The sequence below is a fragment of the Vicia villosa genome, linkage group LG5, assembly GCF_029867415.1.
Source record: "Vicia villosa cultivar HV-30 ecotype Madison, WI linkage group LG5, Vvil1.0, whole genome shotgun sequence".
NCBI lineage: Eukaryota > Viridiplantae > Streptophyta > Magnoliopsida > Fabales > Fabaceae > Vicia > Vicia villosa.
The window spans coordinates 27,343,435-27,415,523 of NC_081184.1; the positions used below are offsets into that span (position 1 = coordinate 27,343,435).

General features: G+C 33.8%; 4 protein-coding genes and 1 long non-coding RNA gene across 5 annotated transcripts; 4 read left to right on the top strand and 1 right to left on the bottom strand.

Annotated features, from left to right (window-relative positions):
* Positions 1-17,723: 17,723 nt before the first annotated feature.
* On the bottom strand, positions 17,724-25,619 carry LOC131606424 (uncharacterized). Its single transcript, XM_058878655.1, has 3 exons — positions 25,483-25,619; positions 22,446-23,458; positions 17,724-18,033 (listed from the first exon to the last, which is right to left on the bottom strand). Exons 2-3 carry the CDS (start codon positions 23,449-23,451, stop codon positions 18,020-18,022), a joined length of 1,020 nt encoding a protein of 339 aa, XP_058734638.1. The 5' UTR covers positions 23,452-23,458; positions 25,483-25,619; the 3' UTR covers positions 17,724-18,019.
* A 1,981-nt stretch (positions 25,620-27,600) lies between these two features.
* Positions 27,601-28,541, top strand: LOC131606425 (lectin beta-1 and beta-2 chains-like). Its single transcript, XM_058878656.1, has one exon. It carries the CDS (start codon positions 27,601-27,603, stop codon positions 28,399-28,401), a length of 801 nt encoding a protein of 266 aa, XP_058734639.1. The 3' UTR covers positions 28,402-28,541.
* A 1,257-nt stretch (positions 28,542-29,798) lies between these two features.
* On the top strand, positions 29,799-36,573 carry LOC131606427 (uncharacterized). Its single transcript, XR_009284835.1, has 5 exons — positions 29,799-30,517; positions 30,617-30,634; positions 31,197-31,247; positions 32,196-32,272; positions 36,441-36,573. It is a non-coding gene; the product is annotated as an uncharacterized LOC131606427 (long non-coding RNA).
* Positions 36,574-56,707: 20,134 nt separating this feature from the next.
* Positions 56,708-57,665, top strand: LOC131606428 (lectin beta-1 and beta-2 chains-like). Its single transcript, XM_058878657.1, has one exon. It carries the CDS (start codon positions 56,742-56,744, stop codon positions 57,537-57,539), a length of 798 nt encoding a protein of 265 aa, XP_058734640.1. The 5' UTR covers positions 56,708-56,741; the 3' UTR covers positions 57,540-57,665.
* A 9,477-nt stretch (positions 57,666-67,142) lies between these two features.
* On the top strand, positions 67,143-69,831 carry LOC131604416 (nuclear transport factor 2-like; the record flags this gene model as incomplete). Its single annotated transcript, XM_058876857.1, has 6 exons — positions 67,143-67,437; positions 67,535-67,761; positions 67,977-68,154; positions 68,242-68,363; positions 68,871-68,999; positions 69,554-69,831. Coding segments are annotated over 5 exons (846 nt in total), but the record flags the coding sequence as incomplete, so codon positions are not given.
* Between the last annotated feature and the right edge of the window lie 2,258 nt (positions 69,832-72,089).

The following is a 72,089-nucleotide window of genomic DNA, read 5'->3' on the forward strand; positions in this document are numbered from 1 at the left end:
TCAAAAAGTAGTTAACTTGACACATGAAATTACCATTAATTTACTCCTAACAGAGTCTGAGTCTGATTCTGATGTAGATTCTGATTCATCATCAACGGTGGCCATCAGCGCTATGTTTGCCTGCTCATCTTCAGAGTCTGACTCTTGATCAAAAGAATCTGAGTCATCCCAAGTAGCCATAAGACCTTTCTTCTTTTCAAACTTCTTCTTGGGCTTTTCCCTCTGAAGCTTTGGACACTCATTCTTATAATGTCCAGGTTCCTTGCATTCATAGCACGTCACCTTCTTTTTGTCAGATCTTCTGTGTCTAGAAGATTCTCCTCTTTCAGGCCTTTTGGAACTTCTGAAGTTCTTGAACTTTCTTTGCTTACTCTTCCAGAGTTGATTTACTCTTCTGGAGATCATGGAAAGTTCATCTTCTTCTTCTTCTGATTCTGACTCTTCAGAATCTTCTTCTTCAGCCTGAAAAGTGTTAGTACAATTTTTATTATTTGATTTTAAAGCAATTGAATTACCTTTCTTCTGAGGTTCATTTGCATCCAACTCTATTTCATGACTCCTCAGGGAACTGATCAGCTCTTCAAAAGAAACTTCATTCTTATTCTTAGCAATCTTGAATGCAGTCACCATTGGACCCCATCTTCTGGGCAAGCTTCTAATGATCTTCTTGACATGATCAGCCTTTGTATATCCCTTGTCAAGCACTCTTAATCCAGCAGTCAGAGTCTGGAATCTTGAGAACATTGCTTCAATGTTTTCATCTTCCTCCATCTTGAAAGCTTCATACTTCTAGATTAAAGCAAGAGTTTTTGTCTCCTTGACTTGGGCATTACCTTCATGAGTCATCTTCAAGGATTCAAAGATGTCATAGGCAGTTTCTCTGTTTGTTATTTTCTCATATTCAGCATGAGAAATAGCATTCAGCAGAATAGTCCTTGACTTGTGATGATTTTTGAATTGTTTCTTTTGATCATCACTCATTTCTTGTCTTGACATCTTTACTCCACGAGCATTTACAGGATGTCTGTAACCATCCAAGACTAGATCCCATAAGTCACCAGCTTGACAAAGAAAGTAACTTTCGAGTCTATCTTTCCAATATTCAAAATTTTCACCATCAAAGACTGGTGGTCTATTATAGCCATTGAAGCTACTGCTTCCATTACCATTGTTGTTTTGTTCAAGTGTAGGAGTAGATGTAGCTATTTCAACCATATTGACTTTGTGTTTTTCTCCCTAAATATTTTATCTAACACGGTTAAGTGCTTGCACCTAGAACCGGCAATCTGATGCCAATTGAAGGATAGAAAAACACTTAGAAAGGGGGGGTTTGAATAAGTGTGACTTTAAAAACTTGTAAGATAAAAACAATGAACACAATTATTTTTATCCTGGTTCTTTGTTAACGAAACTACTCCAGTCCACCCCCTTAGAGTGATTTACCTCAACTGAGGATTTAATCCACTAATCCAACTGATTACAATGGTTATCCACTTAGAAAACTTCTAAGTCTTCTAGAGTATACAGATCACAACTTGATCACTCTAGGAAAACACCACTTAGAAAACTTCTAAGTCTTCTAGAGTCTACTGATCACACTGATCACTCTAGGAACCTTTTACAATCAATGTAAAATAATGTTTACAAGAGTATAGATTGCTTCTTATCAAGCTATAATCACAACAGTGATATTTCTCTTAAGTTCTAAGCTTAAACACTCACTAAATATTACAAGAGTTTGTGAGGTTGAAGATGAAGTTCGTGAGCTTTGAATTTGAAAGCGTTTTGGTATTTTGCACAAGTGTTCTCTATTCTGCTTTTGATCAGAACTTCTATATATAGGCGTTTGAGAGAAGATGACCGTTGGGTTGCATTTAATGCTTTGCGTGAATAGTACAGCTTTGCATTTAATGTTTCACACTTTTGTCAACTACCTCGAGCCATGCTTTTGCTGCTTTTACTGACTTTGCCTTTTGTAGCTTCTAACGTTCCTTTTGTCAATCAGAGATTAGACTTAATAGCCTGTCATCTTGTACTTGCTTTTGGACTCATGTTTGTGAATAACAACGTTTGAATTATCAGAGTCAACAGCTTGGTGCAGAGCATCTTCTTGTCTTTTGACTTGAAGAGCTTGAGCGTGATACCATAAGAACTTCAGTGCTTCTGCTTCTGACTTCATGTTCTTCTGATGCTTCATAATTCATGTTCTGATTCTGCTTGACCATCTTCTGATGTCTTGCCAGAGCATGTTCTGATGTAGCCATCCAGAACCTTCTAAGTCAGTGCTTCTGAGCGCTGATTTGTGCATACTCTTTATATATTTCCTGAAATGGAAAATGCAAATAATTAGAGCACCACATTGTCTTATACAAAAATCATATATAATGTTATCATCAAAACATAGAATATTGATCAGAACAAATCTTGTTCTAACATATTGGGTCACCTTGACGCAAGCCTCTTTCCACCTCAAATTCCTTTGTTGGGCTACCGTTAACCAACACCGATATCTTACTAGAAAAAGTCATCGCCTCCATCCATTTCATCCAAGTCTCACCAAATCCCATTTTCCTCATCAAGTATGTAAGAAAGTTCCAACTAACTTTTTCATACGCCTTTTCAAAGTCAACCTTGAATAAGAGGCACCCCTCCCTTCCTTAGACACATAGTCCGTCAATTCGTTTGCTATAAGAACCCCATCGATCATTTGTCTCCCCAGAAAAAAGGCACTTTGACTATTAGAAATAATAGACGACAAAACCTTTTTTATCCTAACTAGCCAATACCTAAGAAATTATTTTATAAATGCACCCTACTAGGCATATTGGTATGTAGTCATCTAACCCCAACGGATGATCTGACTTCAGAATAAGAGTAAGAAAATAAGAAGTTATAACCTTTGACAATAACGCCCCAGAATGAAAATCCCTAAAACACGCAACAACATCTTTATGTAAGAAAGACCAACACCTTTTAATAAAGAGAAAAGACATACCATCCGGGCCCGGGCTTTTAATAAAGAGAAAAGACATACCATCCGGGCCCGGGCTCTTGGATCCTCCAAATTCAAAATCTTGAACTCAACACCTTCTAAAATAGGTCTATTAATGCAATCTTCCACAAACTTACTTTCTAAGTGCACCTTAATCGCTTCTTTCACATCTCTAACTGAATTCACAATTTCATTGTTAGTGACAATAGAGCTAATGTGGTTTCTTCTCCTCCTCTCCTTCATTACTCTATGGAAGAATTTGCTATTAGAATCCGCATCATTCAACCATTTTAATCTAGACTTTTGGATAAGCATATTCTCCTTGATTTTGAGGTTCAACCATATTCTTTTACTAGCATTTCTATTCAAAGACAACTTCTCTGCTTCCAAAATGTCTAAATCATCCGAGACATTCAAATCCCTAACCCCTTCCTCCACTTCCAAGACATACTTATTAAACACCGATTTATTCCACCATCTCAACCTATCTTTAATAAGCCGGAATTTTTCTTTCAACACGTAATCCCCTCTCCCCCTCACCTCCAACACATTCCATTCCTTTTCTACAAAAGGAACAAAATCCTTATGCAAGAACCATTCGTTGTTGAACTTGAACGGTTTTGGCCTCCAATCTTATTTATCCACCTCCAACCAAACTAGACAATGATCTGACATGTCTCTTATACCAATAAGTTGATCAACCACCCCCCACAAGGAAAAAATCTATCGAACATAAGAAACCTATCAATCCTACTTTTAGAATTCCCGTCTCCACTATACTAACTATACATTTTTCCCTTGCAAGGGACATCCACAAGACCACTATCTTCAATAAAAGCTTTGAATTCTCTCCTTTCCGTAGCATTGCTATTGATAGAACGACCAACTCTCTCACTTCTATTCTTCACCGCATTAAAATCACCTTTGAAGATCCACTCACCGTCAAGAAATTACTGTTTCAACTCCAATAACTCCTTCCAAAGAGCCCTATTCAAGTTTAAAGAACAATCAGAATAAATATTGACAATATAATAAACACCATTCTTCCAACTAACCTTCAAGCCCAGAAAACCTTTTCCACAAAAACTATATAGAACCAAAACAGTGTTTGTATTCCATATAGTCAACAGCCCCCCTGACATTCCCTCTACTGCCGAAAAAGAATAATCAATGTCTTCTGACCCCCAAAAACTATTAGCTATTGCATTCGACACATCTCCTCTATTCTCTTAATCGAGACTAATGATACCAACATCACTAAAATGGGAGGTATATTTCCTCCATTATTTTTCTTCTAAACTTTCATTATTATTATTATTATTATTATTATTATTATTATTATTATTATTATTATTATTATTATTATTATTATTGTTGTTGTTGTTGTTGTTATTATTATTATTATTATTATTATTATTATTATTATTATTATTATTATTATTATTATTATTATTATTATATTTCATAACTCTTGAGTCTCCCGGTAACTTCTCAAGAGTTTTCATGCTTCATTTTGTGCTCTGCCATTGCTTACTTCAAGTTTTGTTTTATTATATTTTTCTAAAATGTGATTTTTCCGTTTGTAAGCTTGTATATATTTCATTTTGTGTTCATGTGATTGATGATGTTGCATCATTCTGATGGGTGAGATTAAAGACATAAAGAAGTCTAAAAGGGAGGTTGAATAAATTTATTTTTTAAAAGATAATTTTAAAAATATTTTAGGTCCTATAAATGAAATCAGAGATTTTAAGAAACGTGGAAGAAAAACACAATACTAAGAATTTGGAATCATCTCAATGATTAAACCAGTTGAAATATTACATGATGTCACTAAGAACTTGATTGTTTCTAACGTAAGTCAGTCACAAGACAGCCAAAGTTGTTTTAATCAAAGCGATTTAAAAATTCTTTACATAGATAATCTTTCAAATAATTGTCTTTGTTCCAATAAAATTAATGCATCGCAGACCCAAATTTATACATTAAATCCCTATAAGCATGTATATGACATACAAGTGATGCTATAATGCACTAACGCAATAGTGAAGTTAATGAATGCTAGAAAATTAAAAAAAAAAGGAAGAAGAAAAATATACACAAAGGTATAAAGTGGTTCAACGTTCATCCTCACTTTGACTACTCCATTCTTTAATGGTGTTAAATATCATTAGAAAATAATCACGATCTTCCATTATTTTGATAAGTTTGATACAAGCATTTTTATTACAATGAACTATTATACAGTAATTCTCTCTGTGGATGCAGACACTCAAACTTCTAACAAAAAATAAGATCCCCAAAGATCTTGATCCAAATAACCTTGTTATCCACAATAACCTGATCCAAGTATTCGTGTGGAGGAAATCAACCTAATCCTATCGATTTTTTGTCTGAGCAATTGTCATTAGATAAGTTTTGATTGGATAAATTTCAACTTTATATGCAACCATCCTTTCTACAATCTCACAAAAGTTGGACATCTTCCAACTCCGCCTTATAAATAATTTGTACTAAGCTTTGCCAAAGTCTTCCATGGAGTATACTGAAACTCCCTTGATAGATAACAAAAAATATCAAACTGCATTCAAGGATACATGCACCTGTTACAAACAACAAACATAAAAAAATAGATATCTTAATGTACCATTAGTCTCCTTCAACATTCAATCTTTAGAGACGAAAGTCCACAACAATGAAAAATAACTAAGCATGAAGATGATTAAAAGTGCCAAGGAATTTCTAAAACACTCTAAATCACAAGCGGATAGTTAAGAGATTATATGTATGTGGAAGAAGAACACACACACACAAGGTTCTTTCTAATTTATGGGAAAATGGGTCTTGGTTCTTGATTGATGTCATTAGCTTGATTAATTATGAAAAGTAATTTAAGATTAATCAACTTACTCTCTCTAAATTATTCAAACAACAACAAATTGCACAAGAACAGAGTAAAACAAAAAGAAGTGAATCTGACATGAATTAACACTAAAAAAGTTGTTCTAGAGAATAAGAGTAGGATTAAGGGTTGAAGGAAAAGACACACTAAAGAAGAGTAGACAAATTGACATTTTTTCTCAAATGGGTTTCACCAAAATAGTTTCACACATGTTCATCTTTGTTGGACCAAAGAAACAACTATTTAAATCTAAGATGAAAATTTTGATTTGTGAAGCTGTGATTAGAGTCAAGAGGAGATCATGATTCAAATCACTAGATATTATGATTCGAGTCAAGTTAACCATCTAGTTCGAGTCAATGAGTACAAAGCCCAAATTTAGCTTCATGGAGACAATTGATTCGACTCAGAGTTATTACTTCATTCGAGTTACATGAGGTTGTAAGTCGAGTCCAATTCATTTTATGATTCAAATCTATTCATCCAGAGGAAAATCTCAATCTTCATAAGATTCGTGATTTAAATCACACTTAACACTTGATTTGAATCAAGACACTGAACATCTTGATCTAAGAATTCTAACTTGTAATTCAAGTCATGTTTGATAAAACGACAAAAGAGCAATTTGTTAGGCTAAAAAAGAACATTATCATGGATCCAACACTCTTATTTTATTGAGTAGTGAACAATCTTAATGGTACAACACTATAATAGCCGAAGTGAATAGAATACAACTCAAATGTGAATAAAGTACAATCACCCGAATATTAAATAACAAGCAAATTACAAATACGCAAACAAATTATAACATATATTATCAAATTGACAAAAACATCAAAACAAGTGAACGATACCATAAGATAACGTGACGTACTTTCAATCCCCCCTTTTTAATGTTTGGAAAATAAGGAGATATTATTGTTGACTAATTATTATGAGCATTATTTTGGAAATTGACGATGAATTGAATCCGGTGAATTTCCTTAGAGCACTACAAATGAGCATACAACACTTTGATTGAGTTGAAAAACTCCCTTGCATTAAACCCTTGATGCATGAAAATATTGATAATATCATGATACCTTCTACCCCTTTGACAAATATCCAAAAGAGAAATAAGAGATAGAGAAAAATTATGCAAACAGATGTATCCATGATAATATAAAACTCAAAATTAGAAACTGTAGTTGTGGTAAGGCAACAAGTAAAAGATTTGGTAGTATTTCAGATTTTATCGTATCCACAGGAATCGGTGCAAGGGAAAGAATGTCGTTCAACATTTTCTACATATCTGAGCTTGGGTTGAATGGTTTAAAAGAGTAAAATGTGGAAAGTAAATTATGAACAAGAAAATAAATACATTCTTTGGATAGGAGAGAACTAGTCGGGATTGAAATTCATCTACTCGTCAAATACTTAAACTTATAACTTAATTGCACTCAACCAAAATTACTCGTCAATATTATCATGTATCACTCACAAGAGAGGTTATGTCTAACACAAAGTTGAGATATCAACCGTTTTGATCTCATCAGCGATGTCTCGTGCAACTCAACCACCACGAAGGCATTAGAGTCGATACCCACTGTGATTACTAAGCCTAAATTTATTTCTAGAGTCTAGAACCTATCAAATATTCATCCAAGAGCAAGATTTGAGGATTATATGTGTATAGAAACTCAAATCAAAGCACAAAGTAAAAACAAAAATAATCATTAACATTGATTTGTAAAATAGATTTTCTACAATGTCATGAGCAACAAATATACATACAAAATGAGTAGACTTACATACAAAACCCCAACAAATGAGAGTGCAAAGAGAATAAAGAAGAATATAAACAATAATTTCTCAGTTTGTCAACTCCGATTGAAGCAAACCCACCTTCGATCATCAGTATAAAACCCTAAATGTTGTTTTCTAAGCTCTAACATCAAAGAATGAAGTTCATGGAGTTGAGAGAAAAATATATCCAAACCATGCCGAAACATCTAAGTGAATGGTATTTATAAAAAAAGAAAACTGCAGTCCGCACTAAGCCCTAAATTTGGCGCTTAGCGTGCTCTTACGTATTACACTTAAATCGCTATAGCGCGGTAAGCCCCCAATTTGGCGCTTAGCGCCAAAATCTTTGTCCCGAATTTCTATTGCGCGCTTACCCCGCCTTGAGACTCATTATTTCCATCAAAATTGCATCTTGATGCATTGTCTTTGGCACTTATTACTCAATGCTCTAACCATGCAATAAATACCTACAAAAAAGATGAACAACTATCAAACGATACACGATTATATTATTATTTACACGAAAGTCAGGGTTTTACTATTTATTCATAAAAATAAAATGATAAGTGCCACATAATACAACTGAAAATAACGATATTTTAACACTTATTAGAATGTCATAATATTAAGCTAAACATACACGATAAAAATTGCATATGATACCAATTATCACAAACACACAATTTTAACAAAAAGATCAAGGTAAAGATATCAAAATAAGAATCAAGAAGAAACAATAACATACGTGACTAAAAACTTGTCACATAGTACATATTCAAAATATAGTCAATAATCAAAAAATTGTCAATCAATCCAAAACAACATAAATATACACAAATGCAAATGCTATGACATGATATGTGTAACACCATAAAAACTCTTATTCTCATATCGACCTCTTTTTCAACTTTTACAGGTACTGTAGAAAAGTCCTCTCACTTTATCTATTTATTTAACCTAAAATTTCATGTTACTTCTCTCACCCCTAAACTCTCTCTTCACCCATATTCTTACTATTTTTCTAAACTCTTTTTATTTTTATTAAATTATAATTTAATTAAATAGTTATCTAATAAATAAAATAAACTCAATTAAAATAATAATTCTACTATTCTCACTAAATCTCACCAGACCCTCATCACTTACCCAATTCACCTCTTACTTTATAATTTTAATAAAAATTCTTTTTTTCTTCCGACTCTATAATTTCTTTAATTTTTCTAATAAACTCAATCATCCAAATAAATAAATTAAATATAATTAATTTATTAAATTACTCAAATAATTATTTAAAATACCCAAACTCCTAAAAAAACAATTAATAATAATAATAAATAATATTAATTTTAATGAAATACTACTCTAATTTCTAATAACTGTCCACCAACAAATAAATCAAATACTCCTCAATTAATTAACTAAAACCACTCTAAAATTCAAATTAAAATAATATTAATACTATTAAAATTAAAATTGGTGTGTTACAACTCTCTCTCACTTAAAAAAATTTCTCCCTAAAAATATTATCTAAAGAAAACAACTCTGGACAAGACTCCATCATCTAGCTCTCACCACGAAAAATAAAAAATCGAGAGTATATGTAACGGGAGCACCTTTTTAAAAAAAAAATCAACCTGCTACCTCGGTTTTAAAAAAAATCAACATAAATATATGCTCAGGATTTGAGATTCGATTCTCAGCTCCTGCAATTTTATGTTTTACTTAGAAACAAAAGGGAACCTTTATTTTTTTTATAGATTTTACATCTGATTTTATACCTTCATTTTTAGTTAAACTGATATAAAACTGTCTAAATTTTTATTCTTTTTGCAAAAGGCGGCTTTATTTTTTATAAATTTTATGTCGGATATGTTACCTCGGTTTTTAGTAAAATTGAGATAAATACTCTTAATATTTTTTATTTCCTCAGAGCTAATGTTGAGTCTACCTCATTCACTTTTCGAGCCCTAGCTAACGAAATAATACTTCTTCTCCAGCCAATGAAAGAACACCATTATTCTCCAAGGAGAAGAAAACCCTAGTAAACGAAAAAACTCTCTCACCATTATTCTCTGGTATGTTATTCTTGTTGTTGTCGTTCTTCTCCATTACTATTGTTGTTATTATTGTTGTTGAGAAACTTTATTTTTATTGGTTATGTACTATTTTTTATTTTATTTTCAGAAGCTTTATTTATTATTATGGATCTTAGTTAGATGAAGGTCAATAGATTAAGTAAAGAGTATGAGAATGGAGTGATACAATTTCTTGATTTTGCGGAAAAAAAAAAACCTTCCTGACAATAATGAGATTATTTGGTCTCCTTGTAAAAGTGCTATAATATGATAAAATATCCAATAGATCTTATATTAAATCATTGTGGATGTGATGGAATAATTCAAAATTATACGAAATGGGTATGACATGGAGAAGAGACAAAAAAGAGACCTCTGTCACATACGGTTGAAGATGTTGAATTCATGAATGATACTCTAGAAGAGATCATTCATGATATTGGATTAGATCCTTTCAAGAAAGCTAATGTGGTAGATACTTTGCGAAGAGACATGGAAGATCCGTTGCATCTGGGATGTAAAAGTTTTACAAGATTGTCAACTGTGTTAAGACTATTTAATCTTTAGGCAAGAGGTAGGTGGACGAATAAAAGTTTCATGGAATTGCTTGAATTGGCAAATCAACAAAACACAAGAATGGAAGTCAAGCTGTATGGTTATTCTGATTCAGATTGGAGTGGTGATCAAGATTATAGAAATAACATAACTGGTTACTTGTTCATGGTTGGATTAGCATCAGTCTTGTGGAGTTCAAAGAAGTAAGGAATTATGGCTTTGTCTTCACGTGAGACAAGTATGTTGCAGCCTCCTATATTGCATGTCAAACACTTTGGTTAGAGATGTTGCCTGAAGAGTTGAATGTGAGCAAATGTAAACCAATGAAGTTACTAGTGGACAATCAGTCAGTAATTAATTTGACAAATAATCCTATGAGCCATGGTAAGAGAAAACACATAAAAACGAGGTACCATTTCTTTAGGTACTAAGTTAGTACACAGAGGTTGAGAATTGAGTATTGTAAGACTGAATTGCGATTAACTGACATTCTCACAAAACCCTTGAAGCAAGCAAGATTTAAAGGCGTTAAAGGATTGATGGGGATGACAAACTTAAGAAATTAGAATTAGGAAGGATATAAGACGTGTAATTTAGTTTTTCAGCGTGTGTTATTGATAGTTCAAAATATGGTTAACGATAGTTCAACATGTGGTTAACTCTAGTTATGCATGCAATTATTGCTAACTCTATATGTGGTTACTAACTAGAAGTTAGTTAGTTGATTAGTAAAAAGAAATTACCTCGGCCAAAATATCTACCGTAGTAGAATCAATTCAATTACGCATATTTCTTTCATTTTTTTAAGCCACTTTGTATCACAATGAAAGTTTTCAACCGTGGTGAAAAGTGGTGTCTAGTCATTGGTTAGAATCCCAACACCAACAGTTTGGTTTATTTATTTATTTTTAGCCACGTTTTACCACATTTTGAATTACAATCATGGTGAAATGTAGTGCGCTATCCAGTTTTTTTATGATAGACCTTAGTTACTTTGTTACCACAAACCACCATCTATGGTGGAATCCTTCTCCCCAATTGTGATGATAATTACTTTTTGTAGTAGTGATCTTAGATAAAAGATGTAAGATATGTTTGTAAATACAATCACGAGTAGGCAGTCTTTAAACACATACCTACTTGTTATTCTGTGAGTTCAATGATAATTATTTCCAATTTAGATGAAAGAATTTAGTCCCATACTGGAAGAGATCCCTTAAGTTGATTTCCTTAAAATTTATTATCTACCTAAATGCTTGCAATGTATGATAGTTTTTTGAGTAGTAAAATTTTAAAACCATCTTCACATAACATTATATTTTATTACATGTACTATGTGCCTGTTTTTTTTTTTTTTTCCTGTTGATGTTTCAAGGAACTCTATGGTGAGCTAGAATACTACCAATTAATTAATTCAGATTCCCACAAAAGGGTATATAATGTTGTTTTGTAGCATAACAATTCACGGGGAGGATATGTTTTTTCACTTCTGAAGTCAAGAAACTCACACACAACGCAATTTCTCAAGACACTAGAATTTGAGCTCAATCTACATATTTATGATAGAGGGAGTAAACTAGACAAACCAGCATCTGATAGAGAATTTGTTCATGAAACTGTAATTTTATTTTTCATTTAACTTAATTTTTCAATTCCTTAGGCATGTAACTGTGTCAATTTGGACTTTGGAGAATGTATCTTCTTATACATTGTGATACAATTTCCATCTCCATCTTGATTATCATCTTAACATCATTGCATATTACTTTGTGAATCATGTGAGAAAATACATGGTTGTCATGCGAGAAAAAGTGAAATCATATACTCTGAATCATCTAATATAATGTATTTTTTCGTGGAGATGGGTTAACAATAGGGAATCTCCGAGTAGGATTAATTTTTATGATTGGTATAAAGTACCACTTTCTTGTACCAACACTTTCTAGTGTTTCCTTGTTGTAAGGGTTGCACCCCTAGTGCGATATCTTATAATCAATTGCTTATTAAAAAAAATATACTCTGAATCATCAAATATTTTTAAATTTAGCCATTGTGCATATCATGCTTATTGGAAATCGCAACTTAATTATTTATAAGTTGGATGAAAATAGCTTATAGAGAAAAAAAAATTCACAACTTACTCAATTTTTAGGCAACTCCTCATTCTCGTACAATAAAAAATTGTAGGTAAGATGGAGTTGCTCCTCGGTGTCCCTGAAAACATCAATAAATTACTCAATCAATATATAAATCTTATAAGAGCGATAAATTAAATAATTTAACCATTTTAATTGTGGCTATTAAATTATGGTTGTGGATTGTATTTCAGTAATAACTAAATAATTTAATTACGTCGGTTAAATTTTGGCAAATTAACCGTGACTAATAAGCAAATTTTTGGCAGTGTCAATTCCATTTTAATCATATTTAGGGTCTGTTTAGTAAGACCCTAAAAAGCGTTTTAAGCTTTTAGCTTTTCAGCTCACATTAATGAAAAAACTATGTTTGATAATGTTATTTTAATATTTAGTTTGTAGTTTTCTTACTAACTTTTAGCTTTTTTATCAAAAGGTATTTGAAATAGCTTTTGAGCTTGTAGCTTTTAGCTTGTGTTTTTTTTCTTTCAATTTAAATCCTTATTATTTTAATAAAATATTATTATCCTTATTAATTAAAATGATCATTTATGTCATTTTGTATCTATCATCTAATGAAACAGCTAATTTACTAAACATTCATTTTAGCTTATCAGCTATCAGTCACAGTTAAAAGTTATCTGCTACCAGCTATTAACTAACAGCTATAAGCTATCAGCTAGTTTTATCAAACAGAGCCTTATCTTCTTTCTCTCAATAGCTCCATATTCTTTTCTATTTTCCACAATCAGCAAATAATTTGTAATTCAAGTTAATCAACAAACTAGACCCACCTTGCATTAATCTTTACTGATAGAGTGGAGTACTGTTTTTAATTTTGCATGGATATGATATCTTGCATGAGCTCATGAGTCTTGTCTCCTTCTACGTTGTCCTTTTGCATTTCTCCTAATATAGCAGGGATATGATATCATGCACGTTCTCTTGAGTTGTAAAAGTTCATTGGTTTCTTTATGAAAATCGTAGTACAAGCGTTTGAGTAACAACAAATTTTGAAAAGGTGTCCTTATTGTAATGAAATGCATTTATAAGATGTACGAGTTGTTGTACAAGGATCATCTACCAAAATTAATTATTTTTCGTTAGAGGTGTACCGTTGAATGGAGATAATGATGGTGATTTCAATGTTTTACAAGACCCACGAGATCCATATGATTTATTTTAGAGTTTAAAGATAGTGCACTCTTAGTGTAAAACAGTTTTACACATACAACCAATCAAAATGTTTTAATTTGTCATGTAATTTTAATTTTTTAAAATTAAAAATGGGATTTATTATGATGCATGTCTCTCATTGGTTTACAATGTAAAAATACTTTATACTGTCAGTGCATTTCCTTTTTTCCTTTATTTTATTTTTATTTTTATTTGAAATTTTAATTTGTGTAAGATATTAAAATTTATTTTTCATTTATAGTTTTTTTATTATTTATTGTTTCTTTTTATTAATTATATTTTATTTATTAATTATATTTTATTCATTATTATATTATAATTTTTTATTTTACATTTAAATAATTTTTTTATTAATGTTTATTAATTTTGATTCAGAATTAATAATAAATCTATTTATCAATATTAATTGAATGAGAACTTATTTTAAAAAAAAACGTATTTTTTGTGACGTGATTTACATGCTACAAATTATTGACATGAATATGACGTCGAAACATACTGGTTTCAAACTAAAATAATAAAAAAGTTGTTTAGTGACATGATTTTCACGTCGCAAATTTGTGACATGAAAAATATATCACTAAATTCCTGCGTTTACCGACTCCATTTTGCCATGCCTGCTACATCGGAAAAGTGGTTGATATATGTGTAGAATGTTGCGACGTGATTTTTTACGACACAAATTAGTGATGTGAAAATCATTTCACTAATGAGTTGCCATACACTCCCCTGCGGCGTATACATTCATGCATACAAAAGAAGTTATGAAGTGATTTTCCACGTTGTGACGTGAAAATCACGTCACTAATGAGCTTATTTTTTGTAGTGTGTATCATTATTGTGAAGAAGAGGAAGAGGCTGATAAGTGGTCAAGAATGAGTACTAGAACACCATATCTAGACACTTATAAGATCTATTAATACGAATTCCTTAACAAAAACCATTGCTTTAATTAAAAACTGAAACTATGTAAAAGAATGGTTATATTTTGATCTTTGATTTGAATTAATACAAGAAAAATCACCCAATGCAAGATCAAAAAGAAAAAAAAGAAGATTGGCTCGCCACAAGCTCACAGCAACACGCTACAAGAAAATCCAAAAAAAAGTTATTTTCTAGTGGAGGCTCGCTGCCAGCACACATGTGGCACAAGTGCGCTGCAACACACTTTTCTCCACAAGGCTCAAGTGCGATGCATCACACTTTTCTGAGCAGAGTGCGCTATAGAGGCAAACTCCAAATGGCACTTTAAATAATTCTTAAAGGCTAAGCTTCCAATGGTGCGCTGCAGCATGGAAAAATTGCACAGCGAGGGTAGTAGTTGTTGGAAATATTTATAAATAGTAGACTTGGACCACTCAGAAAAGGATTCAATTTTGCAGTTTTCTTATTTCCATATCAATTGTAATAGATAGTAGGGGAAGGGAATAAAAGAATTGAGATGGATACGCATCAAGAATCGAGAAATCGTTGTTGATGTTCATTCATCTCCAATTCTTCCCTTTTGTACAAGCTACCATGAAAATGGCTAGCTAAACTCTTGTCTTCTTCGGATTGGACCGAATCTACTGTAACCATATGTATACTTACTAATTAAGCTTTCAATATAATCATGTTTTCATACTTATCGATTCTATCTTAATATTATTCTTCATCTTATAAATTTGAATTGTTATTGAAAGATACTTTCGAATCTTGAGTCAAGATAAGAATCAGTTAAACACTAATTGCTAGATATAGGATTAAGGTTTAATATTCACAAACAAAATACCGGTTCTTAATGCGATCAATTTGTTTAATAGATTGTGAAATCATCGATTAAACAAACCGGTTGAAATCATAACAATTGTTTATACATGTGTGTTATTGTGAGTGATATGTAAAGGTAAGAATGAATATCAAGGTTATGCAGAAAATAATCGGTAAAATACATACATAAAAGATAGAGGAAATCCAATCCCGATAAGATTTCTAATCATTGAAACTTTGTTTATGCAATATTGCTTATATTATATTCTGTTACTATTTCTATCAAACCATTCCATGAAACTAAACTTGAAGCGATATCAATTGTCTAAGTGTCGGTAATGTCGCTCCAATATCTATGGATATGATAACAAATACTTTCCTTTGATTTACACATCATCAAAGGTAGAGAGATGATTTTCATGTAAGCTTCTTGAAGTTTCTTCTTTCCACTCCTTGTTTCGAACCTGAAATGATGAAGTTTGCTTGGTGTTTGCTATTGCTTTCTCTTGTTCTTTTGCTAGGGCACTTGTGTTATGAAGGAAATAAACTATAATATATAAAACTGTGGTGAAATTATTTAGGGATTTGTCTATAAAACTTAATAGATGGATCATTCAACTTTTTATTAAATCTCTCATTCCACTTTCAACATGCATATTCCATCCTTCAAAAGTTAATACATTATATTGAAAAATCTGGTTTAAAGATTTATATTAAGATTCATTTTATCAAGTAAACGATATGTTTGAATCTTAATATTGATCTTTAATGCCAAAATTTGCAAAGGGATAGAAAAAGTGAATGAAGTTATTGCACACAAAGCATGTCATAGATTGTAAAATTTATTTTTATATAAATTAAAGATTTTTTCTTTACCCACCTCCCTATGGGGGTCACCCCCTGCGAAAACCCCACTTTACCCCTGCTTCGGAAATGCATTTCCGAAATATTTTTTTTTCTAAATTTTTCCAGACTTCAAGTGCATCTCCGAAAAAATCCCAAAAATTGGGATTTTGATTAATTCGGAGATGCATCTCCGAAAAAACAAAAAAAAAATAAAAATCCCAAAAATTAATTTTAGGATATCAATTAATTCACATATCATAAATTTGATATAATTTATAGGTACTGAATGATAATAATTATATATTTTGATATAATTTATGAGTTATGAATAATAATTATTATATATTTCTATTTGATTCATATTTTAAATTTTAAAATAAATTTAATTAAAAAAATTAAAGTAATTTCACTTACAAAATGAGTTATAATTTTTTATTTATATATTTATATTAATTATTATATATTTAAAAAAATTTAAAAAATGAGTGTTTTAATTTATATATTTATATAATAAGTATAATAATTATTATATATTTATAAAAATTATTATATATTTATATATTTATATATTTATATAATAATTATTATATATTAATTATAAATATATTTATATATTTATATAATAATTATAAAAATTAAAAAAATGAGTGTTTTAATTTATAATAATTATTATATATTTATATATTATATATTTATATATTTCACTTATAAAATTAATAATTATTATTATATATTTATATATTTTTATTCTGATTCATAATTAAAAATGGGTTATAATTTTTTATTTAGTTTAAAAAAATGAAAAAAAGATTTTGTCTTAATTTTATTTAATGAAAAAATTTTATATTTAATTCTATATAAGTTAGTATAATTCAAAATTTACTTAATATTTTGATTTATATAAGTTAGTAAAATAATTTTTTATTTTAAAATTATTTAGGAAATTTTGATTCACCTTGATTTTATTGATTCACCTTTATTTTATTGATTCACCTTGATTTTATACCTATTAATTGTATTGATTCACCTTGATTTTAATTTTTTAATAATTATTCAATTCTTTCGGAAGTGTATATCCGAAACATTCCAAGACCAATTTGGTCTTGGAATATTTCGGATATGCATCTCCGAAGACACCCCCTCCCATATTTTCGGAAATGCATCTCCGAATACTCAAAAAAGGGGTGTTTACGGAAATGCATCTCCGAAGACACCCCCTCCCATATTTTCGGAAATGCATCTCCGAAACTCAAAAAGGGGGTATTTTCGGAAATGCATCTCCGAAAACACATTTTTTTTCAATAAAAGTACGTTTTCGGAAATGAACTTCCGAAAAAAAAGTATTTTGGTAAATTCGCAAGAGGTGACCAAGAATGTAACACCCCAATTCTACCCACGAAATTTAAATAAAATCAGAGTATAAAAATTCACAAAAATAAGCAATTGAGGTATCACATATTCATTCTCAAAGACAAATCACCTCGTCGCATAAAGCGGATACATAGCATTCATAAAAAAATGTGGGAGAACCGACAACATCGAATGATAATCTTTAACATAAAACAACTTCCATAGAAGTGCAACGGAAACTCAACAATTAGCTCAAAGATTTCATAGCATCTTAATTCAACAATTAACACAATTAAAGTGGCAATCTCAAATAAACAACTCAAGTATTTGCCAAAACATAATAAATCAATAGCAAGTAAATTGACGCGTTCGTCCCCCCGAGTGCTACGTATCAGAGCGACAACGACTCAAGACCAACTCGGTTAACCTCCTCTCAATGCGAATCACCTGCACGTTACCAATATAAAGGCAACGGCGAAACAAAGAAAGGGTGAGATATCAATTCATATACTTGAGCGCATGATAAATTATATATTAGAAATTAGACATATTCGGTTAATCGCATTCACAAATATTAATAAAGTCATTCTATCATTAAGTCACAATTCACATCTTCACATAATCCCATCATTTAATAAGTCACAAAAATACAAATCACAACAAAGTCACAAACGTCACGCTATGAATCGCATAGAAATATATGGGACAAGACTCATGTATATGCATGTGGTACCAATCGGAGCTTCAGCCCCCGTCACCAATTGCCCAATTCAGAGGCACAAGGCATAAGCCTTCGTCACTAATTTGCCAATCCAGGCCGTCACAATATATATGCAAATGTATGCGACTCGATGAACCCGACATCACACAACACCATCATCATCATTTATTTTCACAAAATATTCGTCACAAGACAATCGCCCATATCATAATTATTACCGATCATTAAAGGTAATAACACTTCACCCGTAATATAACAACTTCATATAACAACAGAACAATTCCGACAATTCACCTAATTTAGACTTCATAAGACAACCACATTAATTCAAACAAAATTAACCTTTTCTTTGTTTGTTTTAAACTAGAATAGGACAAACTACATAACAATAGAATAGATTATAAATCTAAAAATACTAAAGTTATTTAAAGTAGTTAATTAAAACTTGAATAGGGAAATGTATAGGATAGACTATATGTCATTTCTTTTTCCTTTATCAGAGTAACTTCGGCTTACTGATACGAGAGTAATAGGATCTGTAGTAGGTTTTTAATGCTAGCTTACTTATCCTCTGTATACCTCACATTCGAACTACCAACACACTATCATTGTAACTAAATATACATATTCTACAAGCCATTTTTATGCACTAGATAATTTAATTGAGAGAGACACAATATATCCAAAGATAATCTTATACTTAAAATAAACACCACCTTATATATTAAATCTCCAGCCACTTAAAATTTCTTGATAGTATCTCCATTTCCTATTCAATTAATCTTAATTAAGGCCACTAGACTAGACTTTATACCTTGGTTAATTAATTCCTCATATAATTTAAGAGTACTTTTTATCTACTCTTGATACATACCACCCACTACATTATTTAGATACTTCCAATTTTATTTATTTTACTCCTAATATATAGCAACACAAGGGTATAATCCTGTTATCTAGTAGCAGACCATAAAGCCACAGCAACATTAAAGTTAGACCTTAAAAGGTTAAATAACATAATCTATATATATAAACTCATGTTTCAGGAAACGAAAATGAAGACAAGAGAATGAAAAACGAAAATGGTAATCAACCTCATGTTTATTTCCAGCATGCCAAAAGAAATTTTAACAACAACAGAGCACATCAATAACCTAAATCCCTAATCCCCAACATATAAGGTTTCATAAGCCCCACTATATGAAGAGAACCCCACCCTTACCTTGGATTGAGTGCAGCTCTAATGGATTCTTGGAGAAATTTGAGAAAAATTGCACTTTAGAGCAACACTTTTGGATCCCCTTTCTCCTCTTCACAAACCCTAGCCTCCACTTCTAATCTTTTGTTTTTAACTTCTTCGGTTCTCTCTTCGGAGTCCTACATCTCCGACCATACAACGCCTCAAAAGGTGCCATCCCAATACTAGAATGGTAACTGTTATTGTAAGTGAACTCAATCAACGGAAGATAAGTATCCCACGAACCTCCCTGCTCAAGAACACATGCTCTCAATAAATCCTCCAATGATTGAATAGTCCTATCGGTCTGACCATCTGTTTGTGGATGATACGCCGTACTCAACCTCAACTTAGATCCCAACGCCTCTTGCAAACTCCTCCAAAAATCAGAGGTAAACCTCGGATCTCTATCTGACACAATACACAAAGGTACACCATGCAACTTCACAATCGTCCTGACATATATCTCTGCTAACTTCGCAATCGGGAATGTGATGTTAATAGGTATAAAGTGTGCCGACTTCGTAAGCCTATCAACAATCACCCAAATCGAATCAAATCCCCTCAAGGTGTTAGGTAATCCCGTTACAAAGTCCATCAAAATGTTATCCCATTTCCATTCTGGAACTTCTAACGGTTGCATCAATCCTACAGGCTTCTGATGTTCGATCTTTGACTTCTGACAAGTCAAACAAGCATACACAAACTGTGCCACATCACGTTTCATACCAGGCCACCAAAACAAACCCTTCAAGTCTTGATACATCTTTGTAGCTCCTGGATGAATACTCAAATTGCTTCTATGACTCTCTTCAAGAATTGCCTTCTTAACCTCTTCATCATCAGGAATGCAAATACGATCTCGGAATCTCAACACACCACGTGCATCTAACTTGAAATCACCATTCTCAAGTCGATCGGTTCCTACCATCAAATCCACCAACTTCACATCTAACTTCTGAGCCTCTCTGATATTGTCAAGAAAGTCATTGTTAATCTTCAACATTCCTAACATAACACTATGCGGTGTCACTTCGCATACCAAACTCAAGTCTCGGAACTGCTCAATCAACTCCAACTCTTTAACCATCATAGCCGACATATGCAAGGTCTTCCGGCTTAAAGCATCGGCCACTACATTTTCTTTTCCAGGATGATAGTTCAAACCAAAATCATAATCCTTCAACAATTCAAGCCACCTTCGTTGCCTCATATTCAACTCTTTTTGATCGAACAAGTACTTCAAACTCTTATGGTCGCTAAACACTTCAAATCTAGAACCATAAAGATAATGTCTCCAAATCTTTAACACAAAGACCACTGCAGCCAACTCAAGATCATGCGTAGGATAATTCTTTTCATGGGTCCTCAACTGCCTAGACGCATAAGCAACCACTTTACCATTCTGCATAAGTACACCACCTAACCCCATCAAGCAAGCATCACAGTACACAACAAAAGGCTCTCCTGAATTAGGCAAAGTCAAAACTGGAGCCGACGTCAACCTCTTCTTCAACTCATTGAAACTCTCTTCACATTGAACATCCCACACAAACGCCTTTCCTTTGCAAGTCAATCTCGTCAATGGAAGTGCCAACTTAGAAAATCCTTCGATAAACCGTCTATAGTAACCGGCCAAACCCAAGAAGCTTCTAATCTCAGTAGCAGACTTCGGAGTCTCCCATTGTAACACAGCATCAACTTTAGAAGGATCCACGGCAATGCCACTACCAGAAATAACATGGCCAAGGAAACTAACTTCATGCAACCAAAATTCACACTTAGACAACTTGGCATACAACCGCTTCTCTTTCAAAACTTGTAACACAATCCTCAAATGCTCTTCATGCTCTTCTTCAGATTTAGAGTAGATGAGAATGTCATCAATGAATACCACCACGAACCGATCCAAGTAAGTATGAAAAATACGGTTCATGTACTCCATGAATACTCCCGGCGCATTAGTGACACCGAAGGGCATCACCGAATACTCGTAGTGTCCATACCGAGTCCTGAACGCGGTCTTCTGAATTTCGTCTTCTTTTACTCTAATCTGGTGATATCCAGACCTCAAATCAATCTTAGAAAACACACTAGCACCCACCAATTGATCCATCAAGTCATCAATTCTGGGAAGTGGATACTTGTTCTTTATCGTCACTTTATTCAACTGCCGATAATCAACACAAAGTCTCATACTTCCATCTTTCTTCTTTACAAGCAATACGGGTGCTCCCCACGGCGATACACTTGGTCTTACAAACTTCTTCTCAAGCAATTCCTCTAATTGCTTCTTCAATTCAGACAACTCTGATGCAGACATCCTGTACGGTGCCATAGAAACAGGTCTGGTACCAGGTACAAGATCAATCGTAAACTCAACTTCTCTTTCTGGAGGTACATCAGGGATGTCATCAGGAAACACTTCAGAAAATTCTCTCACCACCTTTAACTCATCAATTCGAACTTGATTCTCAAAAGACAAGGACGCCATCAATGAGAACATTTGCGCTTCGTCTTGCATCAGTTGCTTCAATTGCTTACCAGTCAACAAACCAACTCCTTCTTCTTCAAGAGAAGAAAATCTCACCGTGTTGTTAAAACAATTGATATGAACGTAGTTGCGTTTCAACCAATTCATACCCAAAACCACATCCAAACCAACAAGCGGTAAACACACAAAGTCAACAACAAAGTCCCTATCAAAGATTGACAGAGGACAATCCAAACACATTAGAGAAGTAGTCACCGTTCCCTTAGCGGGGAGTTCGACAACCATTTCTCCATTCATAGCAGACAAGGTAAGACCCAATCTTTTTACACAATCAGCAGCAATAAAACAATGAGTGGCACCGGTATCAATAATAGTAATTAAAGGAATGCTATTAATGAAACAAGTACCTCTAACAAGGTCATCCTCACTAGATGTCTGAGTTCCTGACAAAGCGAACACTTTACCACCTACAGCTGTCTTCTTTGGCTTCTGACACTGGCTATCAATATGTCCCTCCGCACCACAGTTAAAGCAAACAACATCCTTATGCTTACAAGCAGATGACATATGTCCCGTCTTACCACAACGGTAACACCTCTTCACATCAGCAGCACAAACATCGCTCTTATGACCAGGTCGACCACACTTGAAGCATACAACCCTAGCAGGAGCATCTCCCCCACTAGTCTTATGACCATGAGCAACTCTTTGCTTCCCTTTACCAGCATCATATGGTTTCTCACGGCTTTGTTGATTCTTGCCCCTCTTCTCATTAATAACACGATAATGAGCGTTGTTGTCCTCCTCATAAATCCGACAACTATCAACCAAATCAACAAAAATACGGATCTTCTGGTAACTGACCGCTTTCTTGATTTCTGGACGCAACCCATTCTCAAACTTGATACACTTGGAAAACTCACCATTCGCACCATCATAATATTGGTAAAACTTAGCCAGCTCACCAAACTTAGCAGCATACTCCACAACAGACTTGTTCCCTTGTTTCAGCTCAAGGAATTCAATCTCCTTCTTACCACGGACATCCTCAGGAAAGTATTTCCTTAAGAACTCCATGCGAAACGCAATCCAAGTGATCTCCTCACCATGAGCCTCCAACCTCCTACGGGTCTCTAGCCACCAATCATCCGCTTCCTTAGCCAACATATGAGTGCCATATCTAACCTTCTTTGCAGGAGTGCAATCCATAACACGGAAGATTCGCTCGATTTCCTTCAACCAATCAAGAGCACCATCGGGATCATGTGTACCCTTGAACACTGGAGGATTCTCCCTTTGGAAAGTCGCCAAACTACGAGATCCAGCATTCTCGTCAGCATTCGGTTGGTTCTGCATTGCCTGAGCCATCGCTTCCAAAGCAGCAGCTATCGCAACATCATTCCTCCCAGCCATTGCTCCACTACAACACAAAAACAATCAGCACAAACAACAATACACAATTGTTAGTCTACACTACGACTCGACACTTGGCCGGACAAGACCGACCTGCTCTGATACCACTAATGTAACACCCCAATTCTACCCACGAAATTTAAATAAAATCAGAGTATTAAAATTCACAAAAATAAGCAATTGAGGTATCACATATTCATTCTCAAAGACAAATCACCCCGTCGCATAAAGCGGATACATAGCATTCATAAAAAAAATGTGGGAGAACCGACAACATCGAATGATAGTCTTTAACATAAAACAACTTCCATAGAAGTGCAACGGAAACTCAACAATTAGTTCAAAGATTTCACAGCATCTTAATTCAACAATTAACACAATTAAAGTGGCAATCTCAAATAAACAACTCAAGTATTTGCCAAAACATAATAAATCAATAGCAAGTAAATTGACGCGTTCGTCCCCCCGAGTGCTACGTATCAGAGCGACAACGACTCAAGACCAACTCGGTTAACCTCCTCTCAATGCGAATCACCTGCACGTTACCAATATAAAGGCAACGGCGAAACAAAGAAAGGGTGAGATATCAATTCATATACTTGAGCGCATGATAAATTATATATTAGAAATTAGACATATTCGGTTAATCACATTCACAAATATTAATAAAGTCATTCTATCATTAAGTCACAATTCACATCTTCACATAATCCCATCATTTAATAAGTCACAAAAATACAAATCACAACAAAGTCACAAACGTCACGCTATGAATCGCATAGAAATATATGGGACAAGACTCATGTATATGCATGTGGTACCAATCGGAGCTTCAGCCCCCGTCACCAATTGCCCAATTCAGAGGCACAAGGCATAAGCCTTCGTCACTAATTTGCCAATCCAGGCCGTCACAATATATATGCAAATGTATGCGACTCGATGAACCCGACATCACACAACACCATCATCATCATTTATTTTCACAAAATATTCGTCACAAGACAATCGCCCATATCATAATTATTACCGATCATTAAAGGTAATAACACTTCACCCGTAATATAACAACTTCATATAACAACAGAACAATTCCGACAATTCACCTAATTTAGACTTCATAAGACAACCACATTAATTCAAACAAAATTAACCTTTTCTTTGTTTGTTTTAAACTAGAATAGGACAAACTACATAACAATAGAATATATTATAAATCTAAAAATACTAAAGTTATTTAAAGTAGTTAATTAAAACTTGAATAGGGAAATGTATAGGATAGACTATATGTCATTTCTTTTTCCTTTATCAGAGTAACTTCGGCTTACTGATACGAGAGTAATAGGATCTGTAGTAGGTTTTTAATGCTAGCTTACTTATCCTCTGTATACCTCACATTCGAACTACCAACACACTATCATTGTAACTAAATATACATATTCTACAAGCCATTTTTATGCACTAGATAATTTAATTGAGAGAGACACAATATATCCAAAGATAATCTTATACTTAAAATAAACACCACCTTATATATTAAATCTCCAGCCACTTAAAATTTCTTGATAGTATCTCCATTTCCTATTCAATTAATCTTAATTAAGGCCACTAGACTAGACTTTATACCTTGGTTAATTAATTCCTCATATAATTTAAGAGTACTTTTTATCTACTCTTGATACATACCACCCACTACATTATTTAGATACTTCCAATTTTATTTATTTTACTCCTAACATATAGCAACACAAGGGTATAATCCTGTTATCTAGTAGCAGACCATAAAGCCACAGCAACATTAAAGTTAGACCTTAAAAGGTTAAATAACATAATCTATATATATAAACTCATGTTTCAGGAAACGAAAATGAAGACAAGAGAATGAAAAACGAAAATGGTAATCAACCTCATGTTTATTTCCAGCATGCCAAAAGAAATTTTAACAACAACAGAGCACATCAATAACCTAAATCCCTAATCCCCAACATATAAGGTTTCATAAGCCCCACTATATGAAGAGAACCCCACCCTTACCTTGGATTGAGTGCATCTCTAATGGATTCTTGGAGAAATTTGAGAAAAATTGCACTTTAGAGCAACACTTTTGGATCCCCTTTCTCCTCTTCACAAACCCTAGCCTCCACTTCTAATCTTTTGTTTTTAACTTCTTCGGTTCTCTCTTTCTCTCTATCTATGCTTCTATTTTATTTTATTTTATTTTAAATGGCAAAAGAGACCACCACCACCTAATGGGCCTAACAAAAGATACCCCTTAACACTTAGAAATGTCATTAATTAAACTCAAAATTTATTCTACTCTTAATAAAAAAAATAATACTTTCACTTAAAAAAACATTAAAAAAAAATCTGATTATTTTAATATACCGACTGAATACTCACTGTCTCATATGTACGGTCTAATCTTAATTACTCGGAAAATTCCCAAAACGCTACATATTACCTCATTAATAGTATTAATACTAAAAATATTAAAATTTACGATTAAATATCGATCCGCTATCCCGAACTAATACCGACTAAATCGCTTCAAAACGCGAAAATTCAATAAACATCACAAACGTCTAAATTAAGCGAATAAATAAATTTCCGGGCGTTACAAAGAAGGTTTGGAGGTGGGTAAAGAAATTTCCAAATTAAATTATAATTTTTTAATAAGCAATGGAATTATAGGGAGTATAAGAGATACTCCGCCCGAGAAAACAATACGGAAAGCTCCTACTACTCAAAATGAGAGAGCGGTAGGATATTCCAAGAACAAAAATTACAAAAATCCACCCGTTTATAGAAAGAACAAAGCCAACTCCAAGAGGATAACACTATCTCCGACATACAATCGATGAAGCTAATAGTCTCATTTTTAAAAATAACTTCATTCCTCTTTAGCCATAAACACCACACCGTTGCTAGTCAAATCACCGGTTCAATAGTCTTCTTTGTCTTGCTAACCAAACTATCACAATGGTGGAAGAAATTCACATACTCCTCTAAAGTCATCTCTGTGAAGGCTCCAAACCACACATACATCCTTCGCCAAATACTCAAAGTCACCTTACAACTCCAAAACAAGTGCATAAGAGTTTCTTGTTCAGTAAGACAAAGAACACACAAAGAATCATTTCCCTCCACCAAAAATCTCCTCTTAATCAAGCTATCTTTAGTAGCTATTCTATTATGGATAAACCGCCAACCAAAAAACAAAATTTTCGAAGGAACTTTAATCTTCCAAAGTTGTGTTAAAGCCTTTACCGTAAAATGGTTTACAGCTGGCCCCGACAGTTTTTCTTTGAAGCTCCCATAACAAGATTTCACCGAAAAAACACCATCCTTATTAAGCCTCCATTTGAATTGTCTTCCCCGGATTCGTTAGGGCAGTGCTGCTGCAGAATTTGGAGTAATTCATGCTGCAACCCAGCAGTCCCCACGCTGCTAGTATGGAGCAATGCGCTCCAGTCACAACCCTCCGAGAATATCGCCTCCACGTCCCACCTCCAACTGCCTTCTATAAAAGTACCTGCATTCAAAACAAGTCACCTTATGATTGTGTTATTGTGAAAACAAAACTCTCCATGAGAAGTTTGTGAAAATTAAACTCTATGAGATTGAAAAAAATAACGCCCATTTCACTACGGTTGGTAGAAAGAACCGAGGTGAAAATTATTTTAATTTTAATATAAATATACAAAAACTCTCATACAGAGAAAAAAAATAAATATCAAAAACTCGAAACACTAAGTGAATGATATATGTTTATCCACCCATTTCACTATATTCAATTTTTTTCCTTCTACTGCATTTTACTATTTTACCATTTTTAATTTGAAATTCATGTACATCATTTGTACACAAAAAAAAAAAAAACATCAATCAAAATATAAATTAGGATTAATTAATTACGTAACACTTTGATTTTTTTATCAATTAAAAATCCATTAAAATTTAACTCAGATTCTAAATTTATATATCAAATTTCATTTGTTGAAAGTAACATGTGTAAATAATAGAGTGTACATTTTATCTTGGTTTTGAGATAACATGTTTTTATCATTTGTTATCTTGTTCCATTATAAGCCACACATGCCTCCATATATAAATATCAACAATTGGATTGAAGTAAACTCAGAACAATATAATATGGCTACCCAAACCTCATTCTATGTAATAGTTCTATTCATTTCCTTAGCAACATTGTTTTTCTTCCAAGTGAACTCAACTCAAACTGAAACCACTTCCTTTTCCATCCCAAAGTTTGTCTCAGACCAACCAAATCTAATCTTCCAAGGCAGTGCCTATGCCTCAAACGAGAAGTTGACACTGACCGAGGCCGTAAATTACAATGTTGGCAGAGCTCTCTATTCCGCACCTATCCATATTTGGGATAGCAAAACCGGCAACGTTGCTGATTTTACATCTTCCTTCACCTTTGTTATAAATGCAGCTGGAAATTCTATGATTGCCGACGGATTAACCTTCTTCATTGCACCTGAAGATACTCAGCCGGGTAACTATGGTGGGTATCTCGGAGTTTTCAACAGCGAAGATTATAATAAAACTATTCAAACTGTTGCGGTTGAGTTTGACACTTTCCAAAATCTTGAGTGGGATCCAAGTTACATACATATTGGAATCGATGTTAACTCTATAAAATCCATAAGTACTGCACCATGGATTTTGCAGAATGGTGAAGAGGCTAATGTTGTGATAAGTTTTAAAGCTGCTACAAATGAATTAACTGTTTCGTTAACTTATCCTAATTCAGTTAGTTATACCCTTAGTGGCGTTGTTGTGCCTTTAAAGGATGTTGTTCCTGAGTGGGTTAGGGTAGGTTTGTCAGGTTCCACTGCATTAGAACTTTCAGCACATGAAGTTCTTTCATGGTCTTTTCATTCTGTGTTGGGTGGAACTTCAAGTTCTAACCAAGCTGCAGCTGCATAGTTTGCAGCTTCTCATCATCATGCATGTTATATCTTGTGTGATAGATCTAACTTCTATAAATAAACTGCACATGTATAATTAAGCAGTACTTGTAATGGTTTTTTCTATGTCAGTTGTAATGTTAGCTATCATCTATGTCAGTTAAATTTGTGTTTAAAATTATTTGAGTTGTTATTCATATATTGGCAAGATCTAACATGATTATAAAATAACTAACTAGGATTTTGATTCACACGGAACTCGACTTTCTAACATCATGCAATTATTTTTTATTTACACAAACCTTGACTTAAAAAATCGCTTGACTTTCTATCCGTTGCAAGCTTAACTGAAAGAATAGTTAATTAATATTTTTTTTTTAAAAATTGTATTTAAATGGAATTGTATATAATAAAAAATAGGTAGTAATTTTAAAAAAAAGATGAAATTGGTGTGCCTAAGGTTGTCACCTCAGATGTTCGTTGACTAAGTTGAAAGTTTTATCATAAATATATGATGTTTAATAATGTGATGGATTAGAAGTGTTAGTGTCAGTTTCATAACGTGATATTTTACTAATTTTAGGCAATTGTTTTCCACTCCTCAAGTTCATGCATTAACAAACATTGGTATTGTTTCATGCAACACGAAAACGCACATAGAGAACCTACAACATTCTCTTCGTCCCAAAATAAGTGTCGTATTTGATAAAATTATTTGTTCCAAAATAAATTTCTCTTTAAGTTTCCAATACAATTTTAATTTTTATCTTTCAATTATGCCCTCTAATTAATACTCTTAATTTATTATTCTCTCACTCTGCATTTATGATCATTCAAATACACTACTAATTAATAAACATGGATAGTTTTGTAAAATTAATGTTCTCTCTCTTTCATTTATCATATTTTTTTAATCGGTGTGAAATGACCCACTATGACAAATATTTTGGGACAGAGGGAGTAGTTTATTTGAAAATTTTAGCACTAAGTTCCATCAGGTTGCCAATTTGTTTACCCTAAAAATTGGTAAACAACACTAGTCTCTTGTTAAAAGTTACTGGCAAGACCGACTAGAGAGTCTCAGAACAATGTGCGTTAAGTTTCAAAATAATGTAACAATAGTGGTATTGTGAATTGTTTTCGACAATGATTGATATGATGTTATGAAAATAAATGCAAGTTAAAATGAAAATAACACTGAATAAGTAAATGATTCGACTATGAAGAACACAAAAGTGTAAAGTAAACTTGAAATTGAAACATGGCATAAATGGAAATTGGTGATCAAATGTACATTGCACTCTTGAAACTCATTTCTGTTTGTGCTTGGTACTTTGAGTTTTGTAGTAAATTTGACTCACCTAATTCTCTTACTGGTACTGCTATTTATAGTAAAATACAAATAACCACTACTAGAAATTTGGCCTACGGCCACGCTAAAATTGTCCACAGCTCAGAAACTGTGGCCACATATATGATTTAGCCATGATTATCAAAGCGTAGACGTATGTTATAGAAATATTGAATCCGGAGTGTAAAACTGTGGCCTGTATAGCGGTAGATATTTTAAGCCGCAACTAAGAAACCGAGGCCTATAATTTTCAGTTCAAACTGTGGCCAAAACCCAAAAAAAAAACCCTCCAAAAGTTCCCTCCTTTTTTTTTAGTTTCCCTCTATCTTTTAATATTTTCTTTTCTATTTTTTTTAATTAAAAAAAAGAAAAAAAATGAAAGAACAAAGGCATTGAAACGAGCCATATGAACAAAAACACTCACACTATCTGAAAACTCCATCTCCCAAAACTATCTGAAAACTCTTTGCCGTTGCGCCGCTGCTGCCACCTCCATCGCTTACAGGTTAGTTTCTTCATCTTCATCTCTGCTTTCATCTCTGCTTCACCTTCATCTCACTAACCTCAATCATCTCACGAACCCTAACCCTCTTCATCTCACGAATCCTAACTCTCTTCATCTCACGAACCCTAACTCTCTTCATCTCACGATTCTCTGTTCGTGTTCCTCATCTTCTCTATCGTCTCCTCTAATTTTGTTTGGACCTAATATATAGTTTGTTTTGCAGTTGAGGTACCAAAGCTTTTGGAGGCTTCCTCTATTCATCTGCGTACGATTATCTGGGTACGATTCTCTTCTCTGTTCGTGTTCCTCATCTTCCCTCGTCTCCTTTGATTTTTTTTGACCTAATATATATTTTGTTTTGCATGTGAGGTACCGAAGCTTCTGGAGGCTAATACGGTAGGGTTTCTTTTTGACCTAATCTATGTTTAAACAAATTCTACTACTGATGTTTGGATAGTGTGATTTGATGCATGTTTTGTTTTGACCTAATCTACTGAGGGCTTCATTTTGACCTAATCTCTGCATTGTTACATCTGTTGTTGTTATTTATGTTAGATTTTGTTATGGTGATTTGAAACTGAGAGAGGCACTGAGTTTAGGTTAGATTTTGTTATGGTGATTTAGGTTAGATTTTGGTAGGGTTGAAAACTGATCTGGATTTTAGGTTGAGAAAGTATGTTAGATTCAAGTTAACTGCTATTTCCGTTATTTGACTGTTAGTATTGTTAAATCTATAATTGATTTTCTGTTTGGGACGAAATCAGAATGCTAGTTATGCTTAATATCATGAATTGAATTGAATTTCTTGTGATTATTAGAAGAATATTTGTTATTATGATATGTGTATGTGTATGATAATTTATGAATTTTACTCTGAGGATCCATTATGCTGCAATATACTATAGATTATTCATTTGAAGGAAGTTTTTAATTATGTATTTTTTGTTTGTTTGTTTAGGGGAGGAATATTCTTGAAACAGATCATCCAGAAGGTCCTTTTGGCACTAAGGTCAGTGTTCTAACTTGTTTCTGAGCTCACTTAGATTTGTGTTTTCTGCTGCTTTCCTCTGTGTTGGATTAGATCTTGCTAGAGTTGATTTTGACATGTACTTTGTAGCGGAATGATTTGTGTTTGATGACCTTTAAGTAGAAAAGTGTTTTTTTGGCAAAACTAATCTTGCTAGAATGATATAACTGATTCTTGGCTTGGGATTTGGGACTAACTAGTAACTACTTTCAATCCACAATACATAATTTTAGGATTCAATGTTAAAACTGATTGTATGTTTTAGTGACTTGATTTGATGAACTGATGTGCCACTACTATTGTGGCTGCTGTTCATACTACTACTTAGTAGTTTGTTTTCTTAAATTTTCTTGCATCAACTTATATTGGGTCCTATTAATGTTCGTGCATCTCGTAAGGAAGTGTCGCTTATGTTGTAATTAGTTGTTGTTTTTCTTTGGCGTAGAACAATTCAATTATTGAAATGTCTACTTTAAGTTTCGGTATCTGATATATATAGTCTGTGCTATAATTGTATGTACACTTCTTGCGCTCTTAAGTGGCCATTCAGTTTACATACTTTAAGTTTCTATCAGTATGTAAACTAAAAATCATGAAGCTGTGGAAGTTTCTTATGCATATTTAGTGAATGTAGCAGAAAGAGAAAGAAAATTTTATAAAAAACATGAAATCCTCCTTCTGGTATTTGAGACCAGGTATTCTCAGTCATGATATCGCTTTTGACTGCAGATTGAATTTGTGTGTAACTGCTACTGAAGATCACTTAAAAGGCAGCATTTGTTTGTTTCAAACACAGGGTTATTGATTTTATAAATCTGTTATGAATTTGTGTGACTCTGTTATGAATTTTATAAATCTAATTTTGTGTATTATTAAGTTGCGTAGCATAGCTGCAGTGTGGTTATTGATTCCTTTTTGTTATTGATACAGCTCAATTCCCTCAAAGGAGACGAAGGAAAGCGACAACTCCATTTTATTTGTGTGTGACTCCATTTCTCTGTTTTAAGGTAACAATTTGTGTCCTTTTAGGCTTCACCACATAAATTTTAATACGTGGTAGTATATCTCATGGAATGTTTTGATTTATATGTATATGATTATATAATGCCGTTGCCGTCTAAAAATGAATTTTATTTTATAAATCAGTAATCATGTTAGTGCTTTTCTTACCTAATTAGTTGTATGTTAGGTATATAATGTATATACAATAATTATTGCAAAGATTCTGTCCCTAGCTTGTGTAGTTTAATTCCATTTATATACAATAATACTGTCCCTGTCATTTTTTGGTTGCTCAGCACATGTTTTAGTACTGTTAGTGCATTTTTTTGTATGAATTCAGTTTTGAATGTGTTATGTGTTTTGAATGTGTTATGTGTTGTGTTTCTAATATATAGATTATCAAGTGATGGACAAAGAGTGGACTAAATTACCGTGGTTTAGTCAAGAGTATATCAACGGTATTACTCGATTTTTAGACTTTGCCTTCACTAATGGAAGACCTCAAGGAGGTGAACTTCTATGCCCTTGTGCTAAGTGTAAAAATATATATTGGAAAACAAGGGATATTATTAGGGATCACCTAATAGCCAAAGGTTTTCTAGACGGTTATGACGTTTGGTTGCACCATGGGGAGAAACTACAAAGGTCTATGGAAATTGGTGATGGGATGGAAGATCAAGAGGGATCACATGATGACATTCCTGGCTTATTGCATGACATATATGGAGATAGGGCAGAAGCACACGAAGTTCATGAAGGTCCCAATGACGAGGCTAGAACGTTTTACAATTTGATTAAAGAGGCTGAACAAGAACTGTACCCTGGATGCAAAGACTTCTCTTGGTTATCATTCACGATTCGACTCTACTTGTTGAAATGTCTCCACGGCTGGAGCAATACGTCATTCACTGCCCTATTAGAATTATTGAAAGAAGCAATGCCTGATTTGAACATACCGGAATCATTTTACAAGACAAAAGCCATGATAAGTGGTTTAGGCCTTGATTATAAGAAGATAGATGCATGCCCAAACGATTGCATGCTATTTTGGAAGGAGCATGAAAAGGACAATTCTTGCACTATTTGTGAAGCTTCACGGTGGAAACAAAATGCTGCAACTGAAGGATGCGAGTCTGAGCAACCAAAAAATGACTGTAGAGTTCCTGCAAAAGTTTTGAGGCACTTTCCATTGATTCCTAGACTACAATGGTTGTTCATGTGTTCAAAGACAGCTGAGTCAATGAGATGGCATGAAGAAGAGCGCTCAAAGGATGGAAAATTGAGGCATCCTGCTGATGGTAAAAACTGGAAGGACTTTGATGAGCTCCATCCAGATTTTTCTAGTGAGTCCCGCAATGTAATACTTGTCTTAACGAGTGATGGGTTTAATCCATTTAGGACCATGAGCTTATCTCATAGTACATGGCCTGTCTTGATGATGGTATACAACACACCACCTTGGCTGTCCATGAAACCTGAATATACAATGTTGTCATTGTTGATTCCTGGACCAAAATCTCCAGGCAACGATATCGATGTTTACCTCCAACCACTAATAGAGGAGCTAAAAGAGTTATGGGAATCCGGCATAGAGACATATGATTCTTCAATGAATCAAACTTTTCAAATGCGTGCAGCTCTTCTATGGACAATTAGTGACTACCCTGCTTATGCTATGTTGTCGGGATGGAGCACCAAAGGAAAATTGGCGTGTGCCTGTTGTAAATCTAACACCAATTCGTTATACCTCAAACACAGTCATAAGATGTGTTATATGGACCACCGTACCTTTTTACCAAGAACTCATTCTTGGAGAGACGATGTCAAATCATTTAACGGAGAAGAAGAACATAGGACTGCAACCTCCATGTTAAACGGGGCAGAAATTCTTGAACTCTTAAAAGATTTCAATAATGAATTTGGGAAGAAGAATAAGAAGAAAGTTGATGGCCCGTGGAAGAAGAGGTCAATTTTTTTTGAGTTGCCTTACTGGGCTCAAAATACATTGCGCCATAATTTAGATGTAATGCACATTGAAAAAAACATATTTGATAGTATTGTTAAAACTCTTTTGGACATCCTGGGGAAGACAAAAGATCATATTAAAGCCCGTTATGATTTGCAAGAAATGGGAATTAGAGAAAGACTTCATCCAAGGGAGATTGGTGGAGGACGTTCAGAGTTTGCGAAAGCACGTTTCTCAATGACTCCGCACGAGAAGTCAATTTTTTGTGGAGTTATAAAGGCTGCCAAGTTACCAGATGGGACTGCATCAAATATTTCAAAATGTGTACAAGTTGGTGACAAAAAAATATCTGGTTACAAGAGCCATGATGCGCATTTCATGTTACACTATTTGTTGCAAATTGCAGTAAGAAGCACAATGCCCAAGGAGGTGGCAACCCCACTAATTCGTCTTGGTTCCTTTTTCCGCTCTCTATGTCAGAAAGTTATACAAGTGGAAGATTTAGATTACCTAGAAGATGAGATTGTAGAGATACTTTGTCAGTTGGAGATGATATTTCCTCCAAGTTTCTTTGACATAATGGTTCACTTGCCTATTCATCTGGTAAATGAAGTTAGATTGGGTGGTCCTGTTCAATTTCGATGGATGTATCCCACCGAAAGATACTTGTGTAAACTTAAGAACTATGTCTGCAATAGAGCTTATCCTGAAGGTTCTATTGCCGAGGGGTATCTGGCTGAAAAAGCTATAACATTTTGCTCAAGGTATTTGCATAGCAATGTAGATACAAGGTTGAATAGGAAGAGTCGGAATTATGATGTTACCGATTCACTTGAAACAGATCCTGATGATTACTTTACAACTGTCGGTCGTCCTTTAAGGGGGCAGGCGAACCCTTTCATCTTGATGTGAAATCAAAGGATGATGCCCATCGATACATCTTATTCAATTGCAATGAAGTTCAAATTTACATCAGGTAGTACAATAACTATTTGTCCTCCTATGTATTTATCTACTAATTCTAAGATTAGAGATATGTTAACATATAATTTGTTGACTTTTGTAGTGAGCATGATCAAAGTGTTAATTTAAACACTAACAAAAGGAAGTGGACCAAGGCCAAAAGTCAAAGTAAAGAATTTAGTGAATGGTTTAAAACTCGTTCCCAGAATGATGATGTGCCATTACAACTTGAAAAACTTTCTAGAGGTCCTAATTTTGTTGCAAAGAGGTATCCAGGTTACGTCATTAATGGATATAGGTTCCATACTAGGAAACGAGATGCAAATCGCAAAACTCAAAATTCTGGCGTAACTTTAGTTTCACTAACTTCAAGTTTCGCTAGCTCCAAGGATGGAAATCCTAGGACAGAACCCATCACATATTATGGAGCCACTGTTGATATAATTGAGTTATACTACTATGGAAATTTCAACTTTGTTTTGTTTAAGTGCGATTGGTTTGAGGTTGAAAAAGACAAATACGGACTTACTTGTGTGCGTTTCAATAAGAAAATTTATGAGAATGATCCATTTGTGCTACCTTCTCAAGTTCATCAATGTTACTATATCCAAGACCCTTTTGATCCAAACCGGCATTATGCTCTGCAAACAGTTCCACGAGATTTCTTTAACATTGCTGACCCGTCAAACTTACAAGCTGAAAGTGGAGAAAATAGTGATGGTGATAGTGAATTAAATTGGGTTAGGGAAGACATACCTGCAACAATAGCTGAAACACCTCATGAAATGAATGAAGCTGAAAGTGATGGAGAGGATTTTGATTATGATGATACCCTATTTGATTTCATGGACTAATGTCAATCTATTTCATTTCTGGTGTAACTGATTGGATATGGCATTGAACAAATACATTTCTTTTTTATTTTCCATTTGAACTTTTCATGTATTGGTTTCATGAGTTGTATTCATTAGGAGAATGACAATATCATTAGAATTTCTGATGTAACTGATTGGATGTGTTGAATCTATTTCATTTCTGTTTTTGTAAATCCACTATGTGTTGAATCCACTATGTGTTGAATCTATTTCATTTCTGTTTTTGTAAATCCACTATGTTCTGAATCTTATTTGTTTTGAGTTAGTCATAGATCTGATGATTAGTGATTTATTGTTAACCGTTTGAATATTGCAAATTAGTGTTGATTGGTTAAACTTTGTTTCTTTTAATATTTTCCATGTTAACAGAAAATGAAGAAGGTTTCAAACTTGCAAAAGAAGACGGCTGCCGCACAAAAGGGTGAACAAGTTACCGCCAATTTTCGGTTGCCTCTATTTAGATCCAGTGCTGAATTGGCTAAGAAGTATGATATCAAATGCGAGATGGTAAATAAAAATAATCGTGAAGGACCTAGTAAAGTAGGCATCAGACCTCCTTTTGTGCCTGCATCTAGGGAACTTTTCAACTTATCTAAGTTTGAAACTGAGACATTTAACTTCTTGTTTGGGAAACAAAAATCTGGACGAGTTCGTTGCTATGGAAGAACAATAACACCTACCATGCTTAAAAGAAAAGAAGAAATTCTGGTTATTAAAAGGCAGCATAATGATGAAGTGGCTGGCATGAAGAGGGAGATGGATGGTATGAAGGCGCTATTTAAGACAATGATGAAGCAACAAAACCCACATATGAGCGACGAGGAGATCTCTAATTTGATGGCAAGTGCTATGGGTTGTTCCATTAGTTCTACTGCTGCTCCTGCTGATCCACACTCGTCTGCATCAACTCATATTCTGCATTGCGAACAGGTATACTCTAAACTACAAAATTGCAGCATATGGCACTGTATAGAAACTGTATTAGAAACTGTATCAAGTGTTTTCTGAAATTAGAAACTGTATTAGAAACTGTATAGGGCACTGAATTATCAAGTGTATAGGGAACTGAATTAGAAACTCGGTTATCAAGAATTAGTTAGAAACTGTATAGGGCACATTAAGTGCAGGGATCATGGTTGAACTAGTGCAGGGATCACATTAAGAAACTGAATTATCACTGAATTTCAGAAATTGTATGGTTATCATGGATGAACAAGTGCAGGGATCACATTAAGAAACTGAATTATCATTGAATTTCTGAACTGATACTTGAACTGATTCTTGAATTTCTGAACTGGTTATCATGGATGAACAATATGCAGGGATCACATCTTGTTACAGTTTTACTGTTGTACAAATTTTGTTATAGTGTTATTGGTTGGTAAAAATTTTGTGAATGCTAGTAACATTGATGTAATTCATTTTCTGGTGCCAATTAAACTGACGTTTTGAAGTATCATCATTGCTTTGTACTATGTGGCCCAAATGGCATAAGGGAATCACATTAATCATGTAAAGTTTCATGGATGATTAAAGATTCTATTTGGTTTGATTTTAAGCATCCTATTACTGTTTTACTGTTGTAGCTTATAGTGTTATTGGTTGGTACAAGTTGTGTGAATGCTACTAACATTGATTTGTTTGTTTCAAACACATGTTACTTCAGTAGCATATTTGTATCATCATTGGTGTTATGCATGTTTATTGGTTAGTACACTTATGAATGTTGAATGATGTTATGTTTATTGTAGGGTGGAGAGGAAGCAGATTGTGATGAAGATATGGAAGAAGCTTGTGATGAACATGAAGATGTGGAAGAAGTTTGTGCTGAAGATGTTGATGAAGATGTTGAAGAAGATGTGGAAGAAGAGCAAGGAGAAGATCAAGAAGAATAGTTGTTTTATGTTATCTTTCTAGCCAGTTATTAGAACTTTTTTTGGTTATTTTGGGATGACTCTTTTTTGAGCCAAACTTGTGTTTAATATGGTTATGTTTAACATGGTTGTTTTGAATTTTGAATTTGGGATGACATCAAAACTTGTATCCAACTATTATTAGTGGCACTACAAAAAAAACATACTTTTGACCTTAATGTTAATTTTATTGTTAATTTTATATTGATATATATATATATATATATATATATATATATATATATATATATATATATATATATATAAAATGACATATTTATGTAATGATACAGAAATAAACCGTGGCTAGATAAATGGATTAGAATGCATAACATATAACAACAGTTTTAAATAGGTGGTCATAACCAAACCGTGGCTATATCTTGAACTAATACTGTGTCGTAAACGTTAAAATGAAACCGTGGCTTTACAATATAGCCACAGTTATTAAGTCATGGCAAATACAAACCGTGGCCTTAATCAAGCAACCTAAACCGTGGCCTAAAAATGCCACGGTTGTAAAAATGGCGTGGTCTATACCAAAAAACCGTGGACTTTACTTTTGGCCACGGCCGTATACTCCACCGTTGGATTTCCGTGGCCGAACCGTGGCCTCAGCGTTACGCCACGGTTATTTTGCATAAAGCCTCGGTTTTCTGGGCGTGGTAGGAGGCCTTTTTTTCTGTAGTTGTAACACGGTGAACTGACTTTAATTTAATAAAAGCAACAATGTTGCGGTGTGCGTCGCCACCGACTTTTATTTTGTCCAATGTTAGGAAAGGCAAAAAGTACAGAAAAAGACCTTATTTGAAAGAAACGGGCTCGCGGGTTAGTTATGAAAAGGGAAGGTGTAAGCACCCTTTTCATCCGTAGTTTTCTACGGGCTCTTAACTTGCTTAGCTCATGTTTGTTTGTTTTGAGTTGAAAAGGGACGTAAGGACTTTAGCGTAAATGCGTAGCCTTTGTCTTTGAAAAAGTTTTTGAGAAGATTTCTTTTATTGAGCAAGGCAGGTTAAGAGAACTACCCTAATAAACTGGTCTTTTCCGTAATTTTTACAGTTCCCAGGACCATCCATACTATATAGAAGTAGGAAATCCTTGTTATATTGGATGTGCGGGTCATCGAAGGGTCATCGTATGGTCGTTGAAGGCAACAAGTAGAGGAACTTTAGCATTTTAGCGGGACTATCATCATTTTCCGAAGGGACTCCGAGGGACAAGATCTTTTACCGTAGGCAACAATCGAGGGTCATCGAGGGACTAAGATCTTTTCTATGATGATATTTTCAAGGGTCATCGTTTGCTAAGATACCTCTACATTCGAGAGACACGACCATATAATCGTAAGGCAACCGAGAGGGGCGTACCCTAGAGGTGAGTGTGTGCAGCAATCACGTGTGTTATGTTCAGTTATTTTTTTTATCTTTTAATTAAAGGTGATCTAACGATTAGTTTATCTTGTCATACAATCCTAAGGCATACATCTAAACAGTTAAATATGTACAGAAAATAAAGAGCGGAAAATAAAGTTTCTACGCTATTACAAGGCTTCGGGGAGGGGACTACAATTTTAAACCAATGGGGGATGAAACTTATTACAAACCCAAATGAAAATTAAAACAGAAAATAGGATGATTAATATATACAAAATAAGATAGAACTTGCAAACGTCCACAAAATAGTATGTGCTCAAGATAGTACCTCGCAACCAAAATAAAATATTAGTAACACAAATATATAGGAGGAAAAAAATAGTAGAAATATAAACACATGTTAATTGAAAAAAAAAAGAAACTAAAGTTGATGCATGAAACAAATACTTTTGATATAAAAATATAATATGTCTAAATTCTAATACGTATTTTTTATATTTTTGTTATTATATAAAAACTAATACATTTTTTTTGGTATTTTTGGTATTCAAGATGTTACTTTATAAAGATTAAGTTATTTATTAACAAACAGATCATAACCAAGTAAATATAATATACATTTTAGTTTAATGATTTTTATGTGATTTTTTTTATTGAAAAAAAAAATTAAAGATAATTAAAAAATAAAAATAATTAAAACTATGTGATTAAAAATAAAAATAATTAAAAGAAACTAAAATAAATAATAATAACATAAAATAAACTAAAGATGAGAAATTACCTAGTGGAGAAAGTCCACTGCCTCTTGAAGCCCCTCCTCAATGAACTCCAATCTTCAGAAATCCTCTTCTGAACTCTTGAAGCTTCAGATTTGTAGAAAAATCTCAACTCAAAGGAGAGAGACTTTTATACCACAAGAAAAAAATTCTAAAAAAAAGTCTCAACTCAAAGGAGAGAAACTTTTATACAAAAAGAGAAAATTTCTTAAAAAAAGTCTCTACTCAAGAAAATGGGAAACTTTTTAAGAAGAGATAATTCTCTCATTGTGTGTCTTGAATCATGAGAGGAAGAGAGTTTATATAGGAAAAAGTATAAGGTCATCTTTTGAATTTTTCAATGTGGGACTAAAGTTAGAAAAAACAAAAACGATTAAAAACAAACCAATATATACAAAATGCACCAAGTGAGATTCGAACTCGTGACCTTTTATTTGCAAGCCTTACTTCCTAACCAATTGAGCTATGTTATTTGTTTGAAATAAAAAGCTAATTGAAAGTGTATGAAGCATCGACCAACATTTTTTATTTATTAAAATATAAATAATTTAAGGGTAAACTATTATATTTTAAAATAGACTTTAAATCGGATATTTATAAAATTCAGGATGTCAATGTAAATGAATCCAAGATTTTATAAAAATCCAATTTTGAAAATAGTTTCGAATTTTTTTCTTTTTTTTGAAAATATGGGCAAATTTTGGGGTATGACAGTTGCCCCTGTTCAATCTTCTTAAACCTGAGGATGTAGATTGGCTTGTGTGCCTATCGGAATTTGAAGGTGGAAGAGGATTGAACACTAGAATACCCAGAAATTTGCCCTTGTCGATGGAGGGACTTTTGTATGAGATGGGCTTAAAGATGCCATCCGGAGGTTGACAGAGAACTGTCGGAGATGGGCTTTAGAGATGCCACCTAACTGAGATGCTTGTCAGCAACCTGGGGGGTCATGCTTCCCATGGCGCGTATATGATAGATCTTCAGAATGTTTGGGGTTCAAGCTTCCAAACGTATATCTGGAATAGAGATTCATAGATGTTCGGGGTTCGAGCTTCCGAAACATCTACCATAGAATTCAGATCAATCGGGGTTCAGGCTTTCGAAACATATCTGCTGTAGATTTCAGAACATCCGGGGTTCAGGCTTCCGGAACGTTTCTGTTGTAGAATTCAGATTATCCAGGGTTCAAGCTTCCGGAACATATCTGTCGTAGATTTCAGATCATTCGGGGTTCAAGCTTCCGAAACATATCTGTCGTAGATTTCAGAACATCCGGGGTTCAAGCTTCCGGAACGTTTCAGGCGTAGAATTCAGATGGTCCGGGGTTCATGCTTCCGGAACATATCTGTCGTAGATTTCAGAATATCCGGGGTTCAGGCTTCCGGAATATTTCTGGCGTAGATTTCAGAACATCCGGGGTTCAGGCTTCCGGAACGTTTCAGGCGTAGAATTCAGATGGTCCGGGGTTCATGCTTCCGGAACATATCTGTCGTAGATTTCAGATCATTCGGGGTTCAAGCTTCCGAAACATATCTGTCGTAGATTTCAGAACATCCGGGGTTCAAGCTTCCGGAACGTATCTGCCGTAGATTTCAGAACATCCGGGGTTCATGCTTCCGGAACGTTTCTGTCGTAGATTTCAGATTATCCGGGGTTCAAGCTTCCGGAACATATCTGTTGTAAAATTCAGATCATTCGGGGTTCAAGTTTCCGAAACATATCTGCCGTAGATTTCAGAACATCCGGGGTTCATGCTTCCGGAACGTTTCTGTCGTAGAATTCAGATTATCCGGGGTTCAAGCTTCCGGAACATATCTGTTGAGAATCTGGGGTTCAAGCTTCCAGACTGTATATTTGATAGAAATTGGTTTTGTTGATGCTATTTTCCTGGCCAGTTGGTCAACCTGAAAGGTAAAGTTAGTTTTATGCGATGACATGATGTATGTAATGTATGTTTTTTGAAATGAATGAGAGTGTTATGCATATGACATGAGGTGTATGATGTATTAATGCAAAATGTTGCTAATAACGACAACAAATTGTAGCAGTGTTTGGCGGGGAAAATAAATCCCTGACTGTTCAGCGCCTTTGAGAGATTTTTTTTGAATCTCGACTTGACTGCCCCAGATGAATTGGACAATAACATGTCATGCCCCTTGTACATATTGGCGTTTTAGCCAACTGAGTCAGTCGTAGGAGATATTTTCGCTTTTCGGAGCACTACTGGAGCATGCATGTCGGGAGGGCTTCTTGAGATATGTGATGTTATAAGCAACATGCCTCAGTATCATGAACTTAGGAGCAACGCCCCTGATTAATCCAGGTCGGAGGTAGTTTTCAACTATGCTTGGGCGAATGCCCCTGATTGTTCAACACTTTGGAGAGATTCTTCGAATCTTGACCTGATTGCCCCAAATTGACTGAACTATTACTCAACGGAGTATCCAACTGCTTTTGTGCCCCTGAGGGTGATCAGAATTTGAGATATTCTCGCTCGAACTCAACGGAGTTCTGAAGACAACTTGTCCCTTGAAAGGATTAAAATTTTCATCTGCAGTTCATGATGGAAGCTTTCCTGGTGTCAAGTACTTGCTCATATGCAAAGAATGTTTAGTATGAGAAATATAATTCTAATGCAAAGTTCATGTTTGTCTAGAAATTAGAAGAAGATTTTTTTTGAAAGGATGTCAAAACATTGATTTTTTGTGAAAGATGTTGTGATACCAACTCAAGCATTTTAGCAGAATTCCTAGGAATCAGTTTACCGTATTCTCTTTACAGTGTGCTTTCGAATTAACCCTGCTTCAATTAGGACTTTTGAGGATTGTAGCGTGGCCAGGTTCACGGTTTTAGAAAAAAGATTTTTAGGCTCAAAATTTTATTGGTGCCCACCCCCTTCGTGATGTTCTCCAACCTAAGTTCAGTCGACCCGATACGAGTATTCGTTCTTCAAGAGGAGTTTGATACGATTAAGAAATCAATGAGGTGTTTGGACATGGCAGTCACTTTACCTTTTGTATTTGGTGTCTAATCACACGACTTTGTTCTTTTGTTAAGGATCTTTTTGTTTTGCAATACTTTCATTTTTCCCTAACCTTTGCCTGGACAAATTTTTGAATTCCGAGTTTGAAGTCCAACGGGATGCCCTAACTTTTGCCTAAGTCATTTGTTTTCAAGTTTGTTGACTTAGCGGGCTTTTTGTTCTTCTTTTTTTCTTCGATTCATTCTTTTCTTTTTTTGAACAAGTCATATGATTCTGAGACGTCTTCGATTGGTTGGAAAAATTTTGACTACCTCATTTCATGGTTGACGAGGGATAACCATTGTGGTATCGTCATATTTTGATCACCTAATGTGAGGGATAATCGTTGTGGTATTAACTTTCCTCATCCTTTTGAAAGATAACCATTGTTGTATCCTTAGATGCTTGCTCTTGATGAATTTTGAATGGTCAATCAGGTTAACTGAACACTACCCTGCCCCTGGGTTAAATGCGGGGTTTTTTCGTACAGAAAAGAAACTCCTACTTCAAGGCTCAAAGGGGTTGGCAAGGGATTAACTTCCTTATATCTCCAGTGTTTGGGAATTTGAAACAATGCCTGTACATCATCAACAGGGTTTTACTCGAAAGCACGCCATTTGAGATTATTGGTATTATGTGTTCGTCATTCTCCCTTCAGAGTCATCATGCTTTATCACTGAAAGTTTGGTATCACAAGCAAATAAAAACATATTAGAGCGAGAGCGAATGAATTTTTTCAAGACAAACATATCCAATGCATCGTTATTATAGTTCTAAAACAAACAAGTATTGCATATAGACAGTATTAAACAAGAACAAGAAACATTACGCATGAAAATGCATGAGAAATTATGAATTGCCAACATTGAGGAGATTTTCTCCGTATGGACTTATTGCTTCAGAAGGTCCACTGAGTCGAAGGAGAACTTCAAATCTGGCCTGCAGGTGTGAATATGATAGCCTTTGCATCAATCAGGTCTTGTACCTTATCTCGAACTAGTTGGCAATTATCGATCGACTGACCAAGTGCCCCAGAGAGGAAACCAAACCAAGTGTTCGTATCTGAACTACAGATTACTTCTAAGAAGAAGATTCTGACGAAGCCACAAAAGAGTTGTAAGTATCAAGCTTTAGGGATTTGAGGCAGAAAAGGATAAGTTCGTTGTCTGGAAACCTGTTATCAATGATATGTATGCAAATGCATATGCAATGTTTTCAAGGATCTTTCTGGAACCCAATTTGCAACCTTGAAATGTAGTTGCAGCTTTGTTGAAGAACTATGACTTCCATCTTTGAACGTCCTTCTTTTAGAATCAGGCTCACCATATCCAGTGGGTCATAGCCTCTGATTCGGGGTATGGTACTTTTGAGCCAAAAAGCATGTGGCTAAAGGAAAATAAATCCTCTTGCCCCTTGATAGGAACTGTACCCTTGATTTTGAAGGTATCTGGCTAGAGGAAAATAAATCCTCTTGCCCCTTGATAGGAACTGTACCCTTGAGTTTGAAGGTATCTGGCTAGAGGAAAATAAATCCTCTTGCCCCTTGTTAGGAATCTGGCTCTTGATGATAGCACCTGGAATTGTGCGCCCTAAATACTTGAGATCCTTGAAAAAGGTTAGTTAGGTGATGAGGACGAGTAAGTCCTATAAAGAGTTCAAGTTGTTAGTGTACACACAAATCCTGCAAGGAAACCAAACAGTTAGGGTATAAACAAATCCTATGAGCAAACCAAACGGTTAGATAATGAATACAAACAAGTCACACAAGTAGCCTTAGGTTTAAAGGCTTGCATGAAGTTCAAAGGTAAGTACCCTCCCCACTGAAGTTTAGTTGGTTCAACCTGTCCTAGATAAAGATCGGGTTCTATGGTGCTCATCTCGACGATCGTTCTCGAAAGCATTATCTCAGTCAGCGCTCGAGTGGCTGACCGAAAACATCTCGAAAGATTGATCTCAATGAGTGTAGCTTCGAGTATCAACCAGCTTCGGTCAAGGTCCAAAGTCGGCCATCTCGCTACTTCTTAATAGGCCAAAGTCAAGTTCAACTAGGGTTCTAAGGGCAAATTAGTGCTTCACGACACTACATGGTAGCCTAATGTCTCCTCGATCATGTTCAAGGGCCATCAAAACCGACCAAAGTGTCACACTAACGGTGGCCACCAGATCAACCATATCGGGACGAGCCGTACAGTCTCCTTGGTCTATTGCCACATACCTAAGGTACACTAGATCCGGGTGTAGGATCTTTCACACCAGTAAACCCAAACAATACCCTTAAAAATAAAGCACACAAAACAAACAATTGAGAACATTTATAATGAACTAAGCCCTAAGGTAAACCCCTCTTAAAGAATCCCCAGCAGAGTCGCCAGTTCTGTAACACGGTGAACTGACTTTAATTTAATAAAAGCAACAATGTTGCGGTGTGCGTCGCCACCGACTTTTATTTTGTCCAATGTTAGGAAAGGCAAAAAGTACAGAAAAAGACCTTATTTGAAAGAAACGGGCTCGCGGGTTAGTTATGAAAAGGGAAGGTGTAAGCACCCTTTTCATCCGTAGTTTTCTACGGGCTCTTAACTTGCTTAGCTCATGTTTGTTTGTTTTGAGTTGAAAAGGGACGTAAGGACTTTAGCGTAAATGCGTAGCCTTTGTCTTTGAAAAAGTTTTTGAGAAGATTTCTTTTATTGAGCAAGGCAGGTTAAGAGAACTACCCTAATAAACTGGTCTTTTCCGTAATTTTTACAGTTCCCAGGACCATCCATACTATATAGAAGTAGGAAATCCTTGTTATATTGGATGTGCGGGTCATCGAAGGGTCATCGTATGGTCGTTGAAGGCAACAAGTAGAGGAACTTTAGCATTTTAGCGGGACTATCATCATTTTCCGAAGGGACTCCGAGGGACAAGATCTTTTACCGTAGGCAACAATCGAGGGTCATCGAGGGACTAAGATCTTTTCTATGATGATATTTTCAAGGGTCATCGTTTGCTAAGATACCTCTACATTCGAGAGACACGACCATATAATCGTAAGGCAACCGAGAGGGGCGTACCCTAGAGGTGAGTGTGTGCAGCAATCACGTGTGTTATGTTCAGTTATTTTTTTTATCTTTTAATTAAAGGTGATCTAACGATTAGTTTTATCTTGTCATACAATCCTAAGGCATACATCTAAACAGTTAAATATGTACAGAAAATAAAGAGCGGAAAATAAAGTTTCTACGCTATTACAAGGCTTCGGGGAGGGGACTACAATTTTAAACCAATGGGGGATGAAACTTATTACAAACCCAAATGAAAATTAAAACAGAAAATAGGATGATTAATATATACAAAATAAGATAGAACTTGCAAACGTCCACAAAATAGTATGTGCTCAAGATAGTACCTCGCAACCAAAATAAAATATTAGTAACACAAATATATAGGAGGAAAAAAATAGTAGAAATATAAACACATGTTAATTGAAAAAAAAAAGAAACTAAAGTTGATGCATGAAACAAATACTTTTGATATAAAAATATAATATGTCTAAATTCTAATACGTATTTTTTATATTTTTGTTATTATATAAAAACTAATACATTTTTTTTGGTATTTTTGGTATTCAAGATGTTACTTTATAAAGATTAAGTTATTTATTAACAAACAGATCATAACCAAGTAAATATAATATACATTTTAGTTTAATGATTTTTATGTGATTTTTTTTATTGAAAAAAAAAATTAAAGATAATTAAAAAATAAAAATAATTAAAACTATGTGATTAAAAATAAAAATAATTAAAAGAAACTAAAATAAATAATAATAACATAAAATAAACTAAAGATGAGAAATTACCTAGTGGAGAAAGTCCACTGCCTCTTGAAGCCCCTCCTCAATGAACTCCAATCTTCAGAAATCCTCTTCTGAACTCTTGAAGCTTCAGATTTGTAGAAAAATCTCAACTCAAAGGAGAGAGACTTTTATACCACAAGAAAAAAATTCTAAAAAAAAGTCTCAACTCAAAGGAGAGAAACTTTTATACAAAAAGAGAAAATTTCTTAAAAAAAGTCTCTACTCAAGAAAATGGGAAACTTTTTAAGAAGAGATAATTCTCTCATTGTGTGTCTTGAATCATGAGAGGAAGAGAGTTTATATAGGAAAAAGTATAAGGTCATCTTTTGAATTTTTCAATGTGGGACTAAAGTTAGAAAAAACAAAAACGATTAAAAACAAACCAATATATACAAAATGCACCAAGTGAGATTCGAACTCGTGACCTTTTATTTGCAAGCCTTACTTCCTAACCAATTGAGCTATGTTATTTGTTTGAAATAAAAAGCTAATTGAAAGTGTATGAAGCATCGACCAACATTTTTTATTTATTAAAATATAAATAATTTAAGGGTAAACTATTATATTTTAAAATAGACTTTAAATCGGATATTTATAAAATTCAGGATGTCAATGTAAATGAATCCAAGATTTTATAAAAATCCAATTTTGAAAATAGTTTCGAATTTTTTTCTTTTTTTTGAAAATATGGGCAAATTTTGGGGTATGACAGTAGTGAACTATTAAGGGCGATCTTTTCTCCACTGAGCGCCACGTTCTACAACATATGTCTCTTGCTTCGAAAACTGCTTCCACGCGTCCTTCTAATATTGGATATGCCACTAAGTGGTTATTCAACCTCATTTTTCCCTCCAAATGATGATTGACTCAACTGCTTGGGTTCGAATTGTCTATGCCGACTATCTGAAAAAATACTAAGTCCATAACCTTTTTGCTAGGATAGACTTTGACATCTTAACTCACCACTTTTTATGTCGAAATGGTGCCGACATGCACGTCGACCACACTCTTGAACCTTCGACCAAAATTTTCTCATCTTTTTCTGAGTCAAGATGGATTTTGAGGCTTGTCAAAAATCCTAAGTAACACCTGGACAGTTTGTCATCTGGTCACGGGGAATTAGACTCTTTGCGCCTGGGCAGGAGAAGGATGTCATGTTCCATCCTTCTGAAATTCGGTGTTGGTGCAATCTTGATAAATCTTCCCTTCATACCGCAGTTAGGTTCATCTCAACTTCGATGGGATTCCTTCCGAGTTGGGACCTAGAGTAGGTCTCAACCGATGCTAGATTGTCAAAATGTGTATTTTGATTCTCCTCTAAGAGCATGTACAACTCAACCAGGTAAGCACCTCTTGGAAAGTCATCGTTTTCTTCCTTCCTATTTTTGATATGAAGGAATGATCCCTCAAGATGCCATTCTCAAAGATCTAACAATAAAGGTTGTCTCCAGCTCCCTCGACTTCAACAACAACTTGTGTGAATTGATCTACGTAAGACCGAAAAACTTTCCTTTTTACCTGAACGATCCTTGGTCAGGGGGCCTTAGTCATGATCACTGGTTGTCTCTTCAACATTGTGAAGCGCATAGAGAACCGCTCATAGAAATTCATCCAAGATGTAATGCTCACGTCTGGAAAGCAATTGAACCACAGTCGGCCTGGTCCCATTTGAGTTACGGTTATTAAGTTGAATTTTGATGCTTCATTAATGTTGTAGTAATTCAACAGGTAGTTGCTAAGTTGTATGTGTTCTTCGGGGTCTCTTTTTTCATCATATTTTTCCAACTTGGGTGGCTTCTCCATCCATTTAGTATCTTACTTTCAAAATCCTAACAGATAGTGGATGCATCGGCTGCACATTTCTCAGTTGACTCTCTACTTGATCTATGGGAGGAGCGTGGCTATCCCGGTCTTCCTCACAAGGCTCTCGAGAGGAGTTTGATGCTTCTTACTCCTATGTCGATCTCTCAATTGAGGAGCTTGACTGTTTTGGGATGACAGTATGAATCTTTCTCGACCCAACTTCCCATTCGGTGTTTATGAGATGTGGATCGTCATGGAGGTTTTCTTCAAGATATTGTATCCTTGCTCTAAAGTCGTTTAAGTTATGTTGTCGAGCGATGTTTTACACACTGTTCAATAGCTCGTTAGCACCTAGCATTATGAGGTTCGCTTGTAACACCTTGAGGCCAAAAAAGACTTTAGGTTGCAATATCGGATGTGGAACATAAGGATTGATCAGAGTAACTTGAACATATTTAGCTAGCTGTGGAACCTAGACCAGATCTGGATACAATGGAATTGCTGCTCCAGGATTCGTAATGCCTTGCAAAAGAGTTTGAGGCAGTTGATTGATTACGGATAGAGCAGCGACAACAACTTTGTCTGCAGCGGTTTGTTTGCACGCAACGAGGATTCGAGTAGCTTTAGATCCAGCCATCACCTGAGTTCTTAGAAACCGGAGGTCCGGAAATTCGATGAGTCAAATTGAGGCGATGCTTGATTGAATAGAAATGTGATGGATCTTAGAACTTAATTTGGAATACTCTTGATTCGTAAACCTCAGAAGGTTAGAAATTGATGAATTAGAGAGCGAACATAAAATCATGGAATAATTGAAATCAGAAGTCGATTCTCACAGATGGCGTCATTATTCCAATTTAGTACTCCAATGCTCAAGTCCGTATGTGGAGGGAGAATAGTGAATAGAAATTAAGTTTGAAAATATCCTACAAATTTAACAACAAATAGTAAAATGAGTAAGGTGCATTGATCTTTTAATCTTAATTATATAGTCCATTTGATCAAATAAGAAAAAATTTAATTTTTTATTATTTTTTTTATATTTACATAGACCATTCAGTGTATGTAAATTTGTTTTAATAAGTAGATGAGATATTTATTGATAAATAAAATCACGTGTTTTCTTTAGTGCTCTCTATCAACCTAAAGATCGACCTTGCTTTAATCTTTACTGATGAAGTGAAGTACTGTTTTAAATTTTGCAGAGATATGATATCTTGCATGAGCTCACGAGTCTTGTCTCCTACTACGTGGTCCCTGCGCATTAATTCTCCTATTTTACTGATGGGGTGGTGAAGGACTGTTTTTAATTTTGCATGGATATGATATCTTGCATGAACTCATGAGTCTTGTCTCCTACTAAGTTGTCCTTGGCATTTCTCCTAATTTAGCAGGGATATGATATCATGCACGTTCTCATGAGTTGTAAAAGATCATTGGTTTGTTTATCACTAACGTAGTACAACGTCTGAGTAGCAAGAAAATTTGAAAAGATTTCTTTATTGTAATGAAAATGGATTTATAAGAATGTATAAGTTGTTCACGATTCATCAATGTGAATTACTTATTTTTAATTTTATGGAATTCGCTATTATTTTTATTTAATGAGATAGTTCAGTCGACTAAAATTACTAATTTTTTAATTTTATTGAGTTTATTATGATTAGTATTTAATATGGTACTCTCTCTGTCTCACAGAGGTGTCTCGACAATTTTTATATAATATTGTATATGCACTACACTTACCGACATTTATGATCTAATTTGTTCTGACAATTTTTAATTAAGAGGTGTTTTTTTAAAGTGGCATTATGTACCACTTAACAATTCTTTTCAAAGGGTTATTACTAAACCTTATCATCTCTTTACATTTGTCATGGTGTTTTTTGACTTGTAGGGAAAATGAATGAAGAAAATTACCTTGCGCATATTTTGGCTATGATTTACATATGATTTGTGTTGCTATGGAGAAACAATATAAGAAGTGTGAAGCTATATATATATATATATATATATATATATATATATATATATATATATATATATATATATATATATATATATATATATATATATTGCATAGAAAAATAAAGTAGATGAAGTACAATATTAATTCCACAAATATTTTCAATAAAAGGTACGTTCGTGAAACATTTTATGAGTTGATATGTTGTTATTTTGTTGATAAATTTTGCTGTATATTATTATTGTTAAAAAATGTTTCTCATAAGATCCAATTGAGTTTATTGTATCGTATGAAGATTGTTTGTTTCACTAACTCTTCACTGAACATGCATTAATTTAAATTGATTTAAAAAATAATAATCTTAAAATTAAGTTATATTTGAAAACCAACTTACGTCAATCAATGTTTTACAACTTACATGCATCTCGTAATTCACTTATCGCTCTGTAACACATATAACTTGGTTCAATGACCCAAAATCTTCAAAGCAACTACTCATTGTCTTTTAGTTTATATTGCAAAAAATTAAATTTGTCGATAAATTCTGATTCATCATCATCACTGTCATCATAATAATCATCATCATCGATTAAAATTAAGATGATGATGATGACTCTGAATTTGTCAACATATTGATACTTTAAAAAAAAACTAGAAGAGAATGATATTGTTGCTTTGAAGAATTTGGGGCAGTTTGATAACACGAATTTATATAGTATATTTGACTTAATTTTCATAAATAATATGTTAGTATTTTCATTTAATTTAATTGCTTTATTTTAGTAATAACGCCCGTCTTGGGCCAATAGCATGGAGACGGCCCAAATTGAAGGAGAAAGACCACGTAAAAGGAGTGGAGACGCCCGTCTCCCACTCCCCTTGCCACATCATCACGAAGACGCCCGTCTCATTTTTATTAGGTCACTTGAGACGCACGTCTCAAGTCCTTTTCAAATAACGCTAATTCTACGAAGAAAAAGAGGGGACGTGGAGACTGAAGTGAAAAAGAATGTTGCATACCTACACTATAAAAGCAAGACTGATAGTTTATTATGGGGTTTCCAGTATTTGCAAGAGAAAGAGTTACCATTTAATTTTCTGCTTTCATACCTTCATTTAATTTCAGCAAGTTAATTCCCGTTCCCGTTTTTAATTCCAGTTTACTTTTTCTCACACGAATTTCTACACCGGAAATTGTTGTGAACCTTTAATTGGTCTAACCTTACGTTAGGTCCAAGTTTTTATTTCCTTGATTTATTTCATGCCAAATTTTCATTTAACGAAGAACAATCCAACCAACTTGTGGTGGAGGTTCGAGAACTTGAAGATCTAAAGATTTATTCCAGATTTATATTATTCAGGTTTTTATTTATCGCATTTATTCCTTTCATGATTATAAATTGTGTTCAAATTAATATGCCTGAATTTATAAACCGAATCTACTATTGCATGCTTAATCTAATTAATATGTCTGGCTAAGTAATTTAGATATCGGTATGTAAGGTAATTTAAGCGAAGGGATCCGAAATAAATTGGCCTAAAAAATGTTTTATTGAAAATCACCTATTTCTGGTTTTTGTGTCTAATCGTATTTATTAAAGTTATAAAATCAACAGAGCGAGAGTTTGAGATTTTAGAACTGATTAAGGTTAAAATCAACACAGTGAGAGTTTGAGATATTTAACCGGATAGTAGACACATGACATTAGTTTTAAGGACAACGAGAGCGTATTAAAACTAATTAGATACTATTTATTTTCAAAAAGTGTTTTTAAACTCAGTGGGACAGCGAGAGCGTATGTTAGGGAATATTAGCATAACCTAAGTCAACAGAGCGAGAGTTTGAGACCGAGGTTTTTAATTGAATAATATTTGCATGAAAGAGGCGTTTTGTTAATCCGATTGTTTTCAAAAAGCGTTTCTAGATCTAATGGGACAGTGAGAGCGTACATGGTGAGATAGGATCGTAGTCTAAGTCAACAGAGCGGGAGAAAAATAGTGTTTCAAATTTGAAAGTGATCCAAAGATATTTTTTTTCTTAGTATAGGTAGGTGTGGATGAGAACAAAAGAAAATCACTTTTGGCCACGTGAGTGGAAGAGATTTAAATTCCACCAAGTAGTATAAAATCATATACTATATGAATATAAATATATATGAATAAATAATAGTCTCACTTGTTAGCTCATCTTTTAGTATAATTTTAATATTACCCTACATTGATATATTCATATCATCAATCTAATGTGACCTATCTTCTGCATTTCAGGTAGGAAGTGCATTGTCCCAGTGGGTCTAGGAGATGATGATCAGTGCATAGAAGATGATTTTATTAAATTTGTCGATGTTTTGAGTTCACCTGAAAAAGTATTCTTTCGAGATTTGTTGCACCCTTAGTTTCAAACTTTATTCATTTATCTTGCTAAGTTAAGAAATATGTGAATCGGTGTATATATATTTTGGATTAATTATCTTGTCGTAGGTCTTTTATGGCATAGTGATATGTGAAATTTGTAATGGTATGTTGTACAGGTGCAAAATGTGGTGAAAACTTGGGGCAAGCCTTTTTTAAATAGATCCATCTAAAAATTTCGTGGACATTAGACAGCGCTTTAAAAGAGAAGCGCTGCCTAAAAGCTATTTAAAAAATTTGTTTCAGAAAAGCGCTGCCTAAAGGGGGCCTTTAACAGCGCATTTAAGAAAAAAGCGCTGGCTAAAGTGGGCCTTTAGCAGCGCTTGTGGGGACAGTGCTGCCTAAAGGTGGCCTTTAGCAGCGCTTTTAAGAGGCTTTTTCTTAAAAATTGTTTCAGAAAAGCGCTGTCTAAAGGGGGCCGTTAGCAGCGCTTTCAATAAAAAAACGCTGTCTAAAGTGGGCCTTTAGCAGCGCTTTATAGGTAAAAGTGCTGACTAAAGGGTGCCTTTAGCAGCGTTTTCAAGGTGAAAAAAAGCGCTGCCTTTACCTACGGCAGCGGGAGAATAGATAGCGCTTTAAAGCGTTGCCTAAAGCCAAAAAAAGCGCTGTCTTTTTCCTTGTTAGGCGTAGTGAATAAAGATTTTTAATTTGATAAAGAACTTGGCCAATAAAACTTCGGATCACCTAAGTTAGAAGAAGTACATACCGATATCCGCATTAATATTTTTATCTAGATTTAAGATTTCAGTTCCCCCCTTTCACAAACAATTAAAAATATAGCCTTAGCTTTACATAGTAACCTTAGATAACGGTAGATCGATTCATAGTCCCTGTGGATTCGATATCTTTTAAAACTACACGACATGAGTGTGCCCATGCAGTCATCAGATTAATAGACACATAAAATTGCGATCAGGCACTGAACCAAATTCTACATGTTAAAGAGCGAGAGATGAATTACGAGATGCATGCAATTCAAAAAGCAGTGGTTCGTTTAAGTTTTTTTCAAGAATAATTTAATTTTTAAAAATATTATCTTCTACATCAATTTTAATGACTTTATATGTTTAATGAGTTGTAGGGTAAAACAATCTACATATTTTATAATAAACTCTTGTATACACACCATAACAGTTATCTTTTGTAACCTTGATGAAATGTTAATTTTATTCTAAATAAATTATTGTTGTCAGGTTTTCAACCCATGAACTAAATATATATCACGACGGTTGTTTAAGATAATCGTTGTGATACATAAGACGCTACTTAGTTTATTACCACGGTGACACGCCCATGATAGAAATCACCATACATACATCTAATAATGAACGTACAACCGTCATTACATGTATATCACAACCGTTGTCATATGTGCTTGCCGTAGCAGTGTTGCAACCTTTGAAGTAACTTAGAAAAAGGAAGAAGTCCCTTCCGAATCGAAATAGGTTTAAAACACATGAGAGAGTTTAATTTGAAGACTTGGCAATAGGTTTCTTTATATTACTTTTACTATTAGAAATACACGCTTTACCTGCGAATTTTTTTGCGGAAATTATTCTGCATGTATAACAGTAAATTTTCCTGAAACTTTATTAAATAAAATAAATTTTTCTACAGATAAGGATTTTGATGATCAAACTACATTAAATAATCCGCAGGTAATTTCGCAGGAAACGTTTCTGCCGATTTTGCTGCAGAATTGCTGTTTTGTATAAAAACCAAATATAATTCGCAGGTAATTCCATAGGAAAGATTTCTACGAATTTTACTGTAGATTTTCTTTTGTATTATAGTTTTTTATTTTTTGAATTAAAAAATAATGTAAAACATTTTTCTTTTAAAATAACTTTTTTTCTAATTTCATAGATTTAAATGTTTTCTAAAAATAATTATTATTTTTTTAAATTTATTAAAAGCTAGTTTTTTTAAATTTAATCTAACTGTTTCCTGCGGATATTTAGCTCAAATCTGTAAGTAAATTCGCAGGAAAACAAAGCATTTCTAGTAGTGTTTGTTAAATTAACCAAGCATAAACCCATATTACTTTGTTAAAATAACCAAGCACGAACCAAAATGCATTCGATATGTCTTTAAGGAAACAAGGTCTAATATGAGATTTGAAAGCAATTAGAGAATAAATAGGGTGATTTGGAAAAAAATTATTCTACATGATTCATGAGACTCAAATATGGAAGAGTACAAAAAAACACTAAACACTGTTGATTGAAGGTGAAATAGATTAGTAAATATCCCAAGTCATCTTTCATGACAAACTTATAATTTTGGAATGCTATTGAAGACAAACTAGAAGAAGACTTTTCATTGGTAGAAAATGGTAGGGATTTTCTTGAGAAAATTTTCAAAATGACAGTGCACAGAAATAATGCAAAAATTTACAACAAAAGGAAGTTTGAAGTAAAAAAAATATAATATAAATTCAAATATTGTCAAGTAACATCATTTAAAAACACATTCCGAAATATTAAGTAGGCTGAAAAGTAGTGAGTACAAAAACTGTTACAATATTATATTTGGAGGATCTAGTGCATAGAGTGAAGATGTACTCATGGTGGTGGATGGCCATAGGGAGTAAAAAAAGGGTAGAATGCTCATTTTATGACTGGTATAATTATCCATTATTATCTATGTCACTGTAATGCTTAGTTGTAGTTGTGAACTCATGTAATTTTGTATGATTGTCTAGGCTGCAGATTCCTTGTAATGTTGTTACTATTGCACTTCTGGTGCTGTTAATAGATTCCATTGCTTATCAAAAAAAATTTACCAATGTAGGTGAAATCATGATGTTTGGTAAAATGTGTTGAAAATTTTTAAATTCAGCAAAAATTTAGAAAGCAGTAAAAAAATCTCCATGCACACAGAAGCACGGCTAGAGAAGAGAAAAAAAATAAAACTTACAAAATTTATTAATCAACTTCTAATTTTTTTACAAAGATAAAATCACAAACCCTATTGTACAATTGCAATTTTTAAAAAGGAAATTTCCAAACCTCCAAATTTTAATTTTTGAACAAAAAAATTAAAAACCTCAACAACAATTTTTAGACTGAAAAATTGCAAGTCCTCTCGATTTAATTTTTGTATGGAAAAACTAAAAACCCTTTGAGCAACAACTATAGTCAATTATGAAAAAACAAAAGATCATATTTATTTCATATAAAAATTTTAAGTTAACATTTTAAATTGCAAGTCCTCTCAATTTTAATTTTTGTATGGAAAAACTAAAAACCCTTTGAGCAACAGCAATAGTCAATTATGAAAAAACAAAAGATCATATTTATTTCATATAAGCATTTTAAGTTAACATTTTAAATTGCAAGTCCTCTCAATTTTAATTTTTGTATGGAAAAACTGTGCTTTGTGACTATTCCATTGGTGATTCTTTATCCTTTAATGATATATAATATTATTTGCCATTAGTAAAACATGTTTTTATCATTTATAGGTTTTGTTTTCGTGTTCCAATATAAGCCACACATGCCTCCATATAGAGTGAGCATGCATATATAAATATCAACAATTGGATTGAAGTAAACTCAGAACAACATGGCTACCCAAACCTCATTCTATGTAATAGTTCTATCCATTTCCTTAGCAACATTCTTTTTCTTCAAGGTGAACTCAACTGAAACCACTTCCTTTTCCATCACCAAGTTTGTAAGAGACCAACAAAACCTAATCTTCCAAGGTGATGCCTATACCACAAATGAGAAGTTGATACTCACCGAAGCAGTAAAGACTGTTGCTGGCAGAGTTCTCTATTCTGCACCTATCCATATCTGGGATAGCAAAACAGGCAACGTTGCTGATTTTACAACTTCCTTCACTTTTGTCATAGATGCACCTAGAATTTACAACATTGCCGACGGGTTTACCTTCTTCATCGCACCTGTTGATACCAAGCCGCAAACTGGTGGTGGCTATCTCGGAGTTTTCAATAGCCAAGATTATGATGTAACTAGTCAAACTGTTGCGGTCGAGTTTGACACGTTCTATAATACTGCCTGGGATCCAAGCGACGGAGACAGACATATTGGAATCAATGTTAATAGTATCAAATCCATAAGTACTAAGCCGTGGGTTTTGCAGAATCGCGAAGAGGCTAATGTCAAGATAAATTTTGATGCTGCTACTAATGTTTTGAGTGTTTATTTAACTTATCCTAATTCAGTTAGTTATACACTTAGTGAAATTGTGCCTTTAAAGAATGCTGTTCCTGAGTGGGTAAGGGTTGGTTTCTCAGCTACAACTGGAGCAGAATATGCAGCACATGAAATTCTTTCATGGTCTTTTCATTCTGAGTTGAGTGGAACTTCAAATTCTAACCAAGCTGCTGCTGCATAGATTGTGGCGTCTTATCATCATGCATGTCATGTCATGTGTGATAGATCCAATTCTATAAATAAACTGCACATGTATATGCAGTACTTGTAATATTATTATGTATGTCAGTTGTCATTGTAACGTCACTTTATAACTTTATCAGTTAAATTTGTGTTTAAAATTATTTGAGTTGTCTATCTTATTGGATAGTTCTAACATGAATATAAAATAACTAACTACCTTTCAAGAAGAAAATTTTATTTTTATTTTATCATTCAAGAATAATTGTAAGACTAAATTAACCTTAATAATAAGTAATGAAATCATGCAATTGTTTTTTTTTTTTTACACAAACCTCCAAAGAGTAATCGTGCTATTATACAAAATATCCAACAACAAAAAAACCCAAAGAGTAACCAAGTCCTCGAATATCATTATTTAGCGGTTTTTTATCCATCACAAAAAATTGAGTAGTGTATCTTTAACCAATCATAAGATTTCATTTAATTTTAATATATTTAATTAATTATAAAATAGTACAATTATTTGTTGTTTCCAATACATTTTACATAGAAGGTAACTTTACCCAACTTTTTGAATTGGGTAGATAAGAATTCACCCATTATTTATTCAAAAAGATTCAAATTTAACACTCTTATAAATGTGCATACTTGTTGTCTCAAGAGGCATCTCAAGATTTATAAGCGGGATATAAGAAACGAAATATTTAAATCATTAGGGTCAACTCTGCAATAAAGTTCTTAGTTTTTTTATTACTATTTCGACAAGCTAACATCTAGCTAACATCTCTAAGTAAGAGACATGATCTTGCCCTCAACTTTACAATGTACGCTTCTATATGTCCTCTAATTTTCATTTTTGGAACATTTTACCTTTATCTTGTATAAAGAGGTAATTTGTCTGTGTGTACCTCTTTTGTGATTAATACCATTATTTATTGAAAAAAAATTACTATAAAAATACAATAAAAAGTACTTTTAACTTTGGATGCAAAATACATTTTACCTCGGCTTTAAAAGCGAGATAATGAAGAGTGTCATAAAAGTAACGACTTAACACCTCGATTTTTAAAATACCGAGAAATGAAATTATTTGCGCATGAGTTCGAACTCCATCATCTACACTTTTATTATTTACAATATATTAGTGTCTCATATATCTTGATTTATCAATAAAACCGAAAGGTAAATTATTATTATTTTTAATTAAAACTCATTACATTGTTTACACAGAAAATTAATAAAATAATTTGTTTACAAACAACATTGTTTACCAAAAATATTACATTGTTTACACAAAATAATTAATTTTTTCAAAATATAGATTTTAAATCTGCAAATCACATAATTCTTGAGAAGATCAAATGATGGGTGCTGATCGTGACTTTACGTGTTTATTAGTCGGGAGACTGCAAGTGCACAGTCGCGTCGTATAGTTTTAAAAGATATCGAATCCACAGGGACTATAAATCGATCTACCGTTATCTAGAGTTACTATGTAAAGCTAAGGCTAATGATATTTGAATTGTTTATAGGGGGAAACTAAAATCTTAAATCTAGATAAAATATAAATATCCGGATATCGGTATGTAATTCGTCTAACTTAGGTGATCCGAAGCTTCATTGGTCAGGTTCTTATCAAATCAAAAATCTTTATTAAATATGTCATTTAAAAGTCCTCCTCTCAAACTCTCGCTCTATTGATTAAGACTACGATCCTAACTCATAATGTACGCTCTCGCTGTCCCACCAGATTTAGAAACGCTTTTTAAAAACATCAGAATTAATGAAATGCCTTTTTCATGCAGATATTATTTAATTAAAAACCCTCATCTCAAACTCTCGCTCTGTTGACTTAGATTATGCTAATATCCCCTAACGTACGCTCTCGCTGTCCCGTGTTGAGTTTAAAAACACTTTTTAAAAATAAATAAAACCTAATTAGTTTTAATACGCTTTCGCTGTCCTTAAAATTAATGTCCAGTGTCTACTATCTGGTTAAAGATCTCAAACTCTCGCTCTGTTGATTTTAACCTTAATCAGTTCTAAAATCTCAAACTCTCGCTCTGTTGATTTTATAACTTTAGTAAATATGATTAGACACAAAAACCAGAAACACGTGATTTTTAATTAAACATATTTAGGCCAACTTATTTCGGATCCCTTCGGTTAGATTACTTTACATACCGACATCTGATTAAATTAGCCAGACATACTTATTAAATTAAACACGCATAAACAATCGTAATTAATATATTTAGACATATTCAATAATTTATAAGCAAGGAATATAAAACTATAAATTAAATAAACAATAAAAATAAAAACCTGAAAGTATAACTTGAATTAATTCTTGAATCTTGAAATAGAGAATACTCCACCACAAGTCGGTTGGATCTGTTCTTAGAATTCTTCGATCAAATAATAAAAACAAGGAATTAAAATACTATGATCTAACGTAAGGTTAGATCCAATTAAAAGTTCACAACAATTTTCGATGTAGAAATTGTTGTGAGAAAAGATGAACGGAATAGAAAACAATTGCTGGAAATAAAATGCTGGAATAAAAAGCCGAAGAAAAACTATGGCTGGTGTAGCAACCTGCCCTAAAAATATAGGTTTTAGAGTCGTCACCTATTCTGAAGGGCGAATAGGAAACCCTACGCAGTTAAGAGATCGGGGTAAGATACTATATTCAGGTCGAGGGAAGGTGTTAGGCATCCTCAACCCTTTCCTATGGCTTTGAATCTAAGGTTAACAGTTTTATGGCTAAGAATATTAAGGTAAGGTTTATGCTTTCGAGGGTTAAATAATTAAGGGAAATGAAACGGGAAAAAATGAGATTTAGAGGGAAGGGGACTCGCCTTGTTGCCAAGTGCCTACGTATCTCCTTAGGGAGAATCAGAGTCAACGTAGTTCGGGGACAGGATTGTACGCCTTTGAATTGATTATGGAGGTGTTCGAAGGCTTTTTGAATGGCCTATCGTAGTTTTGAAATGCAAATGTTCGCAAGGTATTTTGAATTACCTTATCGTAGTTTGAACATCGCAGTATTGAAGAGATGAAAATCTGTATTTTTGGGGTTTAGTGTGTTTTAAGATTTGGGCGTACAACCCTGATTTTTATTTGTTACCATTAACCGCAATGATCGATAGATTTGATCACCATAGTTAAAAGATTAGTAGTTGTATCGTTACCAATTTTAATTGATGGATTCAATTATCACTAATAACGAATAAATGTATTTTTAGGAGTTTTAATTATTTAGTTTGTATCATTACCCCTCGTAATCGATGGATTCGATTAAAAATAATAATGAATTAAAATGAAGAAAATAGGCTAATCATCGCAACCAATAAAAATGGTTGAAACCCTTTAGCCAAATAAATGTTATTTTTATTTATATTTAATTAATTAAATAATTAATTGACTATTACCCACCGCGATCAATTGATTTAATCGAAGCGAATAAAATTCTAAGATTGTTGGGCTAAAAGCTAAGTCGGTTAGAAAACCCTAATCCTAATACTTTGGCCATGGCCAGTGGGATTGGGCGAACCCTAACCATTATCAACTTTTCTAGGGTTTGTTGTGATTTTTGTAATTAGAATTAGAATAAATTAAATCGAATAATTTGAAGAAAAATTCGGGAAAATAATTCTAATCCTAATTCTAATTCTAATCCTAGTTTATATTATAATTAAATTAAATTAATTAAATTAAACATTTAATATAATAAGAAACAAATAGTAACAATAAAAAACAAAAGAACCTGAGTGTGTTATCCTATGTGGGAAGCCTCTGAGGGTGTATGATGTGCATGCATCTTTCTAGGCGTTAGATTTGAATCATAGGAGATCTTGTGGTGCGTAGTTGAGGATGTATGGTAAGTATATGGGGCAACAGCGCACTAGATCTTCAAGTAACTCAATTCAAATAAAATGGCCAAAATCACCCAAAGGAGCCAGGGATCTAACCCCCCTCCTTTTGGTTAAATATCACCTTGCCTTGCCAGCTGTGCTGGTTTACTCATTTGAAAATAGAATGGGCTAAAATAAATATATAGAATAAAAGCATATAGATGGGAAAAGTCAAAGAATCAAGAACCGGGTCCCACGTAGCGCTTGGCATCCAATGAGATTTGGAGAGAGACCGTGAACCTTTTGACCGTCCATTCATAGGCTTGCACGCGTGGATGAAGAAGTAAAGGCTTTGACCGGCCAGCAGTCGTACGTCACGTCCCCTCCCCCTTCATCTTCTTCGTTTTGCTGGTGTCTGATTACCTGCAGATTTATCCGCGTAATCTCCTGCGATTTTAGCTGCGAGTAATCCTTCGAATCTCTGTAAAATTAAAACACACAGCAAAACGTATTAAGCAATCCTGAATACAACCCAGATTCCCTAATTGATTCAAGGCACGTTCAATGATGTAATTATCATGAGCTATAGCGGCCTGGATCATGAAACCCGAAGCAAGTTCTCCTTTTGCCCTAACAATGGCAAGATGCTATCCCGGTCCTGAAACTCGTATGTAACACGTTAAAACAGTTGTAAATGAACCCAGTAATGCGTAGATAACTTTAAATTACATTGATAAGTCATAATACATAGCATACGAAAAGTTAAGACATGAACCAATTATGTGAACGTGAGACCTTCATCTTGAACGATTCCCCGGCCTCTCCTTCGATCAAGATCCATCTTTTAACATCTCAGGAGTGTGATGGGATGGTTGGTTTGGTTTGAGAATGCTTGGAGAGGGCCCTGCGAATTTTGCACTTTCTCTTGATATTTTTCTCTATGGAACCCTAGTCCTTTGCTGCCAGCCCTCCAACCCCTTTTCACGTGAAAAACAATATGGATATATAGGCTAATGAAAATAGGGTTCACAATGGGCTTAGGTTTTCTTATTTGAATCATTTAGAACCTTAGGGAAATATGCCACCAAAGTTTCTATTTTTGGAGTCCTCATGCCTTAGCCTTGCACATTTTTTTTGGACCCTCATGATGTTAATTGGGTTGCAAGTATGATCTAATATCCAAGCCATATTTTATTCATCTATTGTATATTTTTTTTATTTAGTTTATTTGCATTTTAATTTGACTAAAATTCAAATAAATATAAATAAAAATGATGAAAATATGGGGATGGATTTAGAGGTCTTTATTTGGATCATGAATACGTTTGAAGTGAAAATCTTAGGCCCATTAGTTCAAAAACCAAGTTTTGGGCAATTAGGGTTTCGTGCATATCTTGAAAATTGCCTAACTTCAACCATGTGTATCTCTCTCAATTTTAATCATATGAATGCATTCCAGGACTTTTTAGAAAGCTAAAAGAGTCCTCTAAATGACCTTTTTGGTTTCATCTCAATCGAAGCTTCCATGCTCAAGTTATGAGCTTTGACCCAAAAGGTGTTTTTTGTTGACTTTTTGGAGGACCTATAATATATCGTACCCTATCTCTCAAATTAAGCATTTTTGGACTTGGCTTGTGAGAGACAAAGTTGTAGAGAATCCAATTTCCTTCCAAATAGGCTTTGAGTGAGGAATTTCTGATGCTCCATGTGAAAGTTATGACCAGTCAAAGTTGAGTTGACTTTCTTTTATAAAAACCCTAATTTGAACCTTTTGAATTTGTTCATCTCTGAGTTTTTATTAATGGATCATCATTAATCTTTGATCAAATGATGGATATAACCTCACATACTTGTTGTTGACCAAAAACTCTCGAAGTTTGACTGTATTTTGACTATAATTGACTTTTAGGTCAACAGAGTCGATTATTGGTCGTCTGAGCCATTGAGTGAGCAATCCTTGGAATAGAAGTTCGACTTTTGACATGGAAGTGCCTTGAGACATATGAGAGACCTTGAGATCCATTTTAGGGCTTGAATATTCACAATCCTTTGATAAAATGAAGACCCTAGTTTTGGAGATCTTTGATTAGGAGAGAGTGACCTGAGAAGAACCCTTGAGCCTTGAGTTATTGAAGATGAAATGAGGAACCTTTGATTGAATATAGGAGAGCAAATTTTAGGGTATGACAGCTGGGACAAAAGATAGTCCAACCCCTTTTACATGAATACTCCCCTCTTTATATAGTGGGAATTGTTGGAAGTTATCACGTGAGAGGTAGTGGAGATAATGGAGATCATGATGGGAGAAGTTGAGAAAATCATGGGTGAATGGACTTAGTGACTTCATTTGGTGGTTGAGAAAATGTTAACGTACGAGGAAAAATAGGGAGCATTTGAATAAGTCTGGAGACGTGGCATCACCCACTAGAGACGGGCGTCTCCCATTTGGAGACGTGGCATTGGACTTGAGAGACGGACGTCTCAGCCTCCTTGCTTTTGGAGACGGGCGTCTTCGCCCCTTTGTGGGCTGGATGCGCTCCTATTTCTCTCTTTCACTTTTGCACCTCACTTGCTATTTCACCTCCCCTCTTCTTTCTTTTGTCTTTTTAAGTCGATTTAGTCTAATTTCTTCTCCTTTTGACAATTAATTCTCGCATGAACATAATACCTAAAACAATGAAAATACCACCAAAATACCAACATAAAGTAACTTAATTAAAATAAAATAGGGAAATAATCTATATAAATCAAGCCAAATATGTGATACATTTTCGCGTTATCATGTGCAAAATATTATCTATGACTTTTGCTTGCATTTGTTTTTTATATGAATAAAAAAAGAATTTGACAAAATAAAAAGATTAGATAAATAAATGATTTTTTACTCAAATAAATATTTAAAAACATAAACTTAAAACCTAAATAATTTTGTGCTCTTGCAATCCGTCGTAGAGAACTCTTCATGACAAACACTCTTGCAAACCTTAAAGTGGATGATAGTTTCATTATCATTTTTTTATATTTAGAGTCATGTTATAATAGAAGTTCTTTATGTTTCACGTGGATCACTAATGGTAGTGTCTTGGGTCTTGATAATCATGAAATAGGCAGCGAAGATTTGATTAAGGACGGTGATAAATATCCTCAATTTTAATGCTAAATTATTCCCTCGGTATTTTAGAAAACCGAGGTGCGAAATCTACTTATTTTTTAAGTTACATTATTTACACAAAATATTAAAACGCAATATTGCAACAAATCCAACTTCTTAGCTGTGAGGAGTTATCTACTTCAAACATTGAAAAAAAATTATATGGATAGAATACATCCAACTTTTAAAGGAGATATTTGTTCCAAAGCAAACGTTTTCATACCTTGAACCTTAACTATGGACCTTTCACAATAGAAACATCAACAAAAAACCAGATTTTATCGAACATCAACAAAAGGAATAACGATGGAGAAGGATAAACCTGGGAAAACTAATAACATTGAAGCTATGTCTTTCCATGGATCTACATTCATTTACTGATATTTGCAATTAGATTTATGGAAATCAAAACAAAAGGAAAACGAAAAAATCAGTAAGCGAAACTGAAGTGAAAATCAGCAACATACATGCGGGGTGATTTGCGATCAACTGAGATTGAAGAGAACGAAGCTTTTCGGCTTTGGTTCGCCAAACTGATTCATCTTCTATGCTTTAACGGTTTGCGACGGCGGGGAGGCGTATTCTAGGTTTTGTTTCTTCATTCACTTTTAGGGTTTGAGGAGAGAGAAGAGAGAAGAGGGAGTGATCATTTGAATCGTGAAGAGAGAGGAAATGTGAGGAGGAAATTGAGGGAAATTGAAATAAAAAGTTGGACCAATCAGATAGGAACAATTGTCACATAGAATGGGAAAAGTAGTAGAAAAAGGTGAAAACTTTGTGTGTATTTAGTTGATTACGAAAATGCTCTTTTTCTTTTGTAAATGCAAATTGAGCAAGGGACAAATTGGTAAGTTTGGTCAATTGATTAGTATATGTTAGATAATAGATAGTAGATGACTTGAATCAATCTCAATTATAGTTCTTGTTTCAAAAACTTAACTAAATGACTTAAAGTAAAATGTTCATACTAAAAAAACAAACTGTTTGAATTATCACTAGTACAAAAAGATCAATATAATTTTAAAATTTACACCCAATATACGAAAAACGGGTGTAAATTAAAAATGCGGTGGCAATTTTGTAAATAATATATCATTTTAAATATTATCAGGTGATAATTTACACCCTATTTTTTAAAAACGGGTTTAAATTAAAAATATTATTATAATCAAAGTTCAATTACTCCCTTTAAACAAAAATGGGTGTAAATTTATATGAAAAAAAATTGTTCAAATTTATAACTCAAAATATATAATCTATATAGCATTTTAATAATTAATTTAAATATTATTAATAAATTAATGAATGAATATTAATGGATCTAAATTTATTAGGTGAATAAAATAGTTTAAACATTATACAAAAACTCTTTATTAGGTGAAACATTATACTTTAAACATAATTCTTTAAATTTATTAATATAATAAAATACTTTCTCTATTTTCTATTTAACTCTTTTACGGAACTCATTTTCAACTATTTCAGAAAACCCATTTTTAATCTAACTCTGTTCCATTCATGCATTTCGCGCGCTGCTTCAGGCCATGGCAATTTCGGAATTCAGCGAGTTTGATTGGAAAAGAGGTTGATTTCGGATTTCTGCGAAGTTTGATTTCTCTAAACCACACTACAATACCCTTGCAGTGACGACACCGTTTCCTCACTGAAAAACGAAGATCTCTTCTTCGCTCACTCTCATTTCACCAAAACGTTTACGACAACGAAGCTGAGGGGAAACTATTGCAGTGACGACAACGAAGCTGAGAAGAAATTATTGCAGTGACGACACCAAAGCTGAGAGGAAACCATTTCACAGTGACGACAACGAAGCTTAAAATCTGGTATCGATCTCGATTCCATTCTCAATTTTCTACGGCTGATCTATGGCTGTTAACGATCATGCATATTCAATTTACACAGCGAAGTTAGGGTTTAATTGATTTGTATTCATTTGCAGATAACTGAATCGTGATCATGTGGGGGAGATTTTCCTTTTCCTCTCTCCTTGTTAAAGATTCTACGCACGCCACATGTTTGTTACTTTGCTGGTTTTGTCATCTTTCTCACCAGTTTAGAAGCATAGTTAATGTCCATGAACTTGATGAATATGCTAGTATGAGAATGGTTTAGTATTGAATCTTATACATGTTTCCATTTCACCGATTCAAGATACTGTTATTCTTTATCTGCAGGTTCATGCTTTGCAAGATTGGATAATATTTTGTTAAACAATAAAAGTGGAGATTAGTAAGGTTTATTTTAACATGAACATTGTTTGGTACCATTTCACAATACTCCTGGCTCTTACTTCACTTCCCCTGTGCATTACTGTAGTTTCTTGTTTATGTCATACCTCCAGGTTCCGACATTGCTTTATATATGTATTGGAAATATGCTGTAAGACCAGACCCAAAATTTCAACTAATTACTTTATGATGCTTTTTTAAACTTCTTTCAGTTTGCTTTTCTGTTTCTATTGATGATTCTCCGGAGTCCATTTGTTACCTCATATTCTTATAAATATGCGCACGATATTAGAGTTGTCTGAATATGAATAAATCAGCTTAATATTATATAATTGTAATGCATCCTATTTCGTTTCATCAAGCAGGAAATTGACAAGAAGATACTATCATTGGGTTATAGTGAACTGAATGCAGAAATCATATCTGTGGATGCACAAGAGTCCTTTGGTGGGGGAGTCATTGTCTTGGTGACTGGGTTTATGACAGGAAAGGATGACATTAAGCAGAAATTTACTCAGTGTTTCTTCCTTGCTCCTCAAGAGAAAGGCTACTTTGTTTTGAATGATGTTTTCAGATATGTTGATGAAAATGAAATCAAAGAGCCTGATCATGTAGTTGAATCACCTGCTTCTACTGACAATGGTAATAGTAATACGATGCATAAGATGTGATTTATAACTGTTTTCTTTGTTCCCTTGGCTGTTTATTTAAGTTGCCTATATCTTCAACCTTCTTTCAGTGTCAGATCCTCCCTTGCTAGAAACACAAGTTCCAGAGCAAATATCTGTGGCTGTTGAGGATGGTGTTGGGGAAGAAGTCTACAATCTAGAAAATGAGCAAGTGTCTGCTGAAGAAGAGGAAGCTCCTGTTGCTGAGGTTCTTGACGAAATTCCTGATGATTCACAGATGGTATCTGGATTGGCATCCCAAATTGAAGAAGTACCGAAGAAGTCATATGCCTCTATTGTATGCCTCCAATCCAAAAATACCCTCTTCCTTTCCATCCCTTTCTAGACTCTTATTGAATTACCATTGTAAATGCCACTTTTTTATATTATTTTACCACTGATTGAAAGGCTGAAAATTTACTGACAATGATACTTTTGTCTTCTTTTATTTAGAAGAGTAATAATTGCTTCTGTTACTTATATTTTCCATTGTAACTGCTGTATCTGTTCTAGGTTAAGGTAATGAAAGAGGGTGCAGCAGCGTCCTCCATTGTGACGGCTGTTTCTGTGAAATCTGTCCGTAAGATTCAAGAACAGCAGAGTACCACTGCACCTCCACCATTCAGCGGGCCAGAAACAAATGGTTCTAGTATAAACACTAATGAAGGAGGAAACAATCAAGAAACTGAAGGTCTGATGCACCATATCTGACGCTAGTTCAGATTTTAAGGCATTTGTCTTAGCAATATGTATTGATGTATTTATTGCCTTTTGACAGCTGAGGGCTATTCAATTTATGTGAAAGGGCTGCCTGGAAATGCTACGATTGCACTTCTCGAGAATGAGTTCAAGAAGTTTGGCCCTATTAGAAGTGGTGGTATCCAAGTTAAGACACAAAAGGTATTTCATTTGGTAGTTCCTTGTTTTTTAAAGCGTTGGCTGCTGCTAATAATATTCAGATTGATTATACAATATACTTTAGAATTGAAAGAGCATTTAGGACCTTGATTTTCTAAGCTGAAAGCTAATATAGTAAACAAAGCTTTTGGACAAAGATCAGAAAGCTTGCATTTTAAGTTTGTGTTGGGAATGTCAATCACCTGATTTAATCAAATTGTTTTGATTTATGAAATAAAGTGATTGTGTTATTCTTTGACTGGAGTAAATTAATGTGCAGAAAATATGTAGTGTATAGCATATAAATGGACTGTTATAAATAAATGGATATAGAATAGTCCTAGACTTTAGTTTACTAATACAGGGTAATTATAATCATTGTATGAAAAAGGTAACGCTTGATTTTGTAGCATATTGTAGAATTAGTTCATTTTCACAGTTGTAGAAGTTGACTTGGTTTTGATTAGTTGTGCTGATTTTGATGTATCTTGGATGCATTGAATTGAACAGAAGATGATTTTGAGCCATTGGTAGTGACTGAGTTGCCCAAGGACATGTTCAAGAAGCGCAAATTGGCGGGTAATTCAACTTCAAGAAAAGGCAGGCATTTTGAAAGTCCACTATTCCGAAACTCTCAAGGTAAATATTCCTTCATTGCTTAGGTCTGTGTGGTGGTAATCATTAATACAAATTATTCAACTTGTTTTGATTATGCTAAAAATAGAAAACAACAGATTTAACCGATTGGAGTTTTAGTTGAAGAGCAAGACAAAATGAGGGCATAATCACTGCCTTGTTAATTTGTTATGCAATTTGACCAACAAAATGAGACAAATTGAATTGTGTTTTTTCCTTATTCCCTTGTAACTTTTCAGTAACTACTGTATCGTTCACGTGTGTACATTCTGGCTTTGAATCAATTCCCAGAATTATTATCAATAAAACCTTCGAATTATTCAACTAAACTCTATTTGGTACGAGTTTCTATCATATTCTTCTCCCTTAAACCATTTAAACAACTCAAACTCGTTTCAAAATATTCGAAGATTATATCAAAATTTCTGATCGAGAAACTGTTAAACAAATTGTATTGAAAGTGCAATTTCATGATCCTTACGAGTTAAGTTCCTATTTTTGAACTTCTTTCAAGCTTCGGAAGTTGATTTGCATTAACAGTATCTTGATTCACACAGATGCGGAGAAGCCAGTAAAAGATCAGCAAAGAATCACATCATTGACTGAAACCAATTCAGAGAGAAATAATAAAGTGACAACAACTAATCAGAGGACTCAGAAATGCCAACAAACAATCAACAGTTCAGCTTCCAAATGGAATGACTACTTAACTGAGGACAATGACAAGTTAGAATTTGGATGCAAGAGAGGCATTAACTTCAAGGACACTTCAGGTTCATCGAACTACAACGATATCTTAGAGGCTATAACTTGTGAGCAAAGAGTAGAAGATGATATCCACCCTGATTTTATTTGTTTTCTAGCTTACATTCACTTAGTAGGGTAGTTTTTTTCCGGTATAAATCCACTTGCACAATCTGCTCTTTCACCAATTTGTTCAGCACTACAATTGCCCTGTGCTTCATTGCTTGTTAATGAATACAGTTGCTGTAAATTTCTTATGTTTCTGAGTTGTGCATATTGTTTTTAGTCATTTGTATGTGGGGTTTGTATGGAGCAAATGAAATATCAAGCTTGCTCCATTATGCTCTCACTGTCCTTGCTAACTCTATAAGTCCTGTTTGTTACTACTGGATTATGTTGTCGTGAAGGCTGTAGAGTTTTGAATTCTACTTGTAGTTTTGCCATTTTATCCTTTTGTCGGTTTTTCAGGCTTCATCAATTCTGATCAATGGCCGTCACGTTACTGTCGAGGAAAAAAGATCAACTAATCGAGGCAAGTGCTTTTTAGTGTTGGTTAAGTTCACATCAGGGTTCAAAATTTATGTTTCTGCACATAATAGCTATGAAATTTGTGGGGTTTGTGTATGTATAACCTGTTATGTGTATGGATCCCATGATTTGTGAAGAGATTACTCTCGTATTGAACTATATTCAAGCATTAATTGAAATCTTCAATGAATTGGTGTCCACCATGTTTCATGATTATAGGGTAACCTTCAAAGACATTATGGGAATGATAACTTTGATGAAACATGTTTAACGCTTGGTTATGTAATGTTATGCATTTGTTAACCTTTTGCTCAATGACTAGCTATTAATTTGAAGTATGGAAGATAATGATTTCGCTGCTTTTAGATGGTTATTCATATTATCTCTAATTTAGTTTTTCAAATCCTTGCGCGCAATAGCTGGTGTGTTGAAAAAAAGATACAAATGTCTAGTAATGATTAGTTGTTTATCTTTTGCATATAGCTTAGGCCTTAGAACTCAGTTACCAAAAAAGCATATTGCAACATGATATTTGTTTACTACAAGTTTCTGTTGTCCTACTAAGTTGCGACAATTTTATGAATTAATTTTTTTAATTTTTCTGGGTTCTTCATTGGTTGCGTGGCCCTGTAATAAACTTGATTTGACTATCATCGTACACTTGTACTCTCAGCATTTACTTATTTTAACATAATTAATGTATTACTATGTTACCTTCTTTTTTAAAATTTTTAAGGACTTCACTATTATTATTATTATTATGATTATTATTATTAACTAATAATCATAATAAGATCAACTAATTGAGGCACGTTACTAAGATACATTCTCTACCGTTAGGTGATATAATGTTTAAAATAGGCTATGTATCTGCATGCAGACTACATAGTTTAACATCTAAGATTGGCTTACGTTTTATTTTTCTATCATGAACAAACATACATGATTGATTAAGCAATTTATAGTTGTTATAGGCTAGTGGGCTCCTTCTACTGGACCTTATATCACCTGGGCCAGCTTCCCAACCTGCATCACAGTAGACTGTTATGGCTACTTTTTTTATCCGGAACAGAAGCTTTTATGTAAGCAAATTATGGTTAAATCTTTTTACACAGTAGTGATGATTAATGTATCCTTTATCTTTCTTTTTTACTTTATTCTTAAAGCTATTGGAAGCTAATATCAGTCCTTTTGTTTTGTTTTTATATCAGGACAAGCCCGAGCCACCTCCAGAGGGTCGCTTGCCTGATGCCACCAAGGGTCAGTGTTTTTAAAATTGCCATGTGAATTAATTCATATGTTTTATTGTATTTGTTTGGCTTAGGATTTGCTCTTGATTATTGCAGGTTCTGACCATTTGAGGGATGTGTTTGGAAAAGCTATAGGGCTTAGTGATCAGGACATTGTTGCTCTATCTGGTGGTCACACCATTGTAAGTCATAACTTCAAGCTTGCTTCTAGTATTATAGTTATATTATTGTGCAATTCATGATGTGGTTGATAATATTACTAGCTGTATAATTAAGCTGACTTTTGTAAATGTTATATAATGATGTATTCTCATTGCTGTGTGGTCTTGACTGTTTTGGTTATGCTTAATGTAATTGGTAGGGAGCTGCACACAAGGAGCGTTCTGGATTTGAGGGACCATGGACTTCTAATCCTCTCATTTTTGACAACTCATACTTCACGCAAGTCTTTTGAAACTCTTTCTTTCAACTTCGTCCCCTTTTATCCAGTTTTAAATTATCTCTATTGACAATATTATTGATAAATGTACAGTGAGTTGTTCACAGTGATAAAAGTTTTTTAATACTCTCT

Coding starts and splice junctions, on each gene's coding strand:
- LOC131606424 (XM_058878655.1), bottom strand. CDS start 23,451: ATGGCTGGGAGGAATGATGTTGCGATAGCTGCTGCTTTGGAAGCGATG.
- LOC131606425 (XM_058878656.1), top strand. CDS start 27,601: ATGGCTACCCAAACCTCATTCTATGTAATAGTTCTATTCATTTCCTTA.
- LOC131606428 (XM_058878657.1), top strand. CDS start 56,742: ATGGCTACCCAAACCTCATTCTATGTAATAGTTCTATCCATTTCCTTA.